Here is a 72,089-nt window from a genome sequence, read left to right on the forward strand (position 1 = left end):
CCCTGGGGCTAGCTGGCCAGCTAGGCTAGCCTAATCAAAGTCCCAGACTAGTGATAGACACTGTCTCAAAACACAAGGTTAATGGCACCTGAGGAACAAGACTTGAGGGCTGACCTCTGACCTCTGCCTGCACAGGCACACTACATAGCTGTAAACACATTGATCCCAAACATACACATGCATCAGGACACACAGGAGCATGCATACAAACACATAATTCTGGAAGCATATCCAAACATGGTGACTCACATCTGCATAACAGCATTCTAGCATCAGGAAGGCAGAGGCAGAAGAATCACATGTTAGAGGTAAGCCTGACCTGCAGGGTTTTGTTTTGTTTTTTCTTCTTCTTTAAATAGAATCAATTGGGCTTCTATTGTGGGTACCAGATTAGAAAAGGGACTGAGTAAATGCCCTAGGTCAGATTTCTGGAGGAAACTTAGTGCCAGGCATACTGCACAGAAGGAGGTAGAGATGAACGGAGAGTGGGGAGCCGTGGATACTCTCTCATATTCAAAGCTTCTGAGTGGAAATCGGCACTATTTTTCTGGAGAATAATATGCATACATATTCTTTAAAATGACCATACCTTTTGACCCATTATTTCTATTTCCAGTAACTAACCGTAAGGAAAAAATGCAAAGGCACCATATCTGGATATAAGAATACTCAACCATCACTGCAATGGCGCTGTGGGGGCGGGATGGGGGTGGGAGACACAACGATGACCCCAGAATTTACCTTCAAAAAAAAAAAAAAACTGAACTGGTCACTAATGAACAGTAAATTCACTTTAGGTGTAGCTATAATAACAACTATTACAAACAAAGTAAATGAATACTTACTATCATGAAAAGGTATTTATAATAAATTCTGTGAAGAAGCCCGGCTACAGAATTCAGAATTGTATATACAGTATGTATGCTGATTTTGCTTTTAAAAAATATTAGAAATAATACATTTGCAAAGACAGTCATATGGAAAAGATATTCTCCAAAATATCCGTACGGAACAGCATCTCTGGACAGTAGGGCTGTGGGTTGTTAGTTTATTCTAAAGTTTTTAAACCAGGCACGTTGGCATAATCCCAGTATTTGAGAGCTGAAGGCACAGGGATCAATAGTTCAAGGCCAGCCTCAGATACATTGCAAATTTGAGGGCAATGGGGCTATATGAGATGCTGTCTCCAAAACAACGAAAAGGAAATATAAATTTAAAAAATTAAAGTTACTTTAAAGTAATAATACTTGGTCTTCATTATCACCTAAAACTGAAACCTACTTTCTCCTAAGACTTTCTAAGCCCTAGTTAGTAGAAGTATTAACGCAAACTAAGTGTAGTGGAACACGCCCGTAAATTCGAGGACCCAGAATTCCAGTCCAGCCCAGGTGAGCAAAAAAGCTACCAACGTCTTAACATGTTAAGATTCTGACACTTCCCCAGCACCCACTTTGGGGTTTCAACCTGTGCCATCTCTTCCTTTAGAGCCGCGTGTGCACCCCTTCCCAAGGGTCCTTTGTCTTCTTGGTGATTGCCTTACTGCCCAGGTGAGACCCTGTCAAACCTGCGGGGTTACTTTTAAAAAGTCCAACTTTGGCTAGGAGTCAGAACTTTGGCTGGGAGTCCTTTGAACTGAAATCCAAAGGTTAAAAATCACTAAGACCAAGTGCTAGGGCAGGAACAGAGGCCCTGAGGCCTGACTGAAGACCTCCCTGAGGGTGGAGAATAATCTGGAAGCCCGGGTCACGTTGCAGCAGCTATATCTTTCCGTAAAGAGCGCGGACGCAGCACCGCGCTGAATTTGGTCCCTCTGGAGACGCCGTCCGGGCGCCCGCCTCGCTCACATCACGTGACCGAGTCTTTCCGTGAAGCAGGAAGCGTTTTGCTGCGGGGTCTAGGACTGGGGACGATAGCGGGCGGGATGGAAGCGACTTTGGAGCAGCATTTGGAGGACACGTAAGTAGTGCGTGCGGCTGGTCCTGCGCTCCGGACCGGGGAGCTGGAGCGGGACCAGCGGCATGGACTGCGAGTGTCCGGAGAAACGTTTGGGGCGCTCGGGGCGGCCAGCGGGGGGCGGCCAGCGGGTGGCTTCTGCAGACGTCCGGGCCGCTGGTGACTCCAAATAAAGTTTCGCAGGCTCTGTACGCTTCCTTATGGAGCAAGAGTCTTGCGGGCCCCAGCGAGAGGCCCGAATCACCTGTCGCCTCGAAATCGTCCGTAGGGTCCGAGTAGCTCTTCAGAAGTTTGGGAAACAGATTAAGTTTGGGAAAGGATGTACCAGATGTGCTAAATTGAGCCCTGCAATGCAAATGCACACGCATATCTTCCCGCGTGTATAACCCATCAATTACTCAGCGCTTATGAAGACATCCGTTAAATTTTTCGGCTATCTCTGTAACATTTAAAATTGGGAAGTGTAAAGTGGCTTACAAGGAGGCACCTCCCCCTTTAGGTTCATAATCCCCTCCAGGAGCAATTCCTGTTACTTAAGACTTTTAACAGTTGTTTGAAATGAGTTGCTATCCTAGAGCATGCTTCTACACCAAGGACAAAACCCTATAGACAACTGCAGAGTTTGTGGCACTCTGAAGCCCAGAGGTACCAGGCACAGTCCGTTGTGAGAAAATTGTTTCTTAACAGTTCAGTTTTTCTTTTGGAAGGGGGCGATAGTTTTTTGTTTGTTTGTTTTTTAAAGTCAGATTTGAAGCGCTTAATACTTAATGCATAGAAAGTTTATTTGTACTACAATAATTTAAGTATTTCTTCACATCTTCTGGCTCGTCTTTCTTGTGTTCCTAAAATTAGAATGAAGAATCCATCCATTGTTGGAGTCCTGTGCACAGATTCACAAGGACTTAATCTGGGCTGTAAGTGTCTCATACCAGCCTCCCTTTGAGGTTCACTGGGAGTTTTACTTTGCTACTATTTTCTAGCTCTATTCCGGTTACCTTTTAAGCATAGAGAATATCTCCAAGTAAGACTAGAAAATTGAAGCCTTTCGGTTTTTTTTTTTAAAGGCAGAAATGTTCCTCCCAGTTCTGCAACTGTCCCTACTAAAGTGGTTTTGAGTAATTTTCAAGTGGTCTAGAAAAGGGCTTTAGATAAGAGTAATCATTAATGAATGCATTCCATATGCAGGGACTGTCTGTCGGGCCATATTATTTCCTTAATTGCTTCAATAACTGAAAAATGGATGAGGCTAGCTGTTAATACAGCCACTCTTAACTTAGAGTCAGTAAAGTAGGGACTTCACAGAGTTAGACACATCTGACTTTAACCCCATTCTCCTATTCTTTCTGCTAGCAACATGAGCCCAGAACAGAAAGCCCCCCCCCCGGGGGGTGGGGTTCACTTTCTTCATTGGGTTATTTGATGACGCAACAAATTAAGAATTACATGTGTTGGGCTCTTAAGTGTCAGACACCATTCTTTTTTCTTACTCTACTTGGCCCTGGCTGTCCTGGAACTCACTATATAGACCAGGCTGGCCTATAACTCACAAATACCCTGCCTCTGTCCCCTGAAGTCCTAGGAATAAAAGTGTGCACCACCACACCTGGCTAGACACAGTTCTTAGTATTTTACATTGTACAAATGTGAATATTCCTCAGAAAAGACCTTTGTAGTAGAGAAATTAAAATATAGAGCTTAATTAAGTACTTTGCCCAAGGTTTTACAACTAATGAATGGTTGAGATAGGATTTCTTAGCTGCCTCCAAAGCTTAAAACACTCAGTGTAGAACCAAGATGTGATGTTCAATAAACTGTAGCAATTACAAATAAGAAACAAAGTCCAGAAAGGTAAATAGTACCAGGTGGGAGTGGCGAATGCCTTTAATCTCAGCACTTGAGAGGCAGGTGGGTCTCTGAGTTCAAGGCCAGCCTGGCTTGCAAAGCGAGTTCCAGGACAGCCAGAGCTACACAGAAAAATCTTGTCTTGAAAAGCAAAATAAATAAATAAATAAATAAATAAATGAAGAGCTGTAGATGAATTTCTAAATGGTCTTATTAAGTAAAAAAACATGGAGCCAGATATATGGGTGAAAGCCTGGAAGAGATCAGGGAAATAGGGAAAGCCACAGCTAACCTCACCTCACCAGCTCTGCAGCTTCCAAATGCGGTGACTTCCTGTTTACCCACACCTATATGCCTTGCTGTTCTGCCATCTGATTTGCTCTCTCCACCCAGCTACAACATTTCCTCTTTCTGCCCAGCTCTGTCACTTCCTGTCTGTCTGTCTGTACAGTCCTCAAGACCTCCATGGATAACTAGTTTTGGAATTTAAGGCGTGTGCCACCACACCTGGCTCTGTTTCCAGTGTGGCCTTGAACACACAGAGATCCTGCCTGCCAAGTGATAGGATTAAAGGCGTATGCTACTGCTGCCTGACTTCTTTGTTTACTTATAATGGCCTTTTTCCTCTGATCTCCATGCAAGCTTTATCTATTAAAGCACAAATAAAATATCACCACAAATAGCTAAAGACTGAAGTTAATTAATGTCAGAAACTAGTAAACCTAGGAATTAGTTTAACTAATGCAGGCCTTTTTAGAGCTCTGAACTTTGCTGGTACAGTAACAGACAGAGGTAATAAGGTTATGTCATCTACAAAAACCAGTCATTTGGAACAAAGGTAAATTGTTTGAAACATTTGCCAGGTCACTAATGCACAATTTTTAAATTCATGTGTGAAAATCTAAAACTGAGTAAGTAAAACCTTCAAGGTATGAAGTTACTATTTGCTGTAGACCTTCAGGCTGCACTTTGACCTGTGGATTTTTTTATGTAATAATAGTGAATCCAGATTTTCTGCCAGGATGGTTTATTGTCTACTACCTTAGTTTCAGATGTAAGCAACCTCCTGTTGCCTTTATTTCAGGGATCTGTTGTAAGCTTGGTGGTTACACTTAGTATCTAGGACATGATTTAGTTAATAACACAAGCCAAAGCAATAGTAAAGAATCCTTGAGACATTTCAATATAGCCCAGCTAGCTTATGCTGGCAGAAATAATTGCTTACACATCTTCACATATGCTGGCAAGGTGATCTTACAGCAGAACTTTCTGAGTAACGACTTGTTCTTTGAAGTTGAGCTTAGAAAATCAGATTTCCCATAAGGAATTAGTTTCAACAAGTCCCTTACCCACATTGAGACACTCTCACCTTTAAATTTCTTGGTTTCAGCATAATTCCTATAAAATAAATTTATGATCATCAGATTGATTTGAATTCCAGCTTCCTTATATGCTTGAGGTGTTTAGAGATAGTATGGTGATAGGAATAACTGAAAACTGCATGCCATTTACAACTTTACTGATTTAAGAACAATTGCCAGACTTCCTCACTGATGTTAACAGCTGAATACCAGGTGGAGAAAATCATTTCATGGCCGTTATCTAACCTAAAAGGCCATGAGCTAAGTTTCTTTTTTCTGAATAATTCAGTAGGAGATACTACACTATAGGTTTATATTCATTTTTAGACACTTAGATAACAATTTCATCTCTTTTCTAGGTCGTGGTACCCTGTCAGATGAGCATGCTGGAGTGATATCTGTTCTAGCCCAGCAAGCAGCTAAGCTAACCTCTGACCCCACTGATATTCCTGTGGTCTGTTTAGAATCAGATAATGGGTGAGTATATATCACAGCACATCCCTTTCTTTTTGTTTAGAAAAACTTGACTGGGCTTTCCTGTGTCCATCCGTAGTTCCTTAATCAGTGTACCGCAGGGCCAGTGGGCATTCAGGCCCCATGACAGGCCTTCATTAAAATGAGCAATAAGAACTGTCAAGAACTGCCAATTTGCCAAAAACAAATTGGGAAACAATAAAAACACAAAAAATTATTAGTTGAATAGAATTCTCTAAAATAATATAAATGTTAAAGATATTCCAAGATAAAGGTCTTTATAAAAATGTTAAATGAAGAAAGTTAAGAATCTAAAACTATATGGGCTAGAGAGATGTCAGTGCTTAAGATGAGTGCTTGATCCACAGTCCTGAGTTTAAATTCTAGCACCTCAGCACCATGTAGCAAGCTGGGCATCCCCACAAATACCTTAACCTCAGCTCCAAGTTGAGAGATGGAGGGGCAGAGACAGGAAGATTGCTGAGGCTTACTGACTTCCAGTCTAGCAAAGAAAAGGAGTCCCAGGGTTAGGGACAAGACCCTGCATCAAAGGACTAGGTACATGGCGATAGAGAACAACACCTTTTGACCTCCATACATGTATAGAGGTATGTGCACACTCACAAAGACACAGATAAAATTAACCTTAAAAAATGCATACTATGGCTGGAGAGATGGCTCAGTGGTTAGGAATACTGGCTGCTCTTCCAGAGGACCTGGATTCAATTCCCGGCACACACATGGCAGCTCACAACTGGCTATAATTCCAGTTCCAGGGGATCTAACACCCTTACACAGATGCACCAATGCAAATAAATAAATCATTTTTAAAGATGCATACTCTAATCATTTTGGAGGATGGGAATGAAGAGGATATTAATATATATAATATTAATATATTATATGTGTATATATAATATATAACCAGGTTAAAATTAGAACTAGGAGCCAGCAAGATGGCTCAGCAAGCAGAGGTGCTTGTAAACAGCCTGAGTTTTTATAAGTAAAAAACCCGAGTTCACTCCCTGCAACCCACCCAAATGTTTAGTAAAACATTTTACTAAAGTTAAAAAAGGGAGGACTAGGGACTCATCATTCCTCTTCACATTCTATTCTTTCCCTTGTTTTATATATTTTAAATTTTTTTATCAGTGGATTCTGCTGGAGGATCAGATGCAGATAAGCACTGGAGGGTTCCTGTTGCAAATCACCCTCTGGAGCAATGGAAGGATCTTTCTACTAGCACGTGGAGGAGACCCAATCTAGTGTTGGTGTAGCCCCCGAGTTTGGTTTATGTCTTTCCTCAGGACAATTTAGTTCCTATTTGGATTACTGAGCACTGAATGCGCCCTGTGGCTGCTGCTGAAGCCCAACATGACAGGGACCTAATGGGTCTTCATGAAAAAAATCTACCCTTCTGATGCCAATGGAGATTGAGAGCCCAATATGGCCATCTTTGGCAAGCATTAATGTAAGCCTAGAAACTGAGCCATGAGATTGGATTCTCCAGAAGAGCTGCCAGCTAAAGTCATGCTGGGATCAAGAAAAATGGGCCTTGGCGGTCCGTGTTACTGGAGTTGTATCCATGCCAGTGTATGTCCACACAATCCAGAAGAGAATTTGACATTGCTGCTGCCTCTGTTGCTGTTATAGCAATGGCAGCCACCGCTGCTACTGTTTCTGGGATTACCATTTCATAATTGCTTACTACAGCTAGCACAGTGGAGACCCTGGCAACAAAAGTAATTACCACAGTTAGTTAATCTTTCATTCTATTGGGCATGATAAATTTAATTCAGTAGCTATATACATCTCGATTGGCTTTGAAAATTATAAATTTATAAACTCAAGTTCCAGTTGCTTTTGGGACACTATCTTACAAGGACTCCAACGTACAGTATGGCTCGTTAAAGGGAATGGCTCAGTTGCCTTTAGCCTACTGGCTATGGGTGGGATAGGACCTCTGTTGGTCTTTTCTGTGTCGAACACACAGATTGCAAGCCCAGTACCACTTTGAGATCTTTGGCAGCAGTTAACTATGCAGCTCACACACGATTGAGCCTGTATGATAATGAGTATTCAGAGATGGGTAATTCCTGGGGGGCACTCACCAACCTAAGACAGAGCACCTGTGTGGCCTGGGCAGGTGTCTCCAAGACGGGTAAGGTGACCTGCTGACATCCCACGCAACCCAAGTCAGAAGCTCATTTTTTAATAAAAGGGGGACTTGCAGGTCCCTGGCCCCCGTTTTGGGTAACTGTTGCCTTGCTTGCAGACCTTGACCTTGATATCCTCCCTGTGCGAATTCCCTGCCAGGTTCCACCCTCCTGAATGCTTAAGGGAAGTTCTTGTCTGTGTATCCTGAATAATGGGCATTAACAGCTTGGATGCAAGATTGTAAAACATCAGTAGCGAACTTCTGCCCTCCAGGGTCCTCCCTTTGTGCTGTAAGCCTGTATTTAAGACCTCCTACCCCCTTCAAGAAATGACATTTAAAATTTAAAAAAAAGTGTGTGTGTGTGTGTATAATTGAATGGGGAAAAAGATGTATACTCTAATCAGTTTGGGGGATGGGAATGAAGAGGATATTAATATATATAATATTAATATATGTGTATATATAATATATAACCAGGTTAAAATTAGAACTAGGAGCCAGCAAGATGGCTCAGCAAGCAGAGGTGCTTGTAAACAGCCTGAGTTTTTATAAGTAAAAAACCCGAGTTCACTCCCTACAACCCACATGGTCAAAGGAGAACAGACCCTCTGAAGTTGGCCTCTGACCTCCATATGCAAGCAGTGGTACACATACATACACCAAAAAGTAAGTAACATAATAATAAAAATTAGGGCAGATTAAGAGCATATACCGCTCTTCCAGAGGACCTGCATCAGTTTCCACCACCCACATTTGGTGGCTCACAACCACTTGTAACTCTGACTCCAGAGGATCCGATACCTCCCTCTGGCCTTCTCAGGCACCCATGCACATATGGCGGGGGGGGGGGGGGGGGGGCCACGCACGCGCGCGCACACACACAAACATACATAAATAAAAAAGAATTGTTTTTAATCTAAAAATAGAATCAGGAGGCTAGGCTAATGATTCAAGGACCTGGATTCTAACTCCAACAATACCAACAAAAACCTCCAGAAAAAAATCAGAACCATGTTGAGTAGTAAGGATAAGGATTAATTTCACTTTTATGTTACAGACTTACCCATAATTCTCAACTGTTTCATGCCCATATATGCTTTTTTTTTTTTTTTTTTTTTTTCCTTACAGGAAGATTTGTCTCATAGCTTGAGAGTATAGTCCCCTTTATGGATGGGAAAAGCATGGCAGAGGTTATGGAAGTACGGATTTGTGGCTGGCATTTCTCAACAGCAGCTGTTCATACTTGCTTTCAGATTATATATATGCTATTGTTTTATATCTTAAACCAAATATCTTAAGTCCCATCTATTAGGAATTTGCTGATTATTTTCCTTTTTGCTTTTCAGGAACATTATGATCCAGAAACACGATGGCATCACAGTGGCGGTGCACAAAATGGCCTCTTGACACATCTCGTCAGTTCTCCAGCAGCCTGCCGTAGGGATTCAGTCCTCCCTGTGTCAGTTCACTTGTGAGACTATGGAAGTTCCAGAAGTTAGGCCATTCACCTAATGTCCACTGTGGACTTTGTTATTTATGTGACAGCCAGTTACAAGATGTTAGTTGGAAAGGATTGTAGGTGTTTTGTTTAGGCTTTTGTCATTTTGCTCTTTGGAGACAGTCACTGCAGTCCAGTATTGCAGCCCATCATTGCCTAGAACTGTGGAGCCCAGGCTGATCTCAAACTCATGGTCTTCCTGCTTCCAACTCCTGCATCCTGTATAGGCATTTGTCACCAAGGTTCAGGTCACTTTGTATATAGAACTTCGTTGTGGTCAATAAATCCATTTAGAGGAAAGTTTTCTTTTCTGGTTCTTTAATTGCTTAATGCTCATTTTTCTTTTTTCAGTTATTGAATTGTGATTTTTTTTTTCCAAAGACCGTTATCCCAAACTACCTTTTTCAGAAGTTCCTTGAAATGTCTGTTTTTATACAAGAGTGCATAGACCAAACATTTCCCTTAACCTAAGTGACATAGCTAATATGTCCTTAATGAGATAATAAACTACTTATTATATAATACAGTAGGTACTCTTACCCTCTTTCTGTTTTAAATCATCTTTTAGTGAACACAAAAATGGATTTCCTGATAACACTGTTCTACATGTAATGTGCCGTTTTACATTTGTGTAACTAAAGCTGAGGGACTGGCATAGTCACTGTCTGAACAAGGGCCTACATTCTTTTTTGAGGGTGTTCTCTGGAGAACTCTGCTTGGTCGACCATCCAACATCAGGCTTACCAGGAACCAAGAGAGCCTGCACATCCAGACCTCGAATCTTAAGGGCTCCCATCTCCGCCCCACCTCAGGGGCAGGCCATAGGTAGGCATGTCAGTTATCAGAAGCCTCAATGGGGGTAGTACTTCCAGGTCAAAGCTGGAACAGCTATCCACCACATGCCCCAGTTTATTTATTTAAATAGTTCCCACTACTCTTTGGCGATTTAATATTTCCCAGTATAAAAATATTCTACAGTATTAAAGTGTTGTTTACAGAATAAGGATTTTGGGTAAGACACTCGCAGCCCTTGTGTTACTTAAGTAGAAGGTATACAATTATGTATGTAACATGTATGTAATGTCCTATCTTAGGCATACAATCTATATGTTTATCTGCACCACTGCCAAATCTGTTGTGAGAGCATGACCTTTGTCTTACATTCTAATCACCTAGAACAGTTCTTAGTGCACAGTAGGCACTAAATAAGCTCTTGCTGAATACATGACTAGGATTTTGTGGTATAAAGTAGGCCTCCAAGAATAGAATGGATGTAATGAGTAAGGGTTTACAGCAAGAAGAAAGCAGTAAGAGGCAAGCCAGAAGGAATACTTAGATAACAGCAAATGCTTTAGTCTGTTAGGCAGGAGGTAAAAAGTCTAGAAGGCAGCTAACTCAAGAAAATTCCCTAAGAATCCTAGACCTAGCTGGGTGGTGGTGGCTCACACCTGTAATCCCAGCACTTAGCAAGCAGATCTCTGTGAGTTCAAAGCCAGCTTGGTCTACAGAATGAGTTCAAGGACAGCCAGCGATACATAGAGAAACCCTGTCTCAAAAAACAAAAACAAAAAACACCACACAAAACAAAACAAAAAAACAAAACATAATCCTAGACCTAGCAGACATGGGAGGCAAAGACATGACTGCTCTGACTTTAAGGCTAGTCTGGGCTACATGATTCCAGACTAGCCTGTCTCAAAAAAAAAGAAAAATCCAGTTTGTTTCCAATGAGAAAAACTGTTCTGCTCATTAATCTAATTCTAGCCTAAATGTAATGAGCCATTAAAACAATACACACCAGGGTCTTGTATCTCAGGCTAGCTTTAAACACGACTCAGACAAAGATGACCCTGAATTTCTGATCTTCCTGCATCACCTCAAAAGTGCTGATATTATAGGTGTGTGCCACGATGCCTGGTTTTTACAATTCAGTCTTTAATGAGGTTTTTGCATGCGAGACATAAACCGAGCAATTTATATACATTTAGTTCACTTAATCTTCTGTATTATCCCAGTTTAGAAAAGAATGGGTTCTGTAAAATAATTAATGTGGTACTAAATAAAGGTGGGGGGGGAGGCAACAGAGCAAACAGAATAGGAACAAGGATTTAATTTTCTAGTCAACATCACAGAACAGAAGATGACTGATTTCAATTTTAGCCACATTAAATTTGACAGGGCACCCTGGTGATAGTAATGCTCAGTAACAATGTAAGGACCTCCCATCCACTGCATTTTGAACAAAATTCAAAGTTGATAACATGGCCTGCAAGATCTAGCTCCTGCTCATAGCTTATGCCATGTATCATGCTACACCTGCTTATCTCTTAACTCCTTTCTTTAGCAGTGTCTGTGAAGCAAGCATTTTCTCATTTACTAGTAACCATTTGAGATAGGAAAAAGTATACCCAATTTATTAATAAAGCAAGACTTGTGTTGGAAGACCTGAAGACTAGATGTCTTGTTACTTTTCTTTTCTTTTTTAAGATTTATTATTTATTATGTATACAGCATGTATGACTGCAGGCCAGAAGAGGGCACCCGATCTCGTTGCAGATGGTTGTGAGCCACCATGTGGTTGCTGGGAATTGAACTCAGGACCTCTGGAAGAGCAGTCAGTGCTCTTAACCTCTGAGCCATCTCTCCAGCCCCGTCTTGTTACTTTTCTATTGCTGAGACAAAACACCATGACCAAAGCAACTTAGAAAAGAAAGCCTTTAATTAAGTTTACAGTTTCAGATCATTAAAAAGAGTCCATGATGGTAGAGCAAAGGCATGGTGGTAGGAACACCTGAGAGATCACATCTTGATCCAAAACAGGCGGCCGAGAAAGGCACACTAGGAATGCCAGGAGTCTTCAAATGTCAAAATATTCTCAGAGCACATCTTCAGGCAAGCTATGCCTCCTAATCCTTTGCAAACATCTCCACTGACTGGGAGCCACAAACATATGAGCCTGTGAGGCCATCCATTCTCATTCAAACCACCACACTGGAGATAGATAATTTTCTACTTTGTTCAGAACTAAAGCCGAAGTATGGTTGCATGGGGTTTCCCAAGCACATCCCCTATGATGGATAATTTTGTGTATTAAAACTTGACTATGATATTCAAGATACTTGAGTGTGTCTGCACAAGGCCATTTGAATATGTGTTTGTGGGTCTTCTGTAACCCAGCGAAGCCCTGAACAGACTAAAAATCTTCCATCCTTTCTCTCTATTTGATTCTTTGACTTGGGGCACTGGCCCTTCATCCCCACACTGTGCCTGGAACTTACACCTTAATTCTGTTGTCCTTGTTTGGAATGGAATCCTACCACGATGTTTGCTGAGTACAGATGCTGGGCTTCTTAGTCTCTATAGTTATGCGAACTAATTACTTATAGTAAACCTTACTGTTCCCACTTCTACTGCCAACTGTTTCTGGCTCTGGAGAACATCATTTCTTGGGAGATGCCAGGCAAATACAATTCCTCAGTGAGCTGGATAGTGCTATGTCAACTTGGCACAAACTGGGGTCAACTGAGAGGAGGGAACCTCAATTAAGAAAATGCCTTCCTTCATAAGGCCAGGTTGTAGGCAGACCTATAAGGCATTTCTTAATTAGTGATTGAGGGGGGAGGGCCCAGCCCATTGTGGGTGGTATTATCCCTAAGGTGGTCCTGGGTTCTATAAGAAAGCAGACTGAGTAAGCCATGGGGAGCAAAATAGTAAGCAGCAACCTCCATGGTTTTGCATCAGCTCCTGCCTCCAGGTTCCTGCCCTATTTGAGTTCCTGTCCTGACTTCCTTTGATAATAAACAGTGATCTGGAAGTGTAAGCCAAATAAATCCTAACTTGTTCCCTAACTTGCTTTTTGATCATTGTGTTTCATTGCAGTAACAGAAACCCTAACTAAGACACTTAGTTCTGCTGATTAACTAGGACTCAAAGGATTCAACATTTCCCTGTAATCATGTTTATTATATTAAAAGGAGAATTTACAAAAGGAAATGATATTTGGGAGAAAATTAAAAAGAAACAAGGCACACTAAGAATTCTCCTTCAGTCCAGTCATATAGAATGAACTTAATTCCTACAGCACAGAATGTGATAATATTTATGAAACATCTTCAGCCAGAGAAGTTCACTAGACAGTGCCCAGAGGAGGATGATCACATGAGCATTTTCTATTAACAAATGTCAAATTTCCCGGTTCCCAGAAGTGAAGCATAAGTCTTGATTGTTCCCTATGGGAACAGTGATCCACTCATGATTTATGAAATAGTAGGAATTCTCCTGAAATCCTAAGTTCCCAAATGCCAGCCAGAGGCCAGCTCTGTAAGCCAACTTAATTTTTTCTTTTAATTATTTTTTTTTAAGACAGGGTTTTTCTGCATAGCCCTGGTTGTCCTGGAACTCACTCTGTAGACCAGATTGGCCTAGGACTCAGAGATCTGCCTGCCTCTGCCTCCTGATTGCTGTGAGCAATAGCATCTGCCACTATGTCTGGCTTTGTCAAGCCAACTTTTTAAAGGCAAGGACTGAACAAGGACAAGGGAATGTTCAGCTTGATCATTTTCTTAATTTGGTAATGTAGTACTAAATTAAGTCCCAAGGACTGAACACTACTCATAGGTTACCTGACAGTAGAACAATAGTAGTAAGAAATTATGGTAAATTCTTACCAAATAGCTTGATCACCAAGAGTTAAAAGGTTAGAAGCTGAGAAAGTAATCATATGTTTAAAGACTCTGTAAGATTCATTAAGTCCATGGGTATGGGTGCTGACATGTTAACTAATATCCCAGATACCTTAACAATTCTTTCTTCTGATTAACAAGAATGATTCATGAGTTTTTATTTTGCTTTTCTTTCTTTGGTGGGGGGAGGCAGGGTCTGACTTTAACCTAGATCTGTTCAAATTCACAGCAGTCCTTGCTTCAGCATCTGAGATTCTAAGTGTGAGCTGCCACACACAGCAGTAAGAAGTAATTCTTAATCCTTAACAACAATCTTGCAAAACGGCATTAGCCACATTTTATAGTTTCGGAAACAAATTCAAAGAGGTTAACTTGCTCAGAATTCCAGGACTTACAATGCAGAGTTGAGACCAGCATAACTCACTGTCTCACTGTCCCTCAACGGTTTCTACTAACGAAGACGCTCATCTCTGAGGACTTCAAAGTCCTCTTGGTCTATAGATGACTGTCCCACTCCATTTCAAATCTGGTCTAGGGCTCCAGACAGAGCTATCAGTATCAAGCTCAACTTCATCTCTTGTGACTAAATCATAGCTTTGCTTTAAAAGAGTAGCTAGCATGCCACCAAAGACCTTGAAACCAGTTCCATGAATAGTCACTAAAAACATTTTCTTGGGTACATAATTATCACAGAGCTCCCTGAAAATTATTCCTTTTCCTCTGGGTTTTGCCTTCTGAATGTTTATTTGATCTTTACCACCAACACCACATAAATGCATCATCTTTCCATGGTTGCATTTACTGAGCATCCTCCCAAATGAAGCCGTCCTACTCCAAGCACTTTAATTTAAAAAAAAAAAAAAGTATGAGCTGGGCTTTAAGAGGATGAGAAACACCTTGTTTAAAAAACAAAAAGTACAGATTTCCAGATCAAACAACTCATACTTTGGCTTAAAATACACTCTGGTTTAAAAATCTGGAATGTTGGTGTAAGGAGATCAAAGGCACTTTCTTGGTGACTTACTTTTTTTGTTGTTGTTGAAGGTGGAGCAAAGGAAGGAAATTGGACTGGAATGTTGAATTATTTAGGTAATTTACTAGGACTCAGCCTTAATCATTTCCAAAATGCAGTAAGAAAAAAAAGTTTCATTAAAATTACTATAAGTATGCATTTTTCATGGAAAGTATCTGAAATTAATCAAGTTCAAAAAAGCAATTAAAATGGGGCCTGAAATCCCAAATTAGTAATCATACTATTTAGTCAGTGGGTACAATAGAGCACACAGCAGGCTAAATTTACTGAAGGTTTTTGTGTGTTTGCCACTAGGGACGAAACCCAGGTATCCAAGCTAAGCATGCACTCTATCAGAGAGCAACATCTCCAGCTCCAACATTGCCATCTGTGGCCCAATAAAAAACTCCCCCACTTCTGGAATTTCGTTCCTTTAGAAAGCAGTCTTGAGACTCCCTGGCGAACTTTGGACAAGTGTTTCAAATATCTTAAGTCTCATCCCCACCCCCACCCCCTCAGGCTTGAGAAGTCACTAGGAGGATTTTCTCCTTGGTTTACTCCACTGCTTTTGACCTAGGTGGAAAAGTCTACTTTGTGGGCTGGCTGGAAGGCTGGCCTGAGTTGTTCTCAAGTTACAGCCTTTCCTCCTCCCTCAGGAAGTAAAGTCCACTGGCCAGAGTGCCTAAACCACTCTGCCCTGCTGCTGGACTACAATGCCTGCTTGTTTTCACCAAGCAGCGGAATGAAATTCCTTAGGAAAAAAAGTAATATTTTAGGAAAAGTAACTATTTTTCCTCCAAATTTCCTTGTCTATAGAGGATTCATTTGCTGAACACATCCTTAAAGGTAAGGTGAAAATGGAACTGGGCCTTGGGATGGTCTTTTCAGGGGCCTTGAAATAACTGCAATCTCTGTCCAGCCTAATCATCTAACAGATGTCACGCACATGCATGATACACACACATTCCTGGCATTTTTCTGTCCAGCCTAATCGTCTAACATGTTACATACAAGCGTGAGTGAGAGAGAGCGCGCGCGCGCGCGCGCGCACACACACACACACACACACACACACACATACACACACCAGCCTGCTCTAACAATTGGAAATGAGGGTAATACCCATTCCTCAGAACGCAGACATTCTCTTTATCAATATATAGGTATTTACTTACTCAACTCTGTTTGAAGGTAGCAGTATGACATTCCAATCTTGAATACCTAGCATCTCTCTCCTAAGGTGGAGACTAGTCTCCTGCAGAATCATAAGTCCACTATCACATGCAAAATATTTAACCTCTATACAGTACCCTCTATTTCAGTTCATTCATATTTCCCAATTGGGCTTCCCAATTTCTTTTCCTGATGTAGTATCAAGTTAAGTTCTTTAAAAAACCTAAATACCATACAAAGGGGCTGTGTAAACCAAAGGTCCCCCAGCCATTTATTTTTCTTTAGAGTCAAGGGCTGGTTCCCAGAACTGGAAAGGGAACACATGGCTTCCTCTAGAATTGGCTTACAGGTGGTGGAGATTCTGAGCACAAGTGGAGTAGCCATTCCTGTCAAGCGAGTGAGGCTGAGTGAGCCCTTCTTTACACCAGGCAGAATTCATATGTAACTAAGTGGGAAAGAAAAAGTAAAATCACAGAACAATTGCTTTTATACCATGGGAGAAAAAATAGAATTTAAAAATTTAGCCATGCACACCTATAATCCCAGCTTTCAGGAGAAGGCAGGGCTGCCTTGAGTTCTAGGCTAGCCAGAGCGCGCGCGCGCGCGCGCACACACACACACACACACACACACACACACACAAACCCCACATAAGTTTCAATCACTTTCTTGGCTACTGAAGCAACTATGTTTTGGCTCTGTCACAGTGATCTTCCGTACGTAACATACAGGAAGCCTCATGATGAAGAGGGAAGAAAAGGCCCCCCCTTACACTAAAACCCTGGATGGAGGATGGGGATGGATGATCGTGTTGCATTTCTTCCTGGTAAGTTTCTCTCCCCTTTCAGACTACTAAACTGTCTGGAGAAAAACTTGAAACAACCTAATAAAATCAGTTCAGAAATAATGGGATTTGAATAGACAGGCAGCCAGGAACTTCCCCAAACTGCTAAGATCAGAGGCCAACCCAGATAAACCCAGCTGAGCTGTTTCCCTTGAGAGAAAGAAACATTCTTATCCAGTCCTCTTCTCTGCCTCTCTGATCTCTTAATCAGAGAATGCTCCAGGCTTTATTGGCAGTTCTACTTTGGCAGCATGGCAATTGGGATTTGGGACACTGCATTTTTTACTATACTAGGGATAGCGCATTGGGCATTTCTGAAAGTACTCAGCCCTGTCAGGTGAGACTATTCTTGTAATTCCAGCACTCAGAGGCCAAGGCAAGATGATTGCTGAATGTTCAAGGCCAGCCAGTCATACATGGCAAGACCCTATCTCAAAATAACTGCCCACTCAGCCTAACATGTACACAGTACTTCTTACAGTAGTCCCTGTGCTGGTGTTTGTCTACTTGACACAAACCTACATGTCTGGAAAGAAGGAATGTCAATTGAGCAATTGCTTCTATCAGACTGGCCTGTAGGGGTGGGAGTAGGGGGTTTTCTTGATTAATGATTGATGTGGGAGAGCCCAGCTCACTGCCTCCTCAGGACAGGTGGTCCTTTGTTTCGGAAAACAAACTGAGCAAGCCTGGAAAACAAGATAGGAAGCAGTATTCCTTCATAGCTTCTGCTTCAGTTCCTGCCCTGACTTCATGATAGTCTATAAACTGTAAGCTGAAATAAACCTTTTTCTCCCCAAGTATTTTATCGTATCAATAGAAAGCCAAGTGAGACAGCCCCCTTCACTGATAGGGTTGGGAACATTTCAGCCTGCTGTCCACATCCCCGCTTCCCCATAACTTCAACTAGAATTAAACATTGTAGATCTGACATGTAAAGCTAAGACTTCTTGCCCTCACCTCCAAGAACTGTTAGGGTTGCTTTGTTTAAAAAAAAAAAAAAAAGTGGTGATGTGCATTATCAGGATGCCCATTCTAAACACTGATGGATCCCATCATGGCTGTGCCTCAAATAACCCTGCATGTCTATTAACTTGGAGACACACTCATAAAAACACCTTTTTCTTGACTCTCCTCCACTGCTTAGATTTACAATAAGAGGCCACGATGGGTGCACAAGTCCTGCTGAGTAACAGACATCTGTATGAAACTGGAGAGGTGGGAACACATAATACATTACTCCTCCACTAATGATAGAAAGGGAGAAGGCAGAGCTTCTCAGCTAAGATTTGTGTATTATAAAACTTAATAAAGCACAATTTGTTAAATTCTGGCTTCATTACCAAAGAATAGAATTTCGTCTCTCCTTCCATAGAAACATTACTAACAGGGAAACTAAAGATGCCTTAACCCTGAGAGCCCTGCCTGGTTGGGCCTTCTCTCAAATAATGGTGTATGGTGTTGGTATTGTTGGATAGTCTGGTTCTCCCACTTTTTCTACATTTTTCTGAATGGCTGGCAAGTCATTTGATTAGTTACTGCTAAGAAAAAGTACCTCATAATCAGGGTAGTAATGTCTTACTTGGGTAATATGATGGTGCTTTTTGAAGCACAAAAAAAATATACCAAACTATTAACAATGAACTCAAGCTAACTCACTGCTCATAGTAATAATGTGCATCCTTAGGGCAATGCATTTATTTCTGTGTGAATTACAAGCGTGCTTTTCTTTAAGATTTAAACTCCTGAAAAAGTGAAAAAATTCTCAGTGTACTTTGTAAGATCTCCTACAAAGGCAGAGGGAGGTTACATTGTAACTTACCGTACTTTAATATATAACTGTTTCTGTGTTTAGTATGTCTTACCAGACATACATGCCTACTCTGAATATACAGTAGCCACTAATTAAATACCCGCTCAGCCACTAATTAAATACCTGCTTGTGGGGGGTGAATAATCTGATAGACAGACATATTTATAATTAACAAGAGGACAGATGAAGTCAGAGGTACAGAGAGGCTACAGAAAACACATTAAAAGTCAGGTGTGCGGGCGGTGGTGGCACACGCCTTTAATCCCAGCACTCGGGAGGCAGAGCCAGGCGGATCTCTGTGAGTTCGAGGCCAGCCTGGGCTACCAAGTGAGCTCCAGGAAAGGCGCAAAACTACACAGAGAAACCCTGTCTCAAAAAACCAAAAAAAAAAAAAAAAAGCAGCTTTATTCTGAGGTTAGAATAGCCCAGCAGGACTGTTCATCTAAAAGTCAGGTGTGGTGATGCACACCTGTAATCTCCGCACTATTAGGCAGTGGTAGGAGGATCATGGGTCCAAAGCTAGCCTGGGCAGCACAGTGAGATAATGTCAGAAAAATAACACTGACCAGGAATATTGGTTGCTCTGAGGTTATAAAGTTTTAATGAGGCAAATTAATCAGGAAAGTATTTTAAAATTACATCTGTGGTTGCTATGCCAATAATGGACTAGTGAGGATTGTACCTAGACACAGAGTATTCATTGGACAAGCTGCAATACAGGCAAAACAGTAAGGTCCAAAATTTAAGGAAGATATCAGGAATAACTGAAAATACAGATCTGATCACATTGAGAGGCAGACTAAGATGTGGAGAGGAACCTGCCCAGCAGGGAATATAGAGTCCAGAGTTGTTAGCTGAAGAATTTTGGTGGGTGATGAATACTCACTAGAGTTAGGAATAGTAAGAAACACTATGAACAGTTTGAATGGCTTAATCTTGGACAGAGTCCAAGGGACTTCTAAGCAAGAATGTGTTTGTATAGTCTACATGCATCTGGAGCAACCTGTGTCTCTAATATATACTGTTTGAACTTTAAGGCAAAGTGAATAAAATCACCAGAGAAAAGAGGAATAAGACAAATCTTGAGGGTAATCAATGTGGGGATAAATGGAATCATTCAGAGAGGGGGGGAAAAGTCAAGCAGGCAGATGTCTAGAAATTATCAGGGATAAAATGATGTGTGGACACTGCTGAGGTCACATAATAGAAATAGCAGCAATCTCCTGACTTAGCAACAAGCAAGTTGGTCAGAGCCCTTACATGATGGGCACTAAGCTAGTGAACTTCAGTTTTCAGTGGAATATTATAAGAGGAAATAGACACAATAGACTTTGAAGAAACTTGTCTGTGGAGGTCAGGACAAGCTAGGATAATACTACAGAAGGGCCTGGGAGAGAAAGAAGCTGCCATTAAATAAAAGTAACCCTAACAACTGGCATTGATTTCAAAATGAGTCAAGGCTGATCTCCCCACCCCCACCACAGGGGGGGGCACTTAGTATTTCTTTTTTTGTTTCCAAGACAGGGTTTCTCTGTGTGGTTTTGGTTCCTGTCCTGGAACTCCCTCTGTAGCCCAGTCTGGCCTCGAACTCACAGAGATCTGCCTAGCTCTGCCTCCCAAGTGCTGGAATTAAAGGCATGCGCCACCACCCCCCAGCCTCGGCACACTTATTCTTATGGGTCCAATACAACTAACTGCTTTTGCCAGGTGGTGTTTGCCCTCGCCTTTAATCCCTGCACTCAGGAGAGTTCAAGGACAGCCAGGGATACACAGAGAAGAAACTGTCTTGAAAAACCAAAACCAAAACAATAAACACTGCTTTTAAGTTGGAAAATAGGGGTTGAACCATTCCTAGGATTTTGCTTGATTTGGAGGTAAGACAATTACAATGGCTGATGAAAACTCTGAAGCAGGACTGAAACCTACCAAACTTGATTCAAGGCATGGAATCAAGACTAATATTGTAGTCTACTTGGTTAATGAAGGGAAAATACATTGAGAGAAGTCTTTAGAATCTTCTAAAGAAATGAATTAGGAAGTTAAAAGTTAAAGAGCTGGCTGGGTAAATGCAAGAGCTCTGCCTTTCCTTTTCTGGTACTCAGTGAATACACAACATAGCCTGTTATTGGACAGGTCACACTCAATTCATGGCTGTCATACCCAGACATTAGAGTTAGAAGGAATAAGAAACAACCTGACAAAGAAGAAAAGTCCTTACTGAAGACCAATAGCTAGCCAAATTCAGATGATTAAGAACAGAGGTAAGCCAGGAGTTGTAGCACATGTATTTAATCCCAGTTTTGGGAGGCAGAGACAGGAGGATCTTTGTGAGTTCAAGATCAACCTGGTCTGCATAGTTCTAGGACAGCCAAAACTTTTGAGACTTTGTCTCAAAAAAACAAGACAAACAAAAACCACTTGTTTTTTGGTAAGCAGTCTGTGGACACCACCACATAGCTCATACACAAAGAAAAAAAGGCTTACAGAATAACACCTCACATTGGTGGTCCTTGCTCTTAAGAAGTACACTCTATTTTGGACTGAGACAGGTCTAGTGCATTGATATTTACATAATTTGCTAGTTTGATTTTTTTTTTTTTTTTTTTTTTGGAGAAAAATAATAGATTGCCAGATAGTGGGTGCTAGAGACTGAACCTGGGTCCTCTGGGGTGCAATAAGTGCTCTTAACTGCTAGGCCATCTTTCCAGTCCCAAATTTTGTTTTGTACTTTCAAATCAGAATGAGAAAACTGTTTAGGACTCCTTCCTGAACTTTGGAGGCCTCCTAAACACTGCCAATTCTTGGTCTCTTGCCTCCAGGTAAGAAATACTATTCTGAAAAAAAGACTAGAAATGATGATTAAAGAAGGATGGGTGTTGGTCTTGATTCTTTAGGCGTTGAAGAATGGTGGTATCCAAACAGAAATAGTTGTGTTCCTCCCCACTCCCCCAAAGCATGTGGAATAAACAACCTCCTGAAATGCTATGCAATAAGGAAACAAAATAGTGGTGAGTCTGGAGTCAGTCTAGGATATAAACTTCACTGCCTGTAACATCACTGGCATTTTTTTCTCTCTAAACTAACTTCTCACCTACAAATCAATAGTGATACATCCTTTTCATAAGACTTGAAATGGGGATTTCAAGTCTATATTTTCATGACTTTGTCTCACCACCTTAAAGAGGAATGAACTGTTTCTCTCACCCCTATTACATAACCAGAAAGCACCAATAAGAAAAATGGGTAAGGACTGATAGAATCTCTGGTAACAGCACTAGCCTACTTCTCACCTAACGAGGACCCTGATATGCATTGGTTTAGGTAAATGTGTTTGTGATGGGGATGACCAAGACATTTGCAATTTTCTTTGTGGTCTTTCAAGAAGAGTTTGAAGGCACTTCAGAGCAAATTGGTTGGATTGGATCCATCATGTCATCACTCCGTTTTTGTGCAGGTATGAAACTGGCAACAAGCTTACTGTCTATGGAGAAAGACCACAAAGGTGTTTGACAACACTGTCATGACTTTAAGGTTGAAGTACTGTTACATCCAAGTTTACTTATTAATATGCATTAATATCAATATGCAATACTGAAAGAGACATCATAGTGTTTAAGCACTACTTAACTTGGTAATTAGGTTGGGAAAATGAGCGTTAAAAAGGAATTAAGAATCCAAAATTCATGACTGGAATTTTTCATGCCTTGTTTCTTTCTAGTCTGATAAGGCTTTCAGTCCTGTGAGCCAAGACTGGAAGTGAAACCTTTCAGTTTTAATTATGTGACCATATTCAAAACAAACATTAAATCAATTTCTCCTCTGGTTCTAGTTAGTGCTTAGTAATATGGTAATATGGAGATTAGTGGTTCATCTTTGCACAAAACAAAGGTCACTAGTACAAATACAATTTTATTTTCTTGAATATACAATATTTTAAAGTAGTCATCTTGCTTTCTTCTAATCATTCATTCAAATCACACACAGGGACTAAGGGATGCAGAACACATTAACTTAGCACTTTCTCTTTCTTCTCTTAAGGTCCCCTGGCTGCTATTATTTGTGACATACTTGGAGAAAAAACTACTTCCATTCTTGGGACTTTCCTTGTTTCTGGTGGCTATCTGGTCAGCAACTGGGCCACAGGCATTCCTTTTCTTTGTGTGACTATGGGACTGTTACCAGGTGAGTCTACTGTAAATAGACTATATATAAAAGATGAAACAGGAAACCTTCCTATTGCCCTAAATAGATGCTCCTAAATAGATGATCTGATCTGGTTAACTAATAACCTAATAAGAAAGGAATTTCAAACTTGTTTTTCTTTTAGGATTGGGGTCTGCTTTCTTGTACCAAGTAGCTGCTGTGGTAATTACCAAATACTTCAAAAAACGATTGGGTCTTTCAACAGCAATTGCCCGTTCTGGAATGGGACTGACGTTTCTATTGGCACCCTTTACAAAATTCCTGATAGATCTTTATGACTGGACAGGTGAGTCAGTCTAAGTTTCTAAACTATTAACCCCAAAAGGTTAATGTTTAGTCCTCCCTTTGATGACTACAGGTGAAGCTTCAAGACTAATAAATTCCTCTTCCTCGATCCAAGGTCACTGTGAGACCCTAGTGACTCCAGATCTTGCTATGTAGACCAGGCTGGTCTCAAACTTGTGGTAATGCTAGGATTACAGGAATGAAGCACCACACCACTTAAGTGCAAACACTTGTAGAATGTATTGCTATAATATGCACAAGGTTCTGGGTTTAATCCCTAGTACTGAAGATGAGAGGAGAAATAAGGATGATACTTAATAGAAGCACATCTCCTTTATTAGAAAATATGAAAAAAAGAATCATCCATAACCTAGAGGCTTTGCTAGCCCACTCAGAATTCTCTTTGGAATTCAACACACGAGATCTAACTGGAAACAGTGTACAGTAACACCCTTAGAAAAACAATGCTCTTCTCTTTTTCCTCCAAACCTTCACTAAAAATTGTAACTAAAATAGATTAAATGGAAAAAGTAATTGTAAAAAGATTATGTTCCTATTGGACATATATGTGTGTGTCTATGTGTATGTGTATATGTGTATATATATATATATATATATATAATGTGTATATATATAAAATCAACTAAAAATTTCATAAAACCATTTCAGTTTTCTAAAATATTTTAGTTAAAATGTTTGTCTATTTCTATCTTTATAGTAGTTTCATTAATTCTTTCCTATGTAGTCTCATGGTGAATGGGAATCTCCACTTGACAAACTTTAAGAAAGCCTACATAGTTTGTTCTCTCCAGAAACACAAGTCATAACTTTGTTCAGGACACACTGAAACTAAGTACTCAGTATCAAAGGCACGACTAGCATGTCTTCTTTCAAGGGAATTTACAAAAGTATCAGGCTGAAAGGCTGTTCCCTTTTCTAATGTGTTTTTCCCCATGATTCCTGTCAACTAATTCTGTATTTCATACAACAAAATCCAGTCACTGCAATATATTTAAAATACCCATTAAGCCAGTATGTGGAGGCACACAACTTTAATCTCAGCACTCACCTGAGAGGCAGAGGCAATTGGATCTGAGAGTTCAAGGCCAGCCTGGTCTACAGAGCGAGTTCCCGGACAACCAGGGCTATTATACAGAGAAACCCTGCCTGGAAAAGCAAAACCCATTAAAATGTATTATAACTTTGTGCCATTCAGATTAGCAACTTGCCTCCCCACCTTTCCTTTAGCAAAAATAACCCCTTTTCATATGTCTTCTTGGTCCAACTTCCTGGTTTTCTACCTCCAAAGTATTCCATTTTTCTGTAGCATGTATATTGTCAATAGATTTAAACGCTTTCAGTTGAATTTGGGAGGCAAGAAAGGAGAGATGGCTCAGCAGCTAAAGGCATTTTGTTATTCTTCCAGATGACTATAATTCCATTCCCAGCACCTACATCAGACATCTCACAACTGCCTAGAATTTTAGCTCCAGGGGATCTGATTCTCTCTTCTGGCTTCAGTGGGCCACACACATGCATGAACATGTGTACATAATGCATGCACATGGAGACATTTACATACACATAAAATAGACTTTTAAGTAAACATGGAGGCAAAGTAGTGTTTTCAAGAATTAGTGGACTTTTCTGAGTCTATAAACAGAAAGTACCATGAACCAAAGAGTATTCTTATCTTCTCAATTTCTCTCTTCTACTTAGGTGCTCTTATATTATTTGGAGCTATTGCATTGAATTTGGTGCCTTCCAGCATGCTCTTAAGACCCATCCACATCCAAACAGAGAACAATTCTGATATTAAAAGCAAAGGGAGCAGTTTGTCTGTAACTGGACCAGAGGTATCAGACAGGACTGAAACATCATACTGCAATGAGACACAAGAGTCTTCCATCCAAGGCATTTCTACGGAGAAATCTGGACCATCTACAAAAAATTTAACTGTCTTAGAAGATCAAAGTGAAGAGTTCAGCAATAGGCCTCACAAGAACAGACTGTTACTTATGAGCGATGACAAAAGTTACCAGAAAAAGTTGGTTTCATGGAACTGTAAACAAAATCTTTTAGATATTTCTCTCTTTAGAAATCCTTTCTTCTACATTTTTACCTGGTCTTTTCTCCTCAGTCAATTAGCATATTTCATTCCTACTTTTCACCTAGTAGCCAGAGCCAAAACACTTGGAATTGACATAATGGATGCCTCCTACCTTGTATCTGTAGCTGGTAAGAAAACCTATTTCAAGCTTCCTACCTAGAAGGAAAAATTAACTTTGCTTGTTAAAAGTTTATTAAATTTTATTTTAAAACTGAAGCAAGGAGAGAAAGGAGGGAAAAAGCAAGAGTGATCATGAGTGGGCTGTGGAAGGCTAGGGAAAGAACATTTTCTGAGGCTAAGCAGAATACCGTGCATTTCCTCATGCAGATCTATAAACTGCTATATTGCCGATTCAAGCGGACCCAACTCACTTTATTCATTTTCAGGTGTCTAACACAGTAGACATCAATTACTCTTTGGGTAGAAGCTTAATTTCAGAAAGCTGGTGCTAAGTGTCAATAACTAGTCTGGGAAGAAGGAAATCTCAGCCAGAAAACATAGTGTAGTAAGTGGAAAGATTGATTCTGAAGCTTAACTTCTCAGGTGAGGCTCTTGCTCTGAATTTCCTTGCTGTGTGACCTTGGGCAAGGCATCCTCCTCTGTCAGGATTTCCTTTCCTATCTATAGGATAGGCATAGCACACTGCTTTACCTCACAGCTGTATTATGAATGTAATGTGTGTAATTCAGTGTAGTGCCAGGCCCACAGCTAGCATAATGTTCTACCGGTATTTGATGCTAAATATATTTCTTCTTGAAATAATTGTGAGATAAACATGACCCTTGGATTAGTCACTAATCCACAGGTTCATGTTTAAAATAAATTAGAATGTAAGTTTTAAAAGTTCTTTTATGTAATTATAAAATATTGTAAGACCAAATGCTTAAGCTGTAGATTCTCTCACCTGACAAAACAGAAAGTCTGAAACAAATGAAAATGGGTAGGATTGAATCTCTTTTGCTCTAAGCCAGGAATTCTCAGTAGTCAACTTACCTACCTTTTCTTCTACGTATCTCTTACCTACCCAAGCCCTTGCAAAGCTCAAGACACCTAGTTTCAAATGTTCTCACTGCAAAGATGCTGTGCTTCAGTGAAAAAATGCTGTTACACTATGTAGACTAGGCTAGCCTTGAATTCAGAGATCTGCACACACCACACACCCTGCTGGGACTAAAAGCATGTGCCACAGGCTCCATGTTATTCTTGATGAAAACGGCTTTTGGTATTTTTAACTGCTATGTCTTGTAACAGGATAAACAGTAAGAATGCTGAGTGAAAAAACAGGTTCTTAAATTTTACTGATTACACCATACCACCTATGTCCCAAATGACATTTTTAGACTTCTTACATATTTCCAAATTTACTATAACAACCTTTGGAGGTCTTAAATTCCAAAGCTTCATAAACAAATATAAGTCCTAGTGTCTATGTTTTTTAATGTAAGGTTTTTTAAATTTTTTCTCAGTTTTACCATATGACTCCTCAGGACACTTAAGTTTCTTATCTTCACTTGCAGACCTTTTAAGAGACTGTAAGACCTCTTCAACCCATGGTCTTTTTAGCAAGGATTCCACACACAATTAGAAAAGACACATGGTAACTTGATGGTTTCATGTTCTGCTGGAGGCAGCATTTTGCTATTTATTGATGAGTTTAGAAAAGGAAAGTAACTTATATATCCTGTTTTGGTACAAAATCTTTTTGCCTTCATGTATTCTGACAACAAAATGGAGTCCTACTACTTGGGGAAAGATGTGACATTTTTACAAAAGGTGTTACAAAACACATAGATTGCCAACTTTGTTTTCGCTGTTCCAGGTATCACTGAGACTGTCAGTCAGCTCATTTCTGGATGGATTGCTGATCAAAACTGGATCAAGAAGTATCAATACCACAAGCTTTACCTCATTCTGTGTGGTGTGACTAACCTGCTTGCTCCTTTGGCCACCACATTCCCACTCCTTATGGCCTACACCATCTTTTTTGCCATTTTTGCTGGTGGCTACCTGGCACTAATACTCCCAGTACTGGTGAGTAGACTCATTCATTAATCTTAAACCACTCAATACAAAGATCAGTAACAGCTTTCCCAAGAGCGAATTCAAATTTCATATTATTTTTTATTTAAAAAACGACATAAGAGACCTTGGAAATCCTACAGCTAGCTATATCCTGTCATTATCTTACCGTGTAAAGAAAAGAAGCTGAGAAGACTACCCACATAGAACAGGAAAGGGAGGAACAGATCAGCACCAAGATTCCAACTATCTTCTATTCACTCCTCTCCTTCAGGCTCTAGGGGTCTCTGTCTCTTGCTAGAACAAAGGCATGTAGGTCTTCTTACATATGGCTTCTGTGTACTTTAAGAACATTGTTTTGACAAGCTCTCTGTTTTTATTGCAAAGTGACTTAAATCCTGAATTCAAATGGAACTGAACTGTTTTTTTAAGTTTTATAGGACAGTGTATGAGGCTTAGGCAAAATTCCAGGTTCCTAAGGTTGAAATCAGTTCCTTGTGTTACCAGATTTCTTATAAACCTGTGGCTGGTAGTCAATCATAGTGGACTTAATATTACTCTAAGCGCAGACTGCCAAAATACTATTTCCTAATGGAGGAGGAAAATCATTAATGTTTGGGAGGTAAACACACTCAACCACATAAAAGGTTAACCTACCAAATTCAAACCAATGTCCCCCACTAAGAAACTGAAACCACCACCTTGCCTAGCCAAACCACTGTTTCCTAGTTGACTTCTATTTGCTTTCCTAACACTGGGGGCAAAAGACCATCCAAATCATCCCAGGAGTGAATTCATTAAGATTAAAAAAAAAAAAAAAAAATGGTTGTCACCCCTTAGTAAACATAAGACACCGGAGAAGGTAATCCTTAAAATGGCTAATACTGATTTCTAATTGCAGGTTGATCTATCTAAGAATTCTAGAGTACACAAGTTTTTGGGATATGCCAGTTTCTTTGCTGGAATGGCTGTCCTTTCTGGACCACCGATAGCAGGTAACAACTGAGCCACACTCTAAGCAAATTTCAATGAAGAAAATAGTCTAGGATCTATGGCAATAGTACCAGGTATAAGTGCTGTATTTGACTTTCCCATATTTCCTCTACCCTGATCACCAATACAGGAAAATCTCAGAGTTAATTCTGTAGATGTGCTATTCTACTTTACTAGAAATAACCAGTTTAACCTAAATGGTATTTTCTGCTTGCTGATTTAATGAAAAAATTGACTACTTGCACACACACAAAAAATTATTCCTAGGGAACAGGCTTAAATGTTAGATTCTCACAGAGCAACGGTTCAATATATTTGATCTTACTGACTGCTACTATATTTGCACTGTCCACAAAAAGGAACTTACCTTAAAATTCACTCTATTTTTAAATGGTTTGTTTTGTTTTTGAGACAAGGACTCATTTGCTGAAGCAGGCTTCATACTGCCCATGCACCCAGGAAACCTTAAGAACTTCCCGATCCTCCTGTCCCCACCTGTGATTACAAGTTTGAAATCAATTACTTGGGTTATGCAGAGGTGGGAAATGAAATCAAACTCAGGGCATCCATGCTAGACAAATAATCTGCCAACTGAGCCAGCCCTCACTTTTGCTACTTTTAGACCATAACTGAAACAGTGATTCTGCCCTATCATTAAAAAACAAAACCAGGGGCTGGAGAGATGGTTCAGAGGTTAAGAGCACTGGCTGCTCTTCCAGAGGTCCTGAGTTCAATTCCCAGCAACCACATGGTGGCTCAAAACCATCTGTAATGAGATCTGGTGCCTTCTTCTGGCCTTCAGGCAGACATATATAATAAATAAATAAATAAATCTTTAAAAAAAAACATTTGTAATGATGTTAAGTTTGTACTTTTTTAAAATATATATATATTATTTTTGAGGCAGGGTCTCATGTAGCTCAGGCTAACCTTAAACTCACTACCTCGAGGGCGCTTGCTGGCTTTGAACTCTTGATCCTCCCTCCTGCCTCCATCTTCCAAGTGCAGGAACTACAGGCATGTGCCACCATTCTTGGCTTCTATTTAATTTTTTTTATTTTTTTAAATTTACTTTTATTATATTTGCATTGGTGTTTTGCCTACATGTATGTTTGAGGGTGTCAGATCTTGGAGTTATAGACAATTGTGAGCTGCCATGTGGATGCTGGGAATTGAACCTGGTCCTCTGGAAGAGCAGTCAGTGCTGTTAACTGCTGAGCCATCTCTCCAGCCCCCTATTTTTTTTTTAAATGAAAAAGAACAGACTACAACAGAGCAAATTAGAAAACAGAATCACTTTATTGTGAAACTTTTATTTCATGCACACACCTAATGCATTATAAAATTTATTTGTTTTCAATCAATCAGAAAAAAATGTTTATAGCTTTTTCTTACCCAAAATGTAGACTACTTAGAGCTCCTGATAGATACTTGTATCCACTAATCCTAAGAATTGGGCAGTTCTAACAAGTCAAGGGTAGTAATAAGGCTACTGCTAAAAGCTCACATGGATTTTTTTTCCTCTTGGAGTTGCTCACAGTATCTCAAGTAAGATTAAGATAAGACACTAAACTAAGGACATCTCATTGACAGTGATATTACATGGCTAAGCATCTTGTTAAAGGAAAAGGTTTCAAGGAAGCCCTGTTTCTGTAAGTCATTCCTCTATAAAACGATAGAGGACTTTATAGACCATTAGATCTCTTCCAGGGTTCTGACTTCAGCAGCAACTACCAAAAACACTACAAATTATTTGTTTTCAGATTAACTCAATTCTTTGGAATGGAGCTGTAGCTCAGTGATGGACCACTTGCCTAAAATGTGTGAAACCCTAGGTTCAATTACTAGTACTTGAAAACCAAAATAAAAACAGCATTTTATTAAGAGGTATGGGAAATTACATGATTGTATTCACCTTTAACTCTAAATGTTTACTGGTAATCTTCAGAGCTGTAAGAGATTCTCGTTTTTTACTTACCCATATCTATTACCAAATGAAAAGCTGAAATTCCTATAAAAGAGTATAGGCATGTTTAAGTAGGAATCTGGCAAACAGTATATCCTCAAACTGTTTGTTTAAAATGGTAACAGTGAATATATAAACAATATACTTCTCCTTCCTGTATGGGAATGAAAAAGAAAAGAAAAGTTAGTTCTATACAAAACTTTAATAACTCTAGGAAAGAAAAAAAACATAGGAAGCCTATAGAAACCATTAATTTAAAAAAATACACAATTGAAAAATCTATAAATAGAGCACATGGGAAATAAAATCATTTATATACCTTTATCATCATGAACATGACTAAAAATATAACAGCAACACAATTCCTTAACATAGGACAAAAAGCCAAAACCTTCCTCTCCTGTACTCTTCCATGGAATATCACTTCTGCCTACTGCAGCCAGGTTCTTTCTATCCTTTTCCAGGAACTAGTAACAAACCCAATTTTATTTAAGAATATGGCCCAAATCACACTCAGTTCCCTGGCTGAGGGTGGTTAGCAAACTAAGTGTACATTAAATGTCACTGAGTACCCAAACCTGCCAGGTTTTTGCTGGTAGAAAGCCTCCAGAATTCCACCTGAGCACCAAGATTGCAGCTTTGAAAGGTTGTGGAGAAATAGAAGAATTAATATTTGAAACTTTGTTATATTTCTAGCAGACCCTTGCTAAAAAAACATAAAAGATACATATCAATATTATAGATGATAACTTGGGCAGAAAAATATATTCTCCATCATATAGTTCAGACATAAACCACATTACATAAAATTCCTAATCTTGACTACAAGGCATTTGACATGAGCTCAAAATAAAAAGGCTATTTCATTTCAAATTAGAAGACCCATACTAGCTACCTCCAAAATAATAAAACTGAATATACTTCTCCCTTATCCCACTTCTCCCCATTCCCAATAAACAAATACATTATGCACATACATATACTTAAATCAAGCAAAAATAAGCTTTCCTAACTTTTTAAGTTAGTTTGATTTTATCTCTATACTCACACAATAACCACCAAACAACTTTAGCTTGCTGCAACTCGGTACACAAGAATCTTCACTCTCTCAAGGCCCTCTAAGAAAACTTCAACTTTTTTGATTTTCTAAGACAGGGTTTCACTCTATAGTGCAGGCTGCCTAGAACTTTCTATGTAGTACAGAGTAACCTTGAACTTAAGATTCTCCTGTCTTTCAAATGAGATTACAGGCATGTGCACCATGCCCCGCTAAGAAAAAGTTCTAATCCTAAATGGATGTAAATTGCCTGGGTTCCAGAAGAGGTTAAAGTTCTAAAGAAAATTTCCCTAAGTATCCAAACACTTACATATCCTTTCCCTCCCTTCCTTTCTCCCTGTCCCCTCTCAGGTATTTCAACCTTGTAAGTCAGAAATAACAGGAAAACTGGTTATCTTTTCTTTCTTTTTTTTTTTTTTAAACTTTATTTTATGTGCATTGGTGTGAAAATGTCAGATCCCCTGGAACTGGAATTATCGACAGTTGTGAGCTGCCATGTGGGTGCTGGGAATTGAACCTGGGTCCTCTGGAAGAGCAGCCAGTGCTCTTAACCACTGAGCCATCTCTCCAGCCCCCTATCTTTTCTAGCTCTGTGTATTACAGGAAAAGATAGTGGATAAAATGTAAAGTCATTCATCCCAGGAGATCTGTAGCTCTAACAAATAAGCTATGCCATCAGCTGACAGGTCATTCCCTATTTCCAGTCTATCATCAGTTCAAAAACAATAATGGACAAAACTTCTATCTGATCCTTGCTCCACCATTTACCAAATTAACCTTTAAAGTTTTATCAGTTATGCAGTGTTATTAATGAAAAATCTCTCTGTGGCCTAAGAATTTATTAGAAGAAAACAAAATAGCTCAATCTTCTGGTCTGTTACAGGTCCACTGTGAAGATTAGGGTAAGTGGGAGACAAGAGAGAAAACAGCAAAGTTCTCTGTCTGTATAAACAACCCTGAAGACAGAACGCAAACTGTTCATTATCAGGTGGTTAGTTACTGTCAAACCAACCCCCACCCAGCTTTACTCTGACTCAACGTTCCTAAGATTGATGAGTATCTATGAAAACATCAGAAATAAATTCAAATATCTCTACTGTGGTTTAAGAGGTGGAGATTACCATTCTGCCTTTGTAAAGGCTACAACTGAGTGTCCAAATGCTAATCCTCTAATAAAACAGCACAGAACCAATGCTTAAGTGCTCCTAGTAAATCTTACTGCAAATTTGTATCCTGAGGCCTTTAGTGAGTTTGTATCTTAAAAGGCCCTAAGATTTTAATTTGCTAAACCATGTTTCCCAAGATTTATTCATACCATGGCACATATGGAGCACATAAATATTTTACAACACAACCAAGGTAAGACATAAAACTGCAGTACCCAACCAGTGGCCCTGAGAAGCAAAAAGATCAGGGTCTAACCAGCCATGGTGGCACACACCTTTAATTCCAGCACTTGAAAGGCAGAAGCAGACAGATCTCAGTGAGTCTGAGGGCACCCTGGTCTACACAGCCAGTCTAGGGCATCCACGGCTACCTGGTGAGACCCACATCTCAACATAAAGAAATAAAATCAGTGTGTCTATACACCTTGAAGTTTGTCACTATACCTCCTACCCAACAGAGGAAGTTCTCATTAAACAGGCCAGTCTCAGAATTATCAACCTCATAGATGAAAGTACTATCAAGGAACTTTGGGATCAAGGATTTCCTGGGTATACTTCAAGTTCTAACATGATGATAAATGGAAACATAATAGCAAGCCTATAGATACTTTTTTCTTTCCCTTTTTAACATTTATTTACTGTATGACTTTATGTGTATAGACATGCACATGCCACAATGTATATGTGGAGGGCAGAGGACAACCTGTGGGAGTCAATTCTCTTCTTCCATCATGAGTCCTAGGGACGGAATTCAGGCTGCCAGGCTTTGCACCAAGAACCATTTCACTAACCTACTAAGCCATCCCAGCAGCCCCCTAATAGGATTTTTTTTTTCCTTTCTTTTTTTTTTTTTAAAGACAGGGTTTCTCTGTGTTAAGTCCTGGCTGTTCTGGAACTTGCTTTGTAGACTAGGCTGGCTTTGAACTCTTAATAGGATTCTTAATTCAGCTCAACAACAAATTCTCAAACATATGGTAATATTTCTTAGCACAATAAATTCCCTTTTCCATAACTCAGAAAACCATATACACAGTGTGTTGGTTAAGCATCTTTAAACTCAAAATAATAAATCTTTGACAGTAGTGACATGATGTCACAACGGTAAAATTTCTTACCATAAGTTTGTTTCATGTACAAAAAAAATAAAAGTATTATATAAAATTATCTTCAGAGGGATAGAGACACAGCTCAGCAGTTAAGGCCAAGGTTCAGTTCCCAGCATCCATATGGTGGTTCACAACCATCCATAACTCAGTTCCATGGGATCCAATGTCCTTTTCTGATCTCTAAGGCACCAAGCACATATACAGTACAAAAAACATACATACATACATACATACATACATACATGCAGACAAAATACACATACATAAAATGAGTAAATTTTAAAAATTATCTTCAGGCTATAAAGTATACATAAAACAAATGAATTTTCTGTTGACACTTGGGTCCCATGCCTAAAATACCTTATTATGCATATGTTAAAATACTTCCAATACTAGGTATCCTGGGTAAGATCAACCCTTTCACCATAGTAAACAAGCTTAGATTTAAATGGCTATGTTAAGTTAAAAATTCAAGCTTGATTGGTATTAAAACATCTACTTGGAGTAGTAAACCTTTGTCCACCATTAAAAATTAAAGATTATACATTTGGCTCTGAATCTCAATTAGAATTTTAAAGATACTGGTATCTCAATTACCAAGTATAAATAGGTAGGACATTCAAAACAAATTATTTCATCCAACTTGAAATATGCCAAATGATCCCCTTTTTTGTTAAAAATGTTAAATATTTTAAACCTTAATGTTACAGATATAACATTCTCTTTAAAAGGTGTGTGTGTAAAACAAAAAGCTTATAAACAATTTTCTCTTGAACCCATTTTCACCTGTACCCTCCTGATATTTCCTACTACAATCTACATCACTATCAAGAAACCCTCATCTTTTCCTACAATGCTAACATTTGATACCCATTCAGAAATTCACAGTACATATACATATACATATACATATACACATAAGAGGTGTTGCTGCTCCATTTTTCCTCCTTTCTAGAAAATTCCATAGCTCAGATTAGTTACTTATTTTTTAGAAAGTGCTAGGTCAGTCACATCCACATAATACAAAGACTCATCCTAGCTGACCTTACTCCACTCCCTCAACTTACCCCCAAGAAACATTTAACATTTAATCAAGCAAGGAATCAATAAACAAATTCCTTAAAGTCAGCTGAATTTAAAAGGATATAAAACATTCCATTCATGCATTACATTAAAAATAGGAAACATAAAATTATCAAAACAAAAGGGGCTGGGAGTGTAGCTCAGCAGTAGAGCACATGTTTAGTATGTATATACATGAAACCTTGGGGTCAATCCCCAGAACCAAATAACAAAAACCCCAAACCCTGGAAGTTAGAGCTAAAATAAGAGAATGAAGAAAAAGCAATAAACATTATACCAAATGAGTTGGGGGTAGGTAGAAAAACCAAAAAAAAAAAAAAAAAAAAAAAAAAAAAAAAAAAAAAACCAACGTAAGCACAGAGTACTCCTACCTCTCTCTTCATCAATATGTCATCTCTAAACCCAGAACCATATAGGCATATAACACAAAGATGTTTCTCGAGTACAGACTTTTTTTTTTTTTTTTTAAAGACAGGGTTTCTCTGTAGCCCTGGCTGTCCTAGAACTCACTCTGTAGAGCAGGCTGCCCCCAACTTACAAAGATCTGCCTACCTACACCACCTTCTGAGTGCTGGGATTTAAAAGGTGTGTGCCACCACTGCCATTATAGTATAGACTTTTATATAGACATTATAAAACATTGACTTCTTGCTATCACACAATGAAACAAACTTTCTTAAATAGATGTTTACTTAAGTTCTAATATGTGCCATTGATTAGAAGACTGCAAAGCTTATTCCATTCTTATTTTAAAGAGCATTCAGTTGGGAATGCAGCTCAATGGCGTAGGGCTTGACTACCACTGCACCAGGGCCTTGATCCAATGTCTGCACGTATGTGTGCTCACACACCCACTATTTAGATTTCAGAAGAATTCCTTTAAAACATTTATCAAACAGTTCCTTCTCATGTAATCTCATAGCCCCAAGCTTTCCCTTCACAGAATTTACCAAATATGTAATTTAAATGGTTAATATCTATTTTCTCACTAAACTGTAAACTTTATGAGGGCAGGGACTATGTTTATTTGGCTCAGCACTATTCTTGACACATAGCATATTTTCAGAAACATGGTAAATACTCAAATGTTAGCTCAGTAAATGAAAGAAGGTTCCATCTCCTTTTTCTTTGAAAAAAAGTTATGATTACTTTCCTTGTAAGAAAACTGTAGTCTTCTTGTAAGAGTATCATAAAATGAAGTGCTAATTTTCTCCAATCTCCACCATAAGACATGTTTCTGAGTCCACTATAACTTTTTTAATAATGCGAGTTTCTACTCAGATGAAAATGATTCAGTTTCAGGTAAGACAGGTGAGAAGCTGTTATTAGTTCTAGTGGCTCACAATACAGACACCTTCCTTTAAAGTTGAAGACTTGCTTGAGAATTACAAACAGAAAGGTTCATTTCATTCACAGAAATCATTCCTTCCTCCTAGGCTGGATATATGACTACACACAGACATACACAGGCTCTTTCTACTTCTCTGGCACCTGCTATCTCCTCTCTTCAGTCTCCCTGTTCTTTGTACCACTGGCTGAAAGATGGAAAAGCAAACAGTCTGACCATCAAAGGACTACAATCAAGTAAGAGCTTAACAAAAGAAAATCTAAACAAGCCACTGGAAACAAAAGCTTAGAAGAAAAGTCTTTGTAAAAATGAGAAAGTAAGCCACATAATTAAGATTCCTTCTTGCTTTATTAAGCACTGTCAGGAATGTCCAATTGGTAGGAAGAGAAATAGCAATTTAAATTGTTGGTACTTAATCAAACAGGCTAAAAATTGAATCTGTTGAAGCAGCTACCTTACCTACTGAATGAAAATCAGAATGTACTATAATAAATAAATCCAAACTTTCATTTGTGCTATGGTAATATGTGACAACTGTAAACTATTTTTTATTTGAATATAGTAATCGGTTGACTAGAGCTCTAGAATCTGAATAAAGCCTACTTAGTGACAAGAATGGTATATCCCCTCCACAACAAGGTTATTGTTGTTTATGGACTATAAGTAATCTTCAATTATTTGTCTCTTAAATTTCCAGTGAACTGCTAACAAAAATAATACTTGATAAAATCTTTATTTGATGATCATTTGAATGGTATTACTGTCCACTTAAACAGTATTATTTTTTCACTACATTTAATTATCTAAAATATTTCTATTAAGCATCTAGATGACCCTTCAAGGCTGTAAGTTCCATATGGAAGTTGAAGAGGTGGTTTAGGAGGAAATATGTTTAAATCAAAAGGTGGGTGCCATATATGGTTAATAAATAATGGTTCTTGCACTAAGCATTTGCCTGTGAATAATGAACTCTTGGCTGTTTGGGTGATCTTTAAGAGGATAAAAAGGTTTTTCTAAGCAGGGAATGGCGGCATATACCAGAAGTTCCAGCAGTCAGAAGACTATAAAGCAAGAACATCTTGAGTTTTGAGTTTAGTGTGGGCTAGTACAGTATGAACTATGCCAGCAGTCAGAAGACTATAAAGCAAGAACATCTTGAGTTTAGAGTTTAGTGTGGGCTAGTACAGTATGAACTATGTCCAAAATAAAAACCATTTTCTCCAATATAACCTCCCTTAAAATCTTTCAGAATGTTCCACTATATTTCTACCCTTCACTCTTCTCTACTTTCAAACATCTACTGATTCCTTAATAAAGAAAAACCCTAAACTGAAAGCTTCAATTTGGTTCCAAGATGCACACCTTGATACTTTCCAAATAAGCCTTTGCGCAAACTTTGCCAACTGCTATAATTCCAGCAGTGTGCCTTCTCTGACCAGGTCTACTTACCATTTACAATCTGATTCATTCAATACTCAATGGAACAACTTTCCCAAGTTGTGAAAGGAATTTCATCTAACTTCCTTTACAGTGCTGGAGACTGAGCCCTTGGCAGCACAGGCAATCACACCACCACTAAGCTACTTCTTCAGCTCCCTGTCTAGTTTTAAACTGAGCACTCTAGGAGCTCACATTTCAATTTTCTCTAGTTTGAAAGATCAACTGACAGTATGTTACAGAACTACTTTCCAGGAATCTATAATATAGGACTATATTACCTCAAATACATACAAAGTTTAAGAAAAGCACAATATTCATTGAATATTTTCCCTTTTCCTCAATAGAGTCCTATGAGACAAAAAAAATACATAAATAATAGTATGTATGGGTACAGGAGAAACTCAGTATGTCAACATCTAATAACGTAACTGTCACCACAACGTGTATTTAATTTTTTCTTTTAAATTTTCAGACAGGTTCTCATGAAATTGCCCGCCTTGGTCAATTTCATGAATTACGGAATTTGAATTCTATACGTAGCCCATGCAGCCCTCAATTTTGCCTCACCCTCCTGAGTAGCTGGAAAATAGACACACACCACAGTTTGCAGCTAGCTGTGCACTTTTTGTATAAAGTATCTAATTTCATATATTTATTTATATGGTCTTTTGTGACAGGGTCTCATGTATAGCTCAGGCTAGCCTGAAACACTCTAGTAGCTAAGGATGACCCTGAACTTCTGAACCTCCTACCTTCTATCTCCCTGGTGCTGGGTCTACAGGCATGTGCCACCATGCCTGGCCTAATATTTTTTAGGGAGGTGGGCTGGGATGGGGGAGAGGACAGTGTTTCTCTGTATAGCCCTGGCTATCATAGAACTTAACTCTATAGACCAGGCTGACCTTGAACTCAGAGATCCACCTGCTGGGATTAAAGGCCCAGTTGCCTAGCCTAATCTAATCTTAACACAACCTTTAGAAGCTTTATCTGTAGTGCCCGGTTTCCAAATGAGTATTAAAAATCAAAGAAACACAATATTCAGTAAATAGTAAAGTCACAGCTCAAACAATCAACACAAAACCTCCCCATTCTTTCTCTATATTACCTTTACTTCTTGGCAAGTACCAACAAAATATAAAAACTAACTTCACTGAAATAGCTATAATTTTGTTTTAGCTCAAAGTTGACCTAAAACTGTACTAAGAATAAACCCGCTTCCTAAAATTAAAACCACAACCATTATCAAATATCACCTGCTACAGTGTAACAACAATGCAGCTTCCAGAAGACGAAGTGAATAAATAAATAGCTTTAATAATTTTCTAGTCTCCCAGTGGCAAATTCCCTTGAGCCATAGACTAAATCCATTTTGTCACAAATATTCACTCATGTTGACTCACATTTAACACTTGTGTTCTTAAAAACAACAACGAAAAATTACCAAGTTACATGGACTCAGCTTTTAGAATGTTTCAAGTTAATTTATTACTAGGGGAAAAACTAGCAGTGCCTAGAATCACTAAGGAATACAGGACAAGTCATTTTTTAAAAAGATGAACCTCTCAGGGCTGGAGGTTAAGACCGCTGGCTGCTCTTTCAGGGAACTGAAGTTCAATTCCCAGCACCCACATGGAAGTTTATAACCATCTATTTGTAACTCCAGTCGCAGGAGATCTGATTCATCTTTCTGGCTTCCTTAGGCATCAGATACACATATGGTAAACAGAAATAAATGAAAACAAAAAGCAACAACAGCAAAAACAAACAAACAAAGCTAAACACGAATCCCTACAAAACAAATTAAAAAAAACCAGAAGGACAAACCTATGGTAGTACCTGAAATTCCTATACGCTGACCCAGGAGGATCATCCTGAGTTCCAGGCCAGCCTGAGACTCCCATACACTGATCCACTCCAGCAGAAGCTATTGTCCTATAAAATCTTTCAGTACAAAACGATCAGCAATGAGAACTTAGTAGCCAGGTGTGGTGATACACATTGCCTACAACCTCCACATTCAGAAGGACAAGGCGGGACTGTTAATCACTTGAGACTAGCCTTGATTTTATAGCAAGACCTTGTCTAGAAAACAAAACAAAGACAAGACTACACTACAAAACCCTAAACTTTAGTGAGAACTCTTTAGGGATGGATGTCGAGAGTGAACTAGGATCAGAGTGACTGTCTGGGCTGCTCAGAAGGGGGTTCCCTAGATTTTTAAAGATTTATTTATTTTCATGTCTACGAGTGTTCTACCTACATGTGTCTGTTCACCATGTATACACAGTGCCCATGGAGGCCAGAAGAGGGCAACGGATCCCTTGGGACTGGGTTGTGAGCTACGATGTGGGTGTTGAGAATGGAACTTGGATCTTTTGGAAGAACAGCAAATGTTCTTAACCACTGAACCATCTTTCCAGCCTGATGAGATCTTGGATTTTTCATTTTAAAACCAGGACAAACTGACTATTCTTAAGGAATAGATGCACCTGGATGCTTGACAGCAAGCACTTCGCCAAACTTTCTAGCCATCTTCCTGCTCTTGCTTCCCCCTAAAAAAAATAAATCACAAATTCAGTTGTTTCTACCTTATACAAGCTCCAGCTAGCATAATAAAAACTAATGAGTCATATAATATTTTTAATAATAACCCAATTTCAGGCATGAACTAAGGACACTTTAATAAGAGTTTATTTTTCCCACTAACAAACTTCCTTTTCCATACAGGATCTCACTATGTAGACCAGGCTGGCTTGAATCTCATAATCTTCCAACCTTATCCTCCAAGTGTTGGAATTATAGTCACGTGCACCATACTTAACCAACTTTTACAGCATACTATTTTTTACAACTGACAAATCTACAAATCTAGACAGAAACAAAGCCAAAGTGTGCTTCTCTTTGGTCTGTACAACTAACACATGTTCTTTTAGTGGGGAAAAGATCAGTTTTTTTCCTCTAATAGTATGTAATAATATATCCTTTAATATCGTTTTTAAAAGTGAAAGCTCAGAATGTCTTTCTTTCCATCTCAAAGCTAGTCAGATTTTAATGTTATTTAAACACACCAAGCTGTAAATCGTAGGAGTTTGCATTGTCAAGTATACCAACTTCATGTCTAAATTCTACAGCTGTCTAGTAAAGTCCTCTGAAGCCACAGCAATAGGATGACTCACCAATTGGCAGGTGTCTTAAAATCTACAAATACGTCCCAGGTTAGATGAGAACATATGCATATATCCCAAGAGAGGTACTCATCCTTTAGCTAAAAGAGAAAAAGAGGCTAAGAACTGGTCAGTAGAACAGAACTTGTTTTACAATGGAAAAAAGAACTGGACCTCTACAAAGAGGCATAATCCATGCAGATTTTTACAATGCCCCCATACATATTCTATATTTCACTTTTCACTTACCAGGAAGGGGTTAACAGAATAGGATTTAAAAAAAATCAATATTGTGACCCCATCTTGAGTAAAAACTGACAGTGATAATTCTACTGAGTTCATTCCTTTAAGAAATGTGAAGTCAGAGTCACTAGAAAAATAAATCCATATTTAAACCCTCATTATGTTTAATGACTTGATGTCAGTTTCCTTTCAAGTGAAAACTAGTAGTTCCTATTTGAGAATACTTTACCACTCACTCTTATGTGGAAACTGATACCAGGCCATAGTTGGTAAGATACGGGTTTATAATATGGAATTAAAAGAAACTTACCCTTTCCCTCTGTGCAGCTCTGACTTTCAACCCAGTTTCTATAGAAACAGGAGGACAATGCCAGTGCCAGAAGTCTGGCACTTAGAACTCATCTTTTAGTTGCTGAGTAATAAAGCCATATCCAAAAGTCAGCTATAGGTTTTGTCAGTAGTTCCTAAAAAGAAACCCAGGAAGAAAAAAAAAAGATGTTTAACCAATTACTGTACTTTAAAGGCTACCTTTAAACTTGGCAACTAAAAAAGCAAGGAGAGGGATTCAATATTGTTTTTTAAAAAGTTTATGTATGTATGCACTTCAGTCATCCCTAAAGAAAAGCAAACAAAACAAGGGTGTCTCAAAACAACAAACAACCTACAACAAAATCCCTGATCTACTTAATTCTCCACTAAAAACCAATCTGTAAGGGTAAATCAACCTCTCATACCATAAATGTATCTAGATCAAAAGCAGTTTCTTAAACTTTTGCATGTTTGTATATGGTGTCAGGGCTCAAACCCAGTGTCTCCCACATGCTAGGCAAGCATCAGCCAAATTTTAATGTACCCATGAGTTACCTGCAGATCTCCACCCCATCCACCAGGTCTGAGGTGAAGCACTACAATTCTATATTTCTAACATTCTTCTAAAGGATACTAATGTAATGCTATTGGGCTGTGACCACACTTTTGGCAGTTAGAGATCCTATAAGTTAAACAATATACATACTGTACTGAACCATAATTATACTGAATTTTTTTATTTTTGTTTTCTAACAATTCTTAAAAGGTTTGTATTTCTGAGTATGTATCAACTTTGTCTCTAGAGCAGTGGTTCCCAATGATGCAGCACAGTAGAATCACCCACACACTTACAACAAAGGAGGCTTTGCAGACTCATTCTATCTACCCCGATTCAAATCAATCTGAGAAAGAACCTTAGCTGTTGGAATTCAAATTCCCAAAGTTCCTGAGGGGTTCTTACATATAATCAGGGTAAAGAATTCTGCTACAGAATGCAGAAAAAAAAATATTAAGTAGTACAGTTTACTGGTGCGTTTCTATAAACAAAGATATGATGGCAGCACATCCCAGCACTTGGGAGGTAAAGACACGAAGAGAGAAGTTCCAAGTCACCCTTGGCTACATGGAGAGTTCTAGGCCAGCCTGGGCTACAAGGGACTTTGCCTAAAACAAACAAAAAATTTTACACTGAACTATAAGATACTCATTTTGGGAGACAAGTAAAACTATTAATATTCAATTTCTACATACTAAAATACAATTATATGGGATACTGATTTTTCAATATGTACTAAAATATGTAATAAAAATACATAGCACCTCATTGTTAACAGTAGAACTATCATAAGCAAAATTTAACATAGGTGCACTAACAGGCTCATCTATTAAAAAAAAAATCATTAAGTCCTTTTTCTGGGTAAAAAGAAAATTCACTGGTTACCTGAGAAATCATATTTACAGTTTATACAATTAAAAAAAATCTGTTTTGCATAGATGACACCCATTTAATAGAAAGACTCTGAGGGTTTTTTTTTTGTTTGTTTGTTTGTTTTTTTGTTTTAGAGATAGTCTCATTACGTATTCCTGGAAGGCCTGGAACTTGCTATGTAGACCAGGCTGGCGTCAAACTTAAGAGATCCACCTGCCTCTGCCTCTGCCTCTGGAGTGCAAGGACTAAAAGTGTTTACTACCATGTCCAACTAGACCCTTTAAATTTTAGGATGAAAATTTAGTTTGATACCACTAAAAAATTTCAAGTCATGAAATACAGAAAGCATATTTCAGAAACTATGTATGAATACAATGAAAATTGCGATGACAATTTAATAAAACAGAAACACTATCAAGCAGCAAATCATGATGATGCACCAGGGGGAAAACCATTCTAAAAGCACAGGGTGGTCGGCAGTTAAAAGCCATAAGAAATAAAACCTTAAAAAAAAGGAAGAAAACCTGTATGACTATAAAGAAAATTAAGTGAAACGTCAATGGTATAGCATATACTTAAGCATGGGAGAAGCCTTGGTCTGATTTCCACAAAAAAAAAAAGGCACTTGCTATGAAAAGTCCAGCAACCCGAGTTCAGTCATAAGATTCCACATGAAGGTAGACAAAGAAAAACAACTCCACAAAATTGTCCTCTCACCTTCACATGTATACCTACACACATACTACACACACACACACACACACACACACACACACACACACACACACACGCACAATTGTCCTCTCACCTTCACATGTATGCCTACACACATACTACACACACACACACACACACACACATTTTTATGTGATGGATGTTCTGTGCTTATGTCTGTGCCTGGTGCAGGAGGCCAGAAGAGGGCAGCAGATCCCCTGGAACTGGAGTTACAGACAGCTGTGAGCTATGTGGGTGCTGGGAATGCAAGCTGTGTCCTCTGGAAGATCAACCAGTGCTCTTAACCATTGAGCTTTCTCTTCAGCCCCGATTTTAAAAACAAAAAACAAACAAACAACAACCAAAAAACAAACAAACAAACAAAAAACCAGTAAACAAACCCAAGAATATAATCATAATCTTTAGAGAATCTGAAATGCTAATTTTCCTTTGCGTGCGGGCACATGAGCACAGGCACACACACACACACACACAGACAGAACTGCTTTCAATTCTTAGACTTCAGTCATATTACTTTCATATTAATATCTGGTAACTCAAGGATCCCTCAATAATTTTGTTATGTTTCACTTAGCCAAGACATATAACTTTTCTGGTGTCACTTTAGCATTTCTTGTGTGTGTGTGTGTGTGTGTGTGTGTGTGTGTGTGTGTGTGTGTGTGTTGGGTTTAGTGTCTGGGGACCAAACCCAGGGCCTTATGCACTCTATGGCAAGTAAGTGCTCAGCCACTGGACTACATCACCAATCCTTGTTGATGAGGCAAAATTAAATACTAAGCAAGAATGAGTACCTTGAAGAAATAAGAGATTATAAACTGCTACTTTATGATAATTTTCTTCTGCTGTTTCATTTTGAAACAGGGTTCTGCCATGTAATATTGCAGAAAGGCCTTGAACTCTATCCTGCCTCCCAAGAGCTGAGATTAGAGGCATGTGCCATAGTATCTAGGACTTAGGTAGTAATTTTAAGTTATTTAGTTCTGTTTTGTTTACTCCAACAATTGCTTATCTTCTAGAAGCTCCTCTTCTCCACTATGAAACAGAACTTTTTTTTAATCTCCTACCTATACTTCTTTTCAAGTACCATCTTCTTTTCTCATTCATCAAACATATAACCCTTGGTTTATACCTCAGCACTCTATGCTCTCAGTACAGTGTTATTCAACATATAGCCCATTGACCAGAGAACAAAACATAGCAAAATTATCTGAGAAACATGTAAAGGAACAAACTTCCAGACCATGCTGGTCCCAACAAATCTCAAAATAGAAAAAATAGAGGAGGAGCAAAGAGCCTATTTCACAGACAACATAAATACTAGTACAGTATCATTTGTAATTAATTGCCCACACATTTTCTCAAATTTCAGCTTTAATCCTATCCATGGCCTCTAGAGGAAAAAAGTATCGAGGCAAAATTAATTACCTTGAGAGCCTTAGACAGGACAGAGACCGGTTAGAACCCTGGGTCCACAGTATCAAATTAGATAGAATGTAGAAAACTTAAATGAGGCAATGTGTACACAGCACTCTGCAGAATGCTTGTTGTGAAGTATTTATATTTAGTAATTGGCTGCTGTCAATAAGCTGCAACTGAAGATCCACCTCCACTCCCACCTCCTCAAATTTGTTTGCTCTTTGGAATTTCCTATTTCTGCTGACCCAATCATCATACTACTTTTCCTGTATTCTTATTCATGCGTGTCTGCCTGACCTGTCCATCACAAACTCCCTCTACCATTCCACATCCTCTTTTAACTCTTTTGTTAAGTTTTTCTTAACCATCCCAACTTCAGAAACCTATTCATATTGTCATATCCATTACCACCTGCAAAAAAAAAAAAAAAAAAAAAAAATCCTTAGCAACTGATCTGTTGTATCTTTCCTATTATCTTAAACACTACTAAACTTTCCCCTGGTGGCTGGCTATTTCTCTCTTTATACCTCATTCCTTAATTACTGAATAAACTACCTGACACTTTCTCATTCCCTACTCTCAGAATCTTGGTTCCTAATATATAGCCAATATTCATATTCAAACTATTAAAAACTTCAGCTGGAAAATGATTATAGTCACTTGAGCTGAAGCATAGCAAGTACTTTAAGTTCAGAACCTTTCTCTCCTGCCAAGACTGAGCTTGTCTGAGGTTTGAAGATACTGGCATTCAATACATTTCTGTTAAGAATTTAAAAGTAGGAGGCTGTTAAGAGCACTGACCTCTTCCAGAGGACTGCGTTTCATCTCCCAGCACCACACGGCAGCTCACAACTGTCCGTAACTTTAGTTCTAGGGGACCCAACACCCTAACACAGACATACATGCAGGCAAAAACACCAATGGACATAAAATAAAAAGGAATTTAAAAAAGAATTTAAACTAGATCCAAGTTATTAATTAGATGCTATGAAGCCAGATAGGGTGTCACATGCCTGTAATCTTAACACTAGAGAAGCAGAGGCAGGAAGACCTTGAGTTTAGACCAGTCTGGGCTTCAGACACAAGAAGACTATCTCAAAAAGGCCCAAGTAAACATAAAGCTTGTAACCAACCGATTCAAGCTATGGAAATAGCAATTTATAAAATCTAGGTTGTTTTACTTAAGGCAATACTTATTTTCAATTTTAATCATCACTGCTGAGCTTTTAATAATGAACTCAAATTAATTCAGAGATGTCTCAGAACAATATGCTACATCTAAATTATTCTAAAGATACTGGGAAACCACACAAATAAATCCAAAGAGCAGTTTCTACATTTTAAAATCAGAACATTCTATCAGTTAATTGTCCTTCATGAATACCATAGTTTCAAAACAGTGTTGTTATACTGTGTATCTTCCCATTTTGCATATGGTTTTATATAATACATTAAATGCTGACTTGAAACACTCTTCCCTCATTCTTGAGATAAAGTCTGAGACTTCAGAAAGTTAAACATGTATAAATGCATAAGCAATGCAATATAATCTTCCTAAATAGCCAGTTATTTAAAATATTTGAGTACTGATTGATAAACTACTTAAAAGACTAGCAAAAGAGAAAATACAACAAAAACTGGCATTCTAACAGGTATAAACTGTTTAGATATGCAAGGTGAGCTCAATTAGCAAAGCCTAAAGTAAAGCACCTCACAAGCAAACTTGGGTTAAAAACACTTGTAAATAATACACCAAGAACCTGAAAAGGCCTGGTTTTCTTCATTTTGTCCTCACTGTATCAGTGTTTTAAGCAGTGTTTTTGTTTTTTTTAAATCCAGTATTTAAGCTGTGCAGCTAAACCATCCATGGAGCCCAAACCAACCACGGGGGAAAGTAAGCCAGTACAGACAAGCTACTATAGTCACCAGATTCCCTAAATCCTATGGAAGAAGTTATGAACATTCTATTCAAAATTTCTGATCTCATTTAAAGTAAAGTGAGGAAGTTGTATGACATACAAAGAAAGATTAATGTGCACAGAGGACCCTCACGCTACTAGGATAACTGGACAATGAAAATGGCTAGGACTTTTTAACACTGCCTAGTCATTTCCCTCAAGGTGCGGTTGCCTCAATTTCATAATCTCTTTGAGGGACAAGAAAAAAAAAACCATTTGGATAAAATATCTATAATTCTCAATTAAAAAAAAAATCCTTGAGTGTTTTGATAGCCATAAGTCCTCTTGCACCATTAATCACAATAAAAAGTGAACAGCAAGGTTAATGGCAAATGCCAAAAACTTAAAAGACACCAAGGCTCAAGTCCATAATCAAAATGTTAACACTTAGGCTCCCACATTAAAATATTTTTCAGATGATAAAATAGACTCAAAAATAAAATACAAAATAATTATCAAGAACAAAGTTGCAGTATTTTGTAAACACCTAAGTGAGAGGAAGATGTTAACAGCAACAGTGTCTAGAGACTTCCAAGCAGAGAAACATAACCAAAGCATTAAATGCCCTCACCCTAGGAATTGTATTTTTGACTTCTAAAAACCCTCTTACCTGTTTACAAGTTTAAACAGCTGTTTACCACTGGAACACCACCTTGCAGAGTATAACCGTGGCATCCTTGGTTGATAATCACCTGTTGCCTAGCAATCATCATCCCGCATGGAGACAAGACAGCACTAGGGCTCTTCCATCCGAGGTTAAAATTCAAAACAAGCCCAAACAAGCCTGCATGTCAAGGTGGTCTTCGTCTGCAACTAGTTAAGTTTAAAACTGGCAAACAACCATGGTATCTGAAGCCAAAGGTGCAGAATTGCTGGCTTCCTCTTGAACTCCAGCGTTGTCACTGTGCACTGAAGTATTCTGCTGCAAACTGGAGTTTTTCTCCTGTACTGGGAACAGGCTTCCAAAGCTCAAGAGCCCCTGTACAGGATAATGCAGGAACTAAAGGCAAACACTTTCTCCTCCTTAAGGATGCCTCCATTTTTTTTCCTCACAATCTGTACTACCAACCGAAGTGACTGGGCCTGAGTGTGCGTTCGTACCTATGAAACCGTCACGATGCATGCACATCCAAGGCATGTGGAACCACAGGTCAAATAAGGCACAGATACCAAGTAACGGTTCTAATTACAAACGCTAGCTCTCAGGAACTCTTCATCCATTCAGAACTAAACCCATCACTGCATAACTCTGGTAAGAAGCCCCTGGAGACGGAGGAGCTCCTCAAATGTGTCAGGAAAGGCTTTATTAACATCATCATTAATATTTAAAAAGCAACCGGAGCATTTCTCCTTCTTTTGGCAATTTGGTGCAAATGTTAAAAGTGCAAGATAATGCAATTTCAAACTTTTCTTCAAATTAAAAAATGAAACTAAAGCCAAACGTGATGGGTGAACAAAATAAATCAAAACTTAAATTTCAGGAACTCCGGCTCTTCAAACCAGCAAAGCCCCCGACTCGTGCACTGTGGTGAGACTTAGGGTGCTTGCCCCGGCTTCTTGCACGCCAGCAAACAGCACCCTCATCGTGTTGAGGACCGAGAAGCAAAGGATCCCCTTCGCTGCAAACAAAGGGGGTCACTGTAACACTATGATCCTTCAGAATTGACACACCGTGATAGTCAAAATGAAATTGATGGTCTCCCCGCTTCTTGCTCAAAACATACAAGATCTGAGCAGCAGTAAGTACCCCCTCCGCTGCAAACAAAGGGGTCAAGGTTTGCCGTCAATTCACTTCCAGGCAGAAAAACATTTTCCTCAAAAGAAACAATTTATTTAGAATAAAACAAAAGCAGCTCAACTGTGAGCCCATGTTTGAGTGACAGCTACTTTTAAGCTGTGTGAGCCATAAAAAGGGTTTTCCTTTACTTTTCCAGAAATCTTGTGTACACAGCACAAAGCAAAGAGGTCATTTTTCCACTTAAAACACCGGCATTGGCATCACAATAGCAGATACACAATGTTAAGCTGCCATTTTAGTAAAATGCACAAAATACTAAACAGATTAGCTTTCTTCCATCAGAGGCCCATGTAAACTCCACATAAGCCACAACTTCTCTTCAAAAAGGTCCATTAGAGCTTTGAATTCCGTATCTTCATCCGCTGTTCACCAGTTTTGCTTGCGGGAGGGGGAAAAAAAGGTTATTCAGTACAAACGTTTACAGTATTAAAAATATATATATTTCCCCTATGCCATTATAGATGAACATAGTATTAACAAGACCTTCCTGGATAGTCCACTTTAACTTCAAAAAGCACCAATAATATCCACTGGCACAATCCTTGAAATGAATTCACTACATGAATACACAAATAACAAGTAGAACAATAAAATCTGATTTGTATTTTTTTAAGACTGTCATCAAGGATTATAGGACTGAAAATATCCTTTATCCTCAAAAAACTGACTAAACGCATGGCCAAATGTTCAGGAAAAAGCAAATTTATGACCAATTTATAATTAACCAACATCTCCTAAATATAACTAAAAAAGTGTAACAATAGAAAGATGGAGTTTAGATAAACTTTCAATCCCTCTATGCTTATTTTGTAATTTAAATGGAGACAAAGACTCCTTGGCTGTAGAAAGGGGTCAAAGCTATAAAGCCATTTACAAACCACCTTTATCTATGTCACCAAAGACAGGTGTTACTTTCTGTTAAGAATACACATATCCAATGTGCTAAACAGTCAGAAAACACTTCAGTACTCATACTTTTCATTTCTATTCAAATTATACACATAAGAACTCTTCATCAAACTTAACATTTTATTGTAGTTACCTGAAATCATTTCCCACTGTTAAGGATATCATTCTAACTAGAAAGTTAACAGGGCTTAATCTGGTTTTTGTTCTCATGCCTTTCTCTTATTTCAAAAATCAGACAAACACGGGGAAAAAATCCAGAAATTGTCCCCATTTTTCCCCCTGACATAAGTCATTAAGGCCCTCTTCCATAGGAGATCTCATAATTCTGTTACTACTGAAGTTTTAGTAAATGGTTCTTATATGGACACAAACTACAGTTCAAGCTGTGCCTGAAAAATGAGCAATTTTACCAGCAAAAAACAAAAACAACAAAAAATACCTTAATTAAAAAAAAAAAGAAAAAGTAGTCAGTGAACATAGTTTTTAAATAAATCTGGAAATGTCTGACTCTGAAAAACCTTTTACTACTTTGTAGCAAATGATCTAAGTGAGTCAGTCACAAAGAAAGAATATAACCTTCAAAATATAACAAAAGCTTATGTAAGCCAGAGGATGTACATTTTAAGGTTAATTCTAAAAAAAAATTATCTTCAGTTTGGTAGTGTACAAGTACACATTAAAAATTTAGGTTTCTGTATGAAAAATTCTTTACAGGAGGAATCCCTATTACAACCAGCAAAATACTACTCCACAATTAAGTAGAACCATTTGCTAGAAGCTGAGTGATTGCTTAACTTTCCATAAACTTTGAAGCTGTGATCATAAAGTCTTAATCTTATTTTTACCAGTATATTTAATACATAAGTAGCATACTTAAGAAATTTTCTTTCCATTCATTTTAGTAGTTTCTGGAAGAAAAAAAAGTTAAAGTACTGAAGTTATTAAAGAAAAAAAAAGGGGGGGAGGAATGGGCTGTTAAAATGAGTATCCAGAGAGGCCAAAAGAGGGTGTTGGGGTCCCCTGGGACTAGGTGCTGGGAACCAAACCTGAGTCCTCTGGAAGAGCAGCCTGCATGTGGTACACAGACATACATGCAGGCAAAACACCCATATGTATAAAATGTTTTAAAATTTTTTAAAGAATATGCAGTATGGGATTCTGATATAGCTAATGAGATTTAGAAACAGTTTTAGACTGCTTTCAATCAAATTCTGAAGGTTTAAGTGGCTAATTGACAGATATTATGAACCTGCGTAAGAGTGGGCAACACAAATATGATGGCACTTTGTAGGTAAGCACCAAACTAATTTACATAATACATATATTTGGAAATGGCATCAAGCCATTGTTTAAAAAACACTGAAATACTAAATGATCAGATCTAACAAAAGGTAGCAGTGTCAGTTAAGGGTTCAAACATGGAGCAAAAATCAGTACTTTTTTAAGCTGTTAACAACACTGTTCTTACAAAAGGAAAACCATCACACCCCATTTGATTAATAGTGAAATTAGATGTCACAGACTTCACTCTCTAACAGCAAAATCATTTGCCCAACTATCTTACAAAAAACCTAAAAGATTAATGGCTATAAAATGATTTCAACTGGAAAAATATATCTACCTAACTAAAAACTTTTACTTAAACCCCATGTACACAGACTACACTTGCATCAGCTTCTGACTAGATGTCTAGTTCATGCCAACTACTGTTTTTGGAAACAAAAGACACCCAAAGTCTTAGTTGTAGATTTCAGGTATTTTTCCTATAGGCACACCAAGAACCTTTGTGCTCATAAGCCTAGTACATTCTTTTTCTCAAAAGCCTCCAAATTAAAATAAAAATTATAAATACACAGTGAAAAAACAAAAGTATGATGTAGTAGATGATGCAGCTCTCGGACTGACAAGAATTACACACCTGTCACAATGAAAAATTAAAATTATGTAACATTTCTCTGGGTTATTATTGATGCTATTTCAAATCTACCAGCTTTGATAACAGAAAGAAAACAGTTGGGCTCTGCAAGGCTTTGAGTAAGTCACTTTCACAGAATAGAAAAACAACCATGATCCAAAAACTCAAGTTCTTAATCATAACTAAATACTGGGCCCTACTTGAAGTCCTCAGTACTTATATTGAGGAAGAAAATCATACTTAATAATGGCCTTAGAAATCACAAGTAGTGGCAGAAGAGCATATAAAACAAACAAAAAATACCACTATAAAGTAACCAAAGCCCTTATTAAGGATCAGATGTCATATCCTCCTCAGCTTTTTATTTTGGGTGAGGGGATGTGGGTTCTGTGCAGGTAAGTTAAATCATTTTAAATACAGGCACCTGGGAAATCAAAAAAAAAAAAAAAAGATTTTCTAACACTGACATTTTAAACCTCTACAGCCAGACAGCAGTCAAAATATTAAACACTAAATTTCAAAGATATTCAAAACACTGTGGACAATGTAATACCACTACTCCTGTTTGAATATGAAAATAAAAATTGAAGGAATTTTCTTCAAATATATCAAGGGCATTTTACAGTAGCCTTTAAAAAAATCTGTAATTTAGATGTTTGATTAATGTCTACTAAGGGGGAAAAAAAAGGAATATATACAAGCCTGCAGACAACTCTTCTTTCTATTACTGAAACCAGAAGTTTCTTAAATGGATACAAAAAACTTCATTTTGCTTTTGAAGTATACACAATTAGAAATGTATTTGCTACACCTCTCAAAGTCAAGAAAAACACCACTGTGCACCTTACCAAAAAAAATTCTCATTTTAAAAGCATTTACTCATTTCTTGCAGACCAGCTTAAGATATAAATGGTTTGTAACCAAGCCTCAATTTTTACCAATTACTGCTACAAACACAGGATACAAAACTCAAAAACTAATGATATGTTAAAGAAAACTTTCCGGGAATAAACTATTTAAAGAAAAATACTCAATACCTGATTAAAATAATTGAACTTTGCAATACTTGATCCAATGCTTCTAGTACAGAAATTATCTATGCACCAATCAAACTATTTTTTCAGTACAGAAGGCTCTTTTCTCCAAATTATGATTCTAAAAATTGTGGGTTTTATTATTTCGAGGATTTTTAAACTGAAGACCGAAAAAGAAAAAAAAAAACCTGAAGAAAAAGAAAAGTAACTCCTAATTAAAGCAAATCCATCTTCTCGCTACTCTCAGGGAATCCCTTTCACTTAAAATAATAGCTAAATTGCCCCAATATCTATTTTAAGGAGATTTACAAAAATATAGATATAAAAAAATCAACTAAACTAATTGAAAGAAATTTATCTGATGCTGTATCCCATTACATATCACAAAACAAGGAACCATGTCAAAGTAGTAAATACAAGTTACACATGGACTTTAGGACGCACCACGGACAATGATCATGACCAGGTAATCTTCTTCAGATTTGGCCAGTGCCTTGGCAGGGGAATCCAGGAACTGCTGAGAGAACTCACAAGGTGGGAAGGCATGAAGAACCCCGGTGTTTTCCTTGTCTTTGTTGCCTCCCACAGGGAGGCTGATCACCCCAGCTGCCTGCTTTTGCTTTAAATAGGACACAAGGTTCCTAAGTGGCCTCTGAGTAGAGGTGGCAGTGTCTGATGTGGCTGAGGAAGAGGAGGATCGGCTGTCGGAACTTCCAGGTACAGCCAGAAGTATGGCATAACCATTGGGCCCTGCCACTTTGATGCGACGAGTTACTTCATCCAACTTGGGCTGGTCCAAACGGAGACGCTGAGTGATCTTGAGCTGGGCTACTTTGCCTCCAGTTGAACCCTCTACAAGTAGACTGCTAGCAACTTGGAGGTCACCCTGCAATAGATGCATGTTGGAAGGGAAGTTGCTGTTCTTCAGTAGAAGCATGCCCTGCCAAGCCAAACAGAGTTTGGGAGAGGATGCCGCCACAGGAGCCGTCCCTCCATCCTGTTTCTGGGAAGGAGGTTTCTGCTTTGATGAAGAAGTACTGGCACTGGGGGCATTGCCATCAGACCGTTCTTCCTTTTTCAGAGGGTTTTTTCCCTCTGTAGGAGCAGCTGTCCGGTGCTTCCTATCTCGTTCAGCTGATGCAGAGTTTTTACGGTCTCGCTTGTCACTCTGGCTCTTCTCCAAACTGCCCCGTCTATCTCTGATTGGAGAGGGCCTTTCCAAAAGAAGACGAGAGGATCGATCATTGTCACTGTTGTAGCGATCTCTGTTACTGCTCAGTTCTGGACTTCGGTCAGGAGTGGGAGTGCAGTGACGTTTTCGCGGCCGGTCACTCTCAGGTGATCTATCCAGATGCCGTCCTCCACTTTCCTCAGGCAGCCTTCGCTTCCTTGGCTGGTCCCTGCTGCTGGGCAAATCCCGATCACCTCTGTCCCTGTCCAATGACCAGCCATCCCTCCTTCGATCCAAGCTATCCAGTGGCTCATAAGCAGTCACAGCACTAGCTGCAGCACGAGCACTGCGTTCTCGAACTGGTGGTGGGGGTGGCACCCAATCGGAATCGGTGTAAAGGTCCCTATCTCGATCTCTGTATAGTAAGGGCGGTGTCCTATCCCGAGCACTCCTCAAAGGGTCAGGTGCTCGATGTCCAAAAGTATCTGTCACTAGTTCATAATGAGTCAAGGGCAGAGGCTGAAGATATTGCTGCTGATATCGATGCTCTGTATCTGCAAAGTCTACTCTAAGGCGACGATCTGGGCCACCAAGTGGGAATCCACGCATATGGGTCCAGGCAGCATGAGCTGCATCCAAGCTTTCATACTGTATATATGCCCAACTATCACCTTTTCGGTAGTCTATGGTTCGTATGGTGCCAAATCGATCAAATTCTCGTGCCAAGGCAGCAAGAGGCACCCAAGGTCCCAGGCCACCAACCCAAAGTCGGGTAGTGGGGGTGGCTTTACCATAACCAATCTTGATTGGATTCCGAATTATAATTTTGCCAGACATTGCTAGTTTGGCCCTGTGAGACATATCTAGATTCTCAAATTTGAGAAAACCATAGGTACTGGTCTGGCCACGAGAAGGCCTCTTAATGTCCACTTCTGTGATGACTCCGAAACGATCAAAAGCCCTCCTCAGATCATTTTCTGTCACAGTGATGTCTAAGTTGCCCAAGAAAAGTGTCCGGTTGGCACGCTGATCATCCTCGGGTGATATCTCATCCACTTCTCGGAAAGGAGCAGCACCTGCTCCAGCTCCCACCCTTGGCTCAAGACTATAAGCTGGGCGCACTCTGTCATAGAACGGATAGTCTCGCTCTCTTTCCAGCTCTCGGGGCAATGGGGGTGGGGGTGGAGGCGGCAGGCGGCCAAGAGCCAACTGCTGCAACCGGTAGTCTCTGTATCCCAAGGCAGCACCGCCAGGGGACAGTGATCTCTGACCTCCTCCTCCTGGGGCGTGCCTGTGGCTACCCACAGAGGTGCCGACCACGCTGGACGACGGAGGGTAAGTATCTTTGTCTAGCGGGGAGCGGCTGCGGCGCCGGCTCACATACACGGCTTCTATCTTCAGAGGCCGGTCATAGAGCACCAGGCGGCCCCGGGCATGCTTGGCCGCCCTCGCGTCCTCTGGCCTCCGGAAGTTCACAAAGGCTACCCGCTCGTCCCCGCTGCCAGAACCCGAGAGGTGACTGATTTTGACACTTACATCACCGAAGCGCTTGAACTCGTGGAACAGCCCGTCCTCCACCGCCTCGTCGCTCAGCTGGGACCCCAGTTCGCTGATCTTCAGGGTCTTGTACTCCACGCCGTCCCCGCCGCCAGGCGCGGAGGAGGCGGCCCCGGAGGAACGTGACTCCCCGCCTCCACCCCGGGAGCTGCTGCGCGACTCGCCCCCGCCTGAGGAATTTTTGGTGCTCGGGGAGCTGTAACTATGCAAGCGGCTACTGGAGCTGCCCCCACCGGTGTCATACTCGCGGCTGCCCCCGCGGCTGCTGGACTTGTCCAGGTGAAGGCTCCGCCGCGACCCGCCGCTGTCCGTCTTCCCGCTGCTGCTCCCATTGCTGCCGCCAGAGCCCCCTAACTTCTTGCTCCGTTCTCCGCGAGAACCGGAGTCCTCGCCACCCCGGGAGCGTTTGGGCTTGACCGGCGAGCGCTCCTTGCCTTTCATGGTGGAGGGTCGCCGGAGGTCGTCTCTGCGGAGCTGACTAACCCGCCACCCCGCGCTCGTTTCACACAGCGGACTCGCACGCCGCCATCTTGGACTCCGCCGCGGCAAAGGCTCCCGCCCCGCAGACCTCATTGGTCAATTAATTCACTCTTCAGCCTTCTCATTGGAAAAAGTATTTGTCCGTCTTTACATCTCCCCGCGCTCCGGGAAGGCGCCCGCCTCGACGCTGTTATTGGGTTCCCAACGCCCGAATCGGAGTACCTCATTGGTTATATTCGTTGTCTGTCTTAACGGTTCCTCGCGCCAGGCCGTAGCTCCGCCCCTCGCACTTCATGGTCACCTGACCCAGAGGCCGGAGGCGTTGATTGGACAAAAAGTCTGCCCTGTAACGGTACTTCTCGCACGGCGAAAGCAGCGAGCCCACCTTCTCTTCCCGTTCATTGGTTTGTGACCCACGTCCTGTAAACCACTACTCGGGAAGTCTGGACATCAGTGCTGGCGTGTTTTCTGGGCGCTTGGCTCTCCCCGATCTCGCGAGAGACGAAGAGCCCAACTCGCTCACTCGCTCGCTCTCTTCCGACCCCAGTCTTCCAACTTCTCCGGCGGCTGGAGGAAGTTTAAATCTGATTGGGTGACGACCAGGAAGCCGATAGGGCAGAAGCGCTGTCCGTCACTTACTTAAAGGAGCAGGCCCACGAACTGAGGCGTCTGAAGGTGAAAGAGTAGGAACACGCGCTTGCTGCGCGACGTCACTTAGCTGTCGCGAGATGGTGACAGGGAGTCCGGCCCGCCTCCCCGCGCTTTCGGCGTTCTCTCAAACATTTGTTAGCTCCTACGGCGTACTTGGCGGTGCTTCGGTCCTTCGAGTCTGGAACCTGCGGGCCCCGCACGGTCCTGTCGGGGCGGGACACGGGGCTCGGTGGTCCCTCCGGCTGTCGGCCCTCGATCCCCTTAGGCAGCCGTCCCGGGAAGTCCAGCCGACACCATCTTAGTTAGCAGCCCGAAAAGGCCCCACCCCCCGTGCGCGAGAAAGCGCCTGCCCCGGGGGTGTGCAGCTGGCTGGGGCGGTGAGTTCAGGGTTCACTGAGCCTCGGGTCACGCTGACGCCCTGGGCGGTACCGAGTCACTGCCCGCCCGCCCGCCCGCGGACACAGGAAACGGCGCCGTGGAGACCTGGCCGCTCTCTGTGGCCGCCCGAGGGCTCCCCGGGACCTGTGCTCCCGGCCTCCAGGCCTCCTGGCTGGTCCGACCTGCAGGGCCACTGCAGCAGACCTTCCCTGGCGCCTGTTTTCGGTTGTGAACCCCTGCAGGGTTTGCATTTATAAAAAGAGCTGTGGAACGTAACATAGCTGTGCTTAGCTTTAATGTGTAATGCTCCTCACCGTGCGGGCACCTTACATTTTTTCTGGTTTCCTTCTACCTTAACACTCGAATTAATTCATATTGGGATCCAGTAACCTTGCTGCTTCCCTGGATCTACCTCCTTGAGTCCTTTAATTATAATCGACTTCTAAACTGAACTCCCCCGACCCCATCCCTGTACCTCTATCGTGTTGGGTAAATGTGTGTAATACTGGTGATCATGAGATTAGACGGGTGGTCTGTACCACTGCCGTTTGCCTTCTGGTGAAGGGAAATAGGCTTTATGCAGTCTCCCCAAGAATGTACCTAGGAGAGATTGGGAAGATTTTGGTATTCACATCTTACAAGACTCCTGAGTAAAGGGTGTGTTTTGAAACAGGAAATTTTACAAGGTAACAATAATGCTCCCCCCCTCCCAATCCAAACTGAAATCTAAACTTTTAAACCGCTTGAAAGTTAGATACAGCAACCTGGCTAGTCCTATTTCAATCGTTTTGATTTGTTGGCATGTAATGCTGAAATTGGTGAAATTCGGGCCAAAGTCTCTTGATCACGTCAAAGGGCTTGAAAGAAGCGCAACATAAAAATTATAAGCCCCCAAATACTGTAATGCATAGACATACTTGTATTAAAAATAACTGTTGTGGGGCATTGTGAAATAGCTGTGATCCTGTTTTATTAGCCTGAGCAATGCAGTGAGATTCTGTCTCAAAACTACTCATACACAAAAGTCTGGAGACACAGCCCAGGACACTTGGGCACCATGTGTGAAGCTCTAGGTTCAAACCCCAGTGTAGCATGAATTTTAAAAGGTCTTATTAATAAAAACAAATCCGGGCTGGGTATTGGGGTGAATGCTGGAAGATCAGAGAAGGAGAACAAGCCACAGGTACCTCACCTTGCCAGTTCCTCAGCTGGTCCTGTTTCCTCAGACTGGAAGCCTCTGTGTCCTCATCCAAATGTGTCTCAGCTGAACTGCTGCTAGAAGCCTAAAAAACCAGCCAAAATGCTTCTAGTTTCTGGTCCTCACGCATTATATATCGGTCTGCTTTTCTGACATCACTTCCTGGGATTAAAGGCTCACTTTCTGGGATTAAAGGCGTGAGTCACCATGCCTGGCTGTTTCCAACGTGGCCTAGAACTCACAGAGATCTAGAGGGATTTCTGCCTCTGGAATGCTAGGATTAAAGGCATGTGCTACCGCTGCTTATCCTCTGTTTAATATTTTTAATAAGTTTATTAGCATGCACAATATTTTGGGGAACACAATACCACCACACCCCAGTACTGGAAAAAAAATGCCTTTTTTTTTTGGTTTTTTTGAGACAGGGTTTCTCTGTGTAGCTTTGTGCCTTTCCTGGAACTCACTCTGTAGCCCAGGCTGGCCTCGAACTCATAGAGATCCGCCTGGCTCTGCCTCCCGAGTGCTGGGAGTAAAGGCGTGCGCCGCCGCCGCCACCACCACCACCACCACCACCACCCCCCACCACCACCACCCCCCCCCACCCCACCACCACCCCCCCCCACCCCCCGGCAAAATGCTTTAAATGCTTTTTAAAAGCCTTACTTTTTTTTTTTTTTTTTTTTTTGGTTTTTTGGAGACAGGGTTTCTCTGTGTAGCTTTGCGCCTTTCCTGGAACTCGCTTTGGAGACCAGGCTGGCCTCGAACTCACAGAGATCCGCCTGCCTTAAAAGTCTTACTTTTGATGGTCAAGGTGGCACATGCCTTTAAGCCCACCACTCGTGAGGTAGAAGCAGGTGAGATCTCTGTGAGTATGAGGCCAGCCTGATCTACAAAGCAAGTTCCAGAACAGCTATGGCTGTTAAACAGAGAAACCCTGTCTTAAAAAACAAAATAAAACAAAAGACTATGTTTTAGCAGGGCATGGTGTACTCATTTAATTCCAGCACTTGAAAGACAGGAATAGGCAGATCTCTGAGTTCAAGACGAGTCTGGTTTACATAGTGAGCTCCAGGCCAACCAAGACTACATAATAAGACTCTGTCTTAAATTCTTGCGCGCATGCTAGTGTTCTAATGCCCAGAGAAGCCAAAAGACAGTGACAGGTCCCCAGAAGCTGGAGTCACAGGGTTGTTAGTCACAACCTGGGCCCTGGGGGACAAACTGCAGTCCTCTGTAAGAGCAGGAAGTACTTTTAACCCCGAGCCATCTTTTCAGGCCTGCAAAGATAATTTTTAAAAAGGCTGTTAACATAAAATACCATCAGTCAGAGAAAAATGTGTATAATAAACTACCAATTGTGGTTTTTAAAATTATATGTGTACTGTATACATATGCTTATATTTTTAATTGAAGACCATCCCATGTTCTGAGCACACAAGTCTCAACAAAACTGTAAGATCATGTCAATTGTTTCTCTTTCCGTCTACAATCCTATTCCCATTCTCCCCTGCTCCACTATTTTGTTCCAGGCATACCTGATAAATTTTCTGCCTCCGATGTGGAATCCATCATACCTACAAGAAGTTCTGGTTCTCTTTAGTGGAAAGCAATACTGAAAGAGAAAAATTTGCATACTGGGAGATAAAGTATTCATACACATAATCTATAAAAAGCATAAAGTAAAAGCTTTTCATAGGTGTTAATCTATCTCAAGATTCTATGAACACTACAAAAAGGGAATTGACGTTAAGCCTTAGCCTAATTACTTGGTGTAATAGCCAATCCAGAAAGACTGGGAAGTGACTATGTTGATCCTAAATTGAGTAACGGAAATGACTCACTGATCCAAAGGGAAGATAAGGACCAATCGGTGTAGGGTTTGAGGAAGCACCAGAACTGGAAGAATGAACTAAAGGGGATGAAAAGGGACAATGTGTGGCAATGCTTGAGGAAAGCCAGGCTTGGTGGGTTGTCCTTTGGTAGAACTTTTCCCATATCTGATGGTGGGAAGGCGGCTTCCTGAGGGAGCCAGTAACCTGCCTGGAGCCATGAGGACTGGTAAGTTTAAAGCTAACAGTAAAAGGCCAGCCATCGCCAGTAAGAGTCAAAATACAGCCTGTTACATATGTTTGCCCATGACTGAGTAGAATAATGACCTATGAAGCACACAGTGCTTCTTAAAAGTATGATCTTTTTATTCTGCTCGTATTTGACTTTAAACAAAAGTTCACTGAAATAGAAAGCAATCATTTAGAAGCCAGGCTGTGATTAACTGATTTATTTCATTTTCATTTCCTTTGTGTTCTTTGAAGAATGGAGCTATTTAAGTGAGGTTTTAGCACCCTGTATTTACACTGAAGGGATTAAGCTCTCCCACTTTTACAACTGAATTTAGGTTCCAGTCCTCTGAGAAGGACAGACAGGTGTCTTTTCCAACAAAGGGCCATTTATCTGCAAGGTCCTTACATTCAGGGTCAAGAGAAAGAACAAACACATAGGGCCTAAGTCAGCTGCACAGTATCTCAAGGACAAACCCAGCGGCCCTTTCTGAGTCACGTGCACACTTGTGCAGATGTTTCCAGGAATGGTAAGACTAAACCTCAGCCAATTAGAAATATACTAATGTAACTGCTGCCTGTTTAACCAATTACATAATTCACCCTGAAACGCCCCTTAGGTGTGCTTAAAAGGAGTCTGTGCATCCCTCTTGGGGTCATCGCCATTTTGTACAGGTGAATGACCCCACATGCATGCTAGTCTAATAAAAGCTCTTTGTTCTTGCATACTATTTGAATCTGGGGTCTTCCTTCAGTGTTTCCTCAGACTCTACAACACATATGCTTTGCAGAGGGCTGAGTAGGATAAAAGCGACCCATGGTTTAAAGGGCAAGGACTTGGACTCTTCTTTGGGTGTTATCAGTGGAGTTGCTGAGAGGCAATCCAAGCTTTCCTCTTGTCTCCAAGTGATCAGTGGCCAGATCCATGAGGGCAACTGCCCTGGATGAGGAGACTCTTTCAATATTCATGACAGAGTTGTGCAGGCAGCAAATTCCCCTAGCACCACAGCAGTACATCGGTCAATCTGTTCTTTTAGTGCTCTGCCAAAACCCAAGAAATAATGTGGAGGAAAAGCTGTCATAGTCCATTTCTGCCTCAGTGTTGGCTCATTGGAGTTATACTACTCAATGCCTTAAGGAAAAGTTCCTACTGCTTTTTTATATAAAGTGTTTTTTTTCCCCACCTCCTTTAAAATCAGTTTTAAACATGAAAGGAAAAAGCAAAAATCTGTGCACAACTTAAAAAAATATCAATATAATTTCAATGTCCTTTCCATCTTTGTTCTCTCTAGGTTTTGTTGTTTGTGTATCCTCAATGCACACACAATTATGATTGCAATATGAACTTCCCTTAGAAGTTGAGAGCTGTGTTAATTTCCTAGGATGTGCAGGCAGAACTAAAGCTGAAGACTGAACATTTTTCCCTTCCGTAATAGTAGATGAAAATTTTCTGTCTCATCTCCTAAAGTAAAACGAGTGGTCTCTTGACAGTGAGGTTTGCTTTATTTGACACATGAAAAATACATATTTTACCTATGAGCAATCAATCATGTTGAGACCTAGTTTGCATTAATTATATAATGATGAACTTACTTGTGATTTGTGGGGAGTTTTAAAGACAGATTTCTATATGGGAGGAGGCTGAGGCAGAAGGATTACAAGTTTGAGGCCAGCCTAGGTTTGTGAGTTCAAAGTCAGGCTGGGCTACAAAGAAGGATCTTGTCTCAAAATACATATGTAATTCAAAGCATAAAGTTCACCCACTTGAAGTATACAATTTAGTGAATCCTAGTATATTTATAGAGCTTTGCATGAGTATTCTCTTACTATTGTTATAAAAATAAAAACACCATTCTGTAACTTCTTCATGACTAAGCCCTACATAATTGTGTCTTTTATTTATATACCTTATAAGGTAGTGATGAAGGGCATAAACCAACTAGTTTAGATAAATGTCAGCTGTTCTGTGGGCCTTGGAAGGGAGTTACTATTAACCCCTTCTGGACTTTGGTTTTATTATCTATCAAATAGGAATTATCAAGGAGTCTTCTCAATGAGATTAAATGGGTTAGAACAGTGGTTCTCAACCTTCCTAATGCTGTGACCCTTTGATAGAGTTCCTCATGTTTTGGTGACTCCCAACCATAAAATTATTTTTATTGCTACTTCATAACTGTAATTTTGCTACTGTTTTGAATTGCAATATAAATATCTGATATGCAACCCCTTGTGAAAGTGTTGTGCAACCCCCAGAGGGGTCACGACCCACAAGTTGAGAACCACTGGGTTAAACCATATAAAGAGTTTAGAAACAGCATTTGCCACATAGTAAGTGCTATATGAATGTGTTGTGTGACACTGTTACTAGGGAGACACAAAAAAAATGTCTACTTATTTCAGATAGGGAACCAATTACAAACCAAAGTACAGATACCACCCAAATCCAGTTTTGTGCATCAACAAGTTTTATTGGTGTTCCTTACAGAAATATGGGTAAGGATTAACTATAGGAGCAGAAATGACTCAAAGATAATTGTGTCACCAAAAGCCTAGCCTAGCATTCACACTACACAACGTGTAGGTAGCTCAGCAGGTTCAAGAGTATTTTTTCCAGGTAGCTAGGTTGGTTTAAGCCTCTTCTAGACAGTTCAATGGTCTCTTCTTCCAGGTATCTTGGATAATCGGCCACTTGCAGGGAGCTTGGCTCATCTGTGAGTGTCTCTCAATGGTCCTTATAGCTTATATATGCTTGGGAAGGGAGGACCTAGTATATTTGGTAAGTTTCAGGAAGTTCGTGAAGCCTTTGAATTCTTTACTTTCTGTTTTAACAGGCTTTTCTGTTGGGTGGAATGTTTTACCTCCTTTCTAACATCCTGTATCTTAAGAAGCTTCCCTCCAAAATGGGAAGTTGTAATCCAGGAGGAAACTGCTACACAACAGAATGCTTGAAATTACTAGTATGTTCTCCCTTTAAACTTGGTTACCTAAGATTAGATTAGCCACAACCCTTATTTTATGGAACATACTTATCCATGGTACACAGGTGTTTATATTTTTTCATTATTTAGCCAGTAATATACTGAATACCCATGAACCCAGCACTCTATCAAGCACTCATAGAAACAGAAAATTATCAATAATAATTTGTATCCACCTACATGCTCTTCCTCAGGTTGTATGTGTCTGTGTATACATACATACAGTGTGTGTGTGTGTGTGTGTGTGTGTGTGTGTGTGTGTGTGTGTGTATGGTGAATATAATTGGCAATCTTTACTTTTAGGGAATTTTAAATAAGTATGCACATATTTGTTTGTGTGTCTATGCTTGCAACATGTCCTTTAAAAATAAATGCTTTTAGTTTTGCTTATAGCTGATTTTTTCCCCTTGAGACAGGATCCCATATAATCCAGGCTGGCCCCAAACCTGCTGTGTAGACAAGGACAACACTGAAATTCTAGTCACCCTACTTCTACCTCCCTAGTGCTAGGATTACAGGCTTGTACCAGTAAGCTTAGTTTATGCGATGTTGGGAATTTATGCACGCCAGGCAAACGCTCTACCACATGAGTTATCCCCAGCCCTTGTCTTTGACCTCAATAAGACTTCTTCTTAAAGTAGCCCAAAAGACTGGAAGCTCCCTCTTCATCCTCCTCCTTTGACAGTGTGTGTGTGTGTGTGTGTGTGTGTGTGTGTGTGTGTGTGTGTGTCTGCGTGTGTGCGTGCATATGCAGGGCAACTTGTGGCTCTCTTCTTCCACCCTGTGGTTTCCAGGTATCAAACTCAGGTCATCAGGCTCAGCCTACTCCCTGGGCCATCTAACTGACCATTCAGCAAAACTTTATTTCAGCATCTTACTGTAATTTCCCCATATTATCATACATAGCTATAGTTTATGTTCATTGCTGTAAAGTATTCCATTATGCTGAAAAAACAATGCAACTTATATATGTATTCTTTTGTTAGACATATGGATGATTTCCAGGGTTTTTGTTTTGTTTTTTATTATGAGCAGTGAAACTATGAAACTAATCTCTAGAGTGGACTGGGGAGTTGAAGGGTGGGAGATACTCTGTGGAATTACTGGATTAAAGAGTATATTGGGCCAAGTGTGGTGGCACATGACTAATCCCAGCACTCAGGAAGGAGAGGTGGGCAGACCTTTATGAGTTCAAGTCCAGCCTGCTGTACATAGTGAGTTCCAGGCTAGTCAGGCCTACATAATGAAACCTTGGGACCAGGGGAGACAGAGACAAACAGAGGATAGTGAATGTTCAGTTTCACAACACAATGTCAAATTGATTTTTTAAACGATCTTACTCTTATTAATCCACACCACTGGTATTGTAACTTTTAAAATGTGTTTTATTTTTGCTTTATGTGTGTGGGTATGTTATCTGCATGTATGCCTGTGCAGTACATGCATGCAGTGCCCATAAAGGCCAGAAAAAGGCATCAGATCCTCTAGAACTGGAATCACAGTCAGTTGTGTGCTGCCATATGGGTGCTAGGAACTGAACCCAGTTCCTCTGGAAGAGCAGTCAATACTTTAGTGCCTGAGCTATCCCTCCAGCCTCTATATCTTTTGTTAACCAAAAAATGAGTATAAAATTTTTCCTCTTTATAGTTTTGGAGTTTTATTTCCCTGACTACTACTAGATATACTGTCTATTGTCACATATCTCTATTAAGTTTACATCTGTATATATTTCTTTATCCATAAAATATGTATTTCATATCTTTTGCTCATCTGTTAAATTATATCTTATATGTATTGAAGTTTTCATATATCCTTGATTCTAATTCTTTGCAGAGTACATGTATAGCAATATGTTTTTTCCTTCCTTCCTTCCTTCCTTCCTTCCTTCCTTCCTTCCTTTCTTTCTTTCTTTTTTTTTTTTTTTTTTTGTTTGTTTTTTGAGAGAGGGTTTCTCTGTGTAGCTCTGGCTCTCCTGGAACTCACTCTGTAGAACAGGGTGGCCCCAAACTCATCAAAGGAATTCACCTGCTTTTGTGTACTTTGGAGAACAATGGCAAAGCTATTGAAACCAGTCATGAAGTCCGTTGCTCCTGATGTCAGTCAGAACAAGGAAAAGGAACAGCTCTGAAGGTAGAGGATGCCATAGATTTCGTTTATTTTTACATAGAGATGAATTACCTGTGAGGACTGTTTTTGTTGTTGTTGCAGGAACAAAAACTGAGCTATGATGGTGGTTACTGTTGTCTGTGACTTGTCCCCCTTGATGTCTTCTATTATGGTTTGTTATATCATTAATGATGTTACTTCTTTACAGCTAGGATCCCCTGGAACTAGAGTTACAGTTGTGAGCTGCCACGTGGGTGCTGAGAATTGAACCAGGGTCCTCCGGAAGAGCAGCCAGTGTGCTTAACCTCTGAGCCATCTCTCCAGCCCTTAAAATTACACAAAATATTCTTTCATGGTTGTTTGAATTTCATTTTGAAATGAGAACCTCACAATGTTGTCCAGGCAGCAGCAACTCTCTAGTAGAAAATACCATTCTTTTTTTTGTTGTTGTTTGTTTTTTGTTTTTGTTTTTTCGAGACAGGGTTTCTCTGTGTAGCTCTGCGCCTTTCCTGGATCTTGCTCTGTAGACCAGGCTGGCCTCGAACTCCCAAATATCCACCTGGCTCTGCCTCCCGAGTGCTGGGATTAAAGGCGTATGCCACCAATGCCTAGCTTAAAATACCATTCTTAAAATATTACACCTGGCTAGGTGGTGGTGGTGGCAGCGGCGGCGGCACACACCTTTAATCCCAGCCCTTGGAAGGCAGAGGCAGGTGGATCTCTGAGTGAGCATTATCATTTTAATATGGAGATTCCAGAGTACTCACTTACTGGACAAAGTTCTAAAGTCACATGCAGTGAAGACTTGATGCACGGCTTCCTGTTGGATGTTAGGCAACATCCTCTGGCAGTTCCCAGTGTCTTTCCAGGAATCCAGTCCTGACAGTGTAACCTCTGTAGACTTGTTATCACTCACATCGCAAATGTCACCCACCTGTAAAAGTTGGTATAGTTATAAAGTTGATAAAATATGGTTGTGTTTGTTACAAGCTATATTTCAATTAGACAAAGCAGTAGACCAGATTTTTCCTGGTACCAAAAATCTGACCAACTGAACTTGTGAGTTACAGTTAGCCGGAACACAGACTCAACCTTCCAGCTGCAGATTACCTAGAAGGAAAGAAACACAGATATCTGCAAGTGTTTGTGTATGAGTGCCAATAATATTTCTATGACATTTTAAAACTGTGAGCTACTTCAGCCAACTAATTATTAATATGTTCTCTGTGACTACTCCAGTGAAAATACAGGAAGAAAATTGTACGACATGATCCCTATCCAGAATTTGCTTGGATAGGGCCAAAGCCCAGGTATATTTAATATTAGTGAGAATTTAACCCTTTGTTGTTTATCTTTTCGAGGTGACCTCTAGCTCCCTACTCTAGGCTGGTCCCTAATTTGTGATCATCCTACCACCATCTCCCTAGTGCTGAGACTATATAGGCATGTACTACCATTCCTGGTTCAAATTTAAACAAGCTCAGTGTAAATGTTTAGTGAAAGAAAACTTCAGTACAAACCAGGTAGCCAGGAGACTTACCTATGTTTGTTCTAACAGTTCAGAATGCACTGAGTAAATAAGTCATGTTTTGCTGAACGTGCTATCCCTAAATTTTTTCACTGTGTAACTCTGGCACTGAAGCTTTTGTGAGAGTATGTATACAATAAAAATGTGAGCAGTTGTTAGGGGTGAATTGTGAGATGTGTTGGAAGATCCCAGAGGCTTGGAAACAAAATGAACAAATAGTAGCTGGAGGCCTAATCATTATGGTAGTTGTGTATCGAGTTGACTCTTGTTCCAAATGGCTTCAGATATACAGAAGGAATTCTTCCATATAGTTGAAGTTGATGGTACCTCTGTGATCCCTCCCAGCTTTGAAATTCCCAGACCCAGGAAACAAACTTGTAGTCACATGGGTAAAGGCTGGGCCCCAGAGAGCATGGGTGTTCAAGATGGGCATTAGGCTAGAAAGTCCTGAAACTCTCTCTGGATGGAAATGGCAGATTCGCTAGGGTCTGGAGCAAGGGTTTTGTTTAGATGGACTGAGAGGGAGCAGGTCATCTTTCCAGTCTCCAGTCCTTCAGGAAGAGATTTCTGGTGAAGCAGGTGGGTATCTGTGAATTAGCACAAAGTTACTAGTTCTGTGTGGGCTTGGCTCATTTTTCAACAAAGGGATTTTATCTAAATACATGAGTGAGTCCTTTTTAGCATCTCTCCTAGTACAGTCCTTTTTTGTTCAACGAACCACTTCTACAACCTTCCAAATAGCTCACAGGGCCCTAAAGTCTTTGCTAATCAGTTCTTGATGTAGCAGTTTGAATGATCTTTCTAAAACACAAATCCAGTGACTTCCTTAGGTTTTCAGATAAAAACATGAAGTTTTCACTACAAGGTCCCTTTCCCACAAGCCCCTGTGCAGTGTGACCTCTGTAACTACTCTAGCTTCACGATGCTCTCCATCTACCCCAATGGCCTCCTTCCCATCACACTAGGAAGTGTTCCCATTTCAGGGCATGTGTTCCCACCCTCACCATAAGGTGAACTCCTACTCATACTTCATGTATCAGCTCCAGATCACCTCCCCAGAGACGCCTGCTAATATAGGCTCCTATTTGGCTATGTGTCTCTCCACTGCAGCTGTCGAAATATGTTTACTGTGGTTATTTGCCTTACCATTTAGTGCATTTAATTCCTGTCTATCTCCTGGAGAGTTCCTGAGAACAGGCCTACACATCCAGTTACCACTATATCCACAGCACACTACCTGGCACATCATTGGCACATGAACACTTTTGTTGAGTAAATGTGTATATATACAGCCGATGACAATATTTCCCAATATCCTACAAGATAACCCAAGAAACAGTTAAATGAGTTTAGAAAATGTTTTTGACCATTTTCACCCAACTCTCTACCATAAGGAAACCCGGAACTCATTTGGCTACAGTGTGTAAACCAGGGTTCCAACTGTGCTGGACAACAGTTCTACTCCCAAGAGATAACAAGGATGCCTGTATTCATGCTGTATCTGGAAGCGGCAAGTGGTGTCGAGAGTTCCATGTGACTCCTAAAAGGAAGTTCCCAATTCAGCTGCCTAGGACTAAGATTCTTTTTTTTTTTTTTTTTCCCCTGGAGCTGAGGACCAAACTCTACCACTCTACCACTGAGCTAAATCCCCAACCCCAGGACTAAGATTCTTAAAAGCAAGCTTTACAAATGGATCATGAAGCGCTGACTGAAGAATGGGCAGCACACTGTGCCACCCATTAAAGACTTGCTCAGTGAATGAATAGAAGGAGAAGGTAAAGGTAGCAAAGATGACAGCCCCTTAGCTCATGGTCCCAGTCTTTTCAGAAGAGGAAAACTGTGCAGTTAAACCTGGTATTAAGGTGTGGATGAGAAATCTTTGGGCCCTTTAAACTCTAGTAGTTGGTGTGTAGGCATTTTAACTAGGTCATAAGGACTGTGGCATAACACACACAGGGCTCAAAGGCGTTTACCTAGTAACTAGATTTTATTACCTTTGTAAAAGTGTGTGTGTGTGTGTGTGTGTGTGTGTGTGTGTGTGTGTGTGTGTGTGTGGTATAGATGAGGGAACAGCTTGCAGGATTCAGTTCTCTTCTACCATTTGGGTCCTGGCGATCGAGTCAGGTTTTCGGCATGGCAGCAAGCACATTTACCAACCAAGCCATCTTGCCTTGCTCCCACAGTGCCTATCCAGTAACCGGATTTGAAGAGTTAAGAGGCTGGAGAGATAGATCACTCAGTGGCTGAGAGCATTTAATGTTCTTGCAGAGGAGCCAGATTTGGTTCCTAACACCCACATGTAAGTCAGCTTACAACTGTTAGCAACTCCATTTCCAGGGGATCCAGTGCCCTCTTCTGACCTCTGTGGGCACTAAATATACATGCGATGCACTTATATACATACATGTAGGCACATAAAACGAAGTACACATAAAATAAATAAATGAAAAAAAAAAAAAGGACTTTAAGAGTTGCCATGAACGCTTCAAGAGTAAGTGAATGCTGCTCTTGGTTTTGTGATAAACATTGTCAAGGGCCATTTATTCTAGATTTTTAACATTAACTTCCTTTTTAAAAAGATTTATTTATTTTATCAGAAGAGGGCGGCAGGTCCCTTGTAACTGGAATTACAGATGGTTATGAGTGCCATGTAGATGCTAGGCAACAAATCCAGCTCCTCTGCAAGAGCCACAAGTGTTCTTCATGACTGCGCTGTCTCTCCGGGCCCCACTAACCTCCTTTTTATCAAAGCCAGTGTTTCCCCCCCCTACCCCCCCAGTGCGATCTTTGGTATCTTTTTGACAGTGCTCAACAACGTCTCCTTCTCACTTCTCTCTGTCCTTGTTTCTTGACCTGCGCTTTCAATTCAATTTCATTTCATCCACTATTTATTGGTCACCTCTGATGTTCCAGACACCAGGCTATCATCGTTCGTTTATTAACTCATTCATCAACATTAATTGAGTTCCTACTGGCTTTTGGGCAGTGTGCCAGAGACCGGGATAAAGAGATGAACAAGCTGTAGTCTTTGGCAGAAGAAGCTGCTCCTCTTGGTGAGGGAGACTGCTAACTGTGTCATGGCGTGGTGAGGTGATGAGAGGGTGGCACTCAGAGCCTGGGGCCCTCAGAAAAGGAAGCAATTACTTTCCACAGGGGACACAATTCTAAGCATTATGCCTGGCGTGTGCCAAACTTTCAATAAATGCTTATTACAGGAACAGGAATCCTTCTAGGCAAAGAGAGTCGCACCAACAGTGTCATCAGGGAGACCTTGCCGGGTAAGCAGTGACTTCCAACCCACGGGGCAGTGTATTAGGAGTGGAAGGGGGTGGAGATGAAGATAATGTTTGTCAGAAAGTTGCGCTATTCTATTGTTACCACTTGGAGGTTCTGTGCAAATACATAGTTAAAGCTGTATTACAAATTAGTTTATAAATCCAACGTAACACATTTATAAGTTAATAAGATTATTATTTTCATAATACAAGATACAGAAACTAAAACTCAAATAGGAAAGCTGATAAACATGTACACTACAGAGTCTTCAGCAAAGCCATTGTCCTCTTAAGGCTGGTGGTGAGATTTTTATATTTAACAAAACTGGGGATGAATCGCTGGGTTGTAAAGGAATGGATTTGGCAGGCGAAAGAAAGTGTGCCACCCATGCTAGAATCAGAAAATCACTTGGGACCTTGTTTTAAAAGAATTCCTGGGCCCTGGCCCTTAGAGTCACAGCCACCCCTCCCCCATCAACGCCTGAGGCAGGTGGGGAGCCGGCCCTGCCCATCAGCAGCTGCAGCACTTAGGAGAGCAGCCCCTCCACCACTCCTGGGCAACACAGTAGAGCAGGCCCTGAAGGTGTAGGAGTGGAGAGCTGACCCTGAGGGCATGAAAGCAGCAGAACTGGTCCAGCCTCTTGCTCATCCATACAAGGGGTGAACTAGCCAGGGCAATGCAGGAGAGCTCATCCTGGTGGTGAGGACAAGGGGGAGCTGGCGGGCTGACTAACCCTGCAGCTACCCAGACCCAGAACCAGGGTTATGTGTTGGTCCACCCCAACATCCACTCATCTGTGATCTGCTGGAGCACGTGAAGGGACCCACAGGATCTCCACTACACAGGGCTACAGCAGGATAACCAAGAAGGTTCCGGTGAGGGCCCAGCATCCTTAGTGAAGCAGAAACCAGAGGCCTCGAACCTGACCAATGACTCTTAACAATGAACACCTGCAAGGAAAGCTGTAGGCATGAAAGGGCTAACTGCGTGACTCACTGTGTCACCCTACAGCTTCCATGACGACACTGATTTTTCCTTTTCTTTCTTTTTTTCTCTCTTTCTTCTTATTTTTTTCTCTTAAATTTTATTTTATTTGGGGGGGGAGGTGGAAAGGGCAGAGGGCAGATACGAAGGGTTGGGGAAGTGAATGGGATGGAGATGTATGATGTGAAAGACACAAAAAATAAATAAAGAGAAAGTTAAAAAAATAAATAAATAAGAGAAAGTCTTAACCTGACAGTCATGAGATTTATTGTGGGATCCTGAGCAGTCTCCAAAAGGAATAAGATACAAAGTAACCAGGAAAAGCGCAGCTGTATCTTGGTAGCTGAATCCTGATGGTCAGAATGCCACTTTGTAGTTAAGTGTCCTTGAGGCTTCAGATAAATGTTTCCCACTACATCAAAAACTAAGGTAGGAGGACATTTTAAACACGTGTTCAGGAACAAAGGGTCGGGATCCTCAAAAACTTCAGCTTAAGTACTTGTTGTTTTGATCCCCATCCCTTTGTAGGCTTTTCTAGAGGATCATGGGAAAAAATAACCTACAAGGGAGACTCTGTCCACCGTGATTTAGGAGGGGGGAAGGGTCACTTGCTCCATGAATATGCCACGCACCTCATAAAGATTCATGAAAAATGTTGATCCCTATAACAAAAGCCTACTATTCTCTTTGGAATATTTACTTTATTAAATAAACTTCTGCTTCAACTTAAAAAAAAGAAATGCCATATGTATGTATATGATTTATTATGACATGCGTACATCATACACAGAATTTATATGACATATATTTTTTGTTATTTGTCATATATGGTACATATGTGTTATTTATTATAAGGAATTTGTTCGGGAAAATTTGGTGAAACATACTTCTAATCTCATTTACATAGAAGGGTGGGGCAGGAGGGTCATGAGTTAAGTTCAGCCTGGGCTACCTAGCCAAATTCCATCTCAGAACAACAACAACAACCAAACAAACAAAAATCCTGGATGGCACAGTTATGGTAGTTGAGGGTCCCATGATCTACAGTCGGCAAGCTTGAGGCACAAGAAGCCAAGGATGTTAGTGCCACACTGAAAGCGGTCAGACTTGAGACCCAACAAAAATGAATGTTTTGGCTTGAGTCTGAAGGCAGGGAAAGCTCCTGTCTATCTGAAGCACTTAGACAGGAGTACCTTCTTAGCCTTTTTATTCTACTCAGGTCTGTTGTCAAT

The 72,089-nt window shown here is 40.2% G+C and overlaps 3 protein-coding genes across 6 annotated transcripts in view; 2 read left to right on the forward strand and 1 right to left on the reverse strand.

Annotated features, from left to right (window-relative positions):
- Nucleotides 1–9,586, forward strand: part of Lamtor5 (late endosomal/lysosomal adaptor, MAPK and MTOR activator 5) — a 20,492-nt gene extending 10,906 nt beyond the window's left edge. The window contains exons 2-6 of the mRNA XM_037207308.1: nt 1,486–1,547; nt 1,729–1,956; nt 2,806–2,867; nt 5,516–5,633; nt 9,135–9,586. Coding sequence (XP_037063203.1) covers nt 1,486–1,547; nt 1,729–1,956; nt 2,806–2,867; nt 5,516–5,633; nt 9,135–9,195 — 531 coding nt within the window. The 3' untranslated portion in view covers nt 9,196–9,586. The remainder of the gene's footprint in view (nt 1–1,485; nt 1,548–1,728; nt 1,957–2,805; nt 2,868–5,515; nt 5,634–9,134) is intronic.
- A 4,359-nt stretch (nt 9,587–13,945) lies between these two features.
- Slc16a4 (solute carrier family 16 member 4) lies at nt 13,946–37,112 on the forward strand. Of its 4 annotated transcripts, none has more exons than XM_028879434.2 (9): nt 13,946–15,826; nt 16,861–16,979; nt 22,129–22,261; nt 22,846–22,989; nt 23,135–23,296; nt 25,015–25,533; nt 27,225–27,436; nt 28,326–28,419; nt 36,232–37,112. In XM_028879434.2, exons 2-9 carry the CDS (start codon nt 16,893–16,895, stop codon nt 36,381–36,383), a joined length of 1,503 nt encoding a protein of 500 aa, XP_028735267.1. In that variant the 5' UTR covers nt 13,946–15,826; nt 16,861–16,892; the 3' UTR covers nt 36,384–37,112. The 4 variants fall into 4 exon arrangements, with proteins under 4 accessions (XP_028735267.1, XP_037062875.1, XP_037062877.1 ...); XM_037206980.1 differs by having other exon boundaries at nt 16,885–16,979; XM_037206982.1 differs by lacking the exon at nt 22,129–22,261 and having other exon boundaries at nt 13,948–15,826; nt 16,885–16,979.
- Nucleotides 37,113–48,642: 11,530 nt separating this feature from the next.
- On the reverse strand, nt 48,643–56,732 carry Rbm15 (RNA binding motif protein 15). Its single transcript, XM_028879432.2, has 2 exons — nt 52,938–56,732; nt 48,643–49,013 (listed from the first exon to the last, which is right to left on the reverse strand). Exons 1-2 carry the CDS (start codon nt 55,792–55,794, stop codon nt 48,991–48,993), a joined length of 2,880 nt encoding a protein of 959 aa, XP_028735265.1. The 5' UTR covers nt 55,795–56,732; the 3' UTR covers nt 48,643–48,990.
- Between the last annotated feature and the right edge of the window lie 15,357 nt (nt 56,733–72,089).

Source organism: Peromyscus leucopus, chromosome 6 (genome assembly GCF_004664715.2).
Source record: "Peromyscus leucopus breed LL Stock chromosome 6, UCI_PerLeu_2.1, whole genome shotgun sequence".
NCBI lineage: Eukaryota > Metazoa > Chordata > Mammalia > Rodentia > Cricetidae > Peromyscus > Peromyscus leucopus.

Excerpts from the sequence above, each read along its gene's own strand:
- Slc16a4 (XM_028879434.2), top strand. The coding sequence starts at position 16,893 with ATGATGAAGAGGGAAGAAAAGGCCCCCCCTTACACTAAAACCCTGGAT. Across the intron at positions 22,262-22,845 it reads ATCACTCCGTTTTTGTGCAG|GTCCCCTGGCTGCTATTATT; the intron begins GTATGAAACTGG and ends TCTTCTCTTAAG. Across the intron at positions 22,990-23,134 it reads GACTATGGGACTGTTACCAG|GATTGGGGTCTGCTTTCTTG; the intron begins GTGAGTCTACTG and ends TTTTTCTTTTAG.
- Rbm15 (XM_028879432.2), bottom strand. The coding sequence starts at position 55,794 with ATGAGGTCTGCGGGGCGGGAGCCTTTGCCGCGGCGGAGTCCAAGATGG. Across the intron at positions 49,014-52,937 it reads GGTCATGATCATTGTCCGTG|CAAAACTGGTGAACAGCGGA; the intron begins GTGCGTCCTAAA and ends CCCTCCCGCAAG.